The 61226-nt window shown below is 46.8% G+C and overlaps 1 protein-coding gene across 4 annotated transcripts; it reads left to right on the top strand.

The window, feature by feature from the left end:
- Positions 1-5324: 5324 nt before the first annotated feature.
- Positions 5325-59092, top strand: XYLT2 (xylosyltransferase 2). 4 transcript variants are annotated; one of them, XM_056864069.1, is made up of 12 exons: positions 5325-5471; positions 33822-34296; positions 35413-35588; positions 38657-38859; positions 41028-41108; positions 42754-42970; positions 46310-46387; positions 46501-46677; positions 49041-49303; positions 52646-52841; positions 56052-56385; positions 58688-59092. In XM_056864069.1, the coding sequence occupies exons 1-12, from the start codon at positions 5331-5333 to the stop codon at positions 59008-59010; spliced, it is 2664 nt and encodes an 887-aa protein (XP_056720047.1). In that variant the 5' UTR covers positions 5325-5330; the 3' UTR covers positions 59011-59092. The 4 variants fall into 4 exon arrangements, with proteins under 4 accessions (XP_056720047.1, XP_056720054.1, XP_056720061.1 ...); XM_056864076.1 differs by having other exon boundaries at positions 33825-34296; XM_056864083.1 differs by lacking the exon at positions 46310-46387.
- Positions 59093-61226: the final 2134 nt, after the last annotated feature.

A 61226-nucleotide genomic window follows, 5' to 3' on the forward strand; every position in this document is an offset into this window, starting at 1 on the left:
CTTGTACACGTACCTGGCAAAAAGGAACATGGTGGCAGGAAAGGACTTGAACCCACATCTGCAGATATCCCAGGTGTGTATTTACACCAAAACTCCCCCCCCCCATCAACCCATGGCCCTCCTTCCAGTAGATGTTCCCTTTGTTCCCTCCCTTGTCATGTTACATTGTCTATGTGGGCAGCAGTAGGGGGTGGGGACATGTCCACTTTAGCGTGTGCTGGTTGGCAGTATTGGGGGCGTAATTGGCATACTGTTCCATGATTGCGGGGCTGAAGTGGGATTGCTATGGACGCCGGTGCAATTCCTACACCCTCTGCATCTTTAAGAGGGGCTGTAGGCTTCTTCTCTACTGAGTGTGCATAGAATACTGACTAGTGGCATCAGTGCATTCCCAACAATGCCATCAGCACTGGGGTCCTACATCTAGTCACAATGGTCTTTTATGCATAGCTGTTTCACCCTCCGTCACCCCTTTGACAACTTTGGGTCTTTGTTTTGATAATGAATGCCATTTCTGACTGTCAGAAGTTGCCTCGCTCTACCTCTGCTTTTCCCCGCGTTTTCAGGGACCTGTTTTATCTCAAATTTGAAAAAGTGGGCCAAACACATGGAAACGCAGGGGGAGAGCAAGGCAACCTCTGACAGAAACCAAAGTCGTCAGAGGGGTGACCATGAGGGAAACAGGCATGCATAAAAGGCCTATGTTACATCAGCTTTATCTACTCTGGTTTAGTATATTTGGAGCTCATTACATTATATGCCTCACTGTCTAACCATATCTGCATTCCTTCTCACTCTGGTACATTAATCTGTAATTTGAAAATCTTGGTCAAGGTACAGAGTCTCGGCAATCATAACCAAAACAATAGCCAGCCCAGGATAATAGGATGAATTACCATAAAAACATTGAAATTAACAGAGCATTTCAAATCTGTCGGTCAGATCTGAGCATTCATTTCCTTTGAGAGCTACTCGGAGGACGCCAAATCATGCCCTCTGAAAACCTCAATGAACTGTGACTGACATTGAATAATTTAGATAATTCATAATTCACAGTTCATTAATTCATAATGGTTAATTCATTAATTTTTGACTTCTCAATTCACAATGTGTCATTTGTAATCACTTCACAACTTGCATATTTATAGAACACTCCAATATCTGCCGTTTTGTTTAACTCGTTCAAGATAGAGAGTTTACTGCCCAATTCACAAAAATACCCTAGTTTGCCATCTCTGAACAAAGCCTACCCAAGAATCTATGGCCTGGTTCTCGCTGAGGTGGTCAACCTTGTGTCTGCAAGGTACCATTGCAGATGGATGATTCAATAGTTGAAGAAGCCCCCTTAATACACACATCCCATGTAGAATACTAAATATCAGGGAGAGGACCAGGCTAGAACAATTCTCCCTGACATCTCTTTTCTACATACAGATTTTTGTGTATGTGGAGGAACACACATGTTAGCCCCCACCTGGGATAAATCCCAAACCAAGGTTTACCATCTCAATGAAAATTAGACCCACAATGGAAAACATGCACTAGGAATCCTTCCTGCAACATGTGGTAATTCCTGACTAGACCCAGCAGTGATGACTGATTCTCATTTCCACAGGGAATTGTGGCCTGTAATACTACCTCAGTTCAATAAGGAATCCAGCTCAGCCTGTGTCAGGTACTGACATCTTTTTTAATGTATCCTCAAAAAATAATGGAGCAAGAAAATTTCCAAGAGGCTTCCAGCTATCACTCTCTTTCCCAAAAGATACAGGCCTGATTTACACATGAGGTGCTGGTGGGACAGAAGAAGTCACACCCATGCACCTTAACAACTGCTCAGCATCATCTTGTGTAATCTGCACTACTATGCCTCCTGCCATGTGAACAGCATGGCAGCACAATAGCCGCCAAGGCTACAAATGGCTGGGGTGCTCATGTTGCACGTGCAGCAGCTGAAGGCTCATTTTAACCAAGAGGCATTCAATTTCACATGGGTAACTTCTTCTGTCCTGCCAGTGTCAGGTTTAAATTAGACCACAGAGTATCAAGAATGTAGGAATTCTGCTTTTGCAACCATTAATGCCAAAAACCCGGGGTAAATATCAACAATCATTCACGGGAAAAGAGGCAGTGCAAAAATCAAAAATGAAAGATTAGCCTGTGATTGACTAGTTGTTAGGAGCAAGGAATCCATAAGCCCCTTCTCCTCTAATTCTTGTCTTTTTGACTACCTGATCCTGGTTTTCAGTTACCACTGAAGCTCTGGCACTCCTTTGTGTATCTTTATATAACTGGGCTCTAAATGGACATGCTTCTTTAGAAGGTAAATCCATCTGAAGGCTAGACAGACAGGATTCCCTCATGCAAGCATACTTACATTCTTCTGGATTTATATTTATTTCTAAAATAGGGTCTTGCAGTAGCTATTAAAAGGGTACTTCAGCAGCATGGCTGCTACATCTGAATAGTTCCTTTTTTTTCTTCTCAACTAATATATGTAATGGAGGCACCAAGTGAGAGGGAGCATATGACATGATACTTCCCACATCAACAACCCCACCTTCAGAGCAGCGGATTGGCATCGTCGATGTGGGAAATAAGGATGCCAGGTCCCTTTCACACGGTGTCCCCATGACATACGTTACCTGAACTTATCAAAGGTTATATTTTCTGGCCTAACAGATTTCCTAGGGGAATTCTCTCTTTTTATATCTCTTCTCAAGTCCTCCTAACCACACATAAAGCAACACATGATGATCCTGTCGTTAGCTAACTTTATAGCTGAACTCACACTGGGGTTCCAGTAACTCACATAACCACATGACACATTTTACTACTTATAGACTACTTTGAACATCTGGAAAAATTCAATAAGGAAAAAAGAAAACAGCGGACCACATTAGTGCTAGGTTGTGGCTTACTATACCCCCAAATGATTAGACAAGTGACAATCAAATCCATCACAAAATGCACTTCCACTGTCCATTTTTCCATAGACATTTTCATATGTGCAGGTCCATATAGGTGTAACTTCAGAATTGCTGCGTCAGTCATTTTGCCCCATCCCCAATACATGTATCAAGAAGCCAACCCCTACATTCACCTTTTGATCCATTAGAATGCCAAAACACACACACACAGGTCTACTTATTTCTGCATTAAAAGGCGTGCAGACAAGCTGCATAAAGTGGTCTATCATACTTTTACCCCACCTTTCCTTCAAAAACTTAAGAGCATAGTGGATATCCTGTTTTATCCGTGCTATTTTGAGACCTGCAAGGAAGTTTTTAGAGAGCCTCAGAATGAGCAGGAGGGGCTGTGGTAGAGCCTCTGCTTGGCATGCAGAAGGTCCCAGGTTCAATCAATCCCCGGCATCTCCAGTTAAAGGGACTAGGCAGGTAGGTGATGGGAAAGACCCCTGTCTGAGACCCTGGAGAGCCGCTGCCGGACTGAGTAGACACTACTGTCTTTGATGGACCAAGGGTCTGAGTCAGTATAAGGCAGCTTCATGTGTTCATGTGTCTTGTTTAAAGGGGAGTCTCTCCGTCCCTGTCAAGGGCTATAACCAGTTTTGCAGTCAGGCATTACCCCTCGATAAGTAAGAAAGGCCATTTATGCATGGGAGGTTTGGCCTTGGATTTGTGTGTGTGTGTAAAGTGCCGTCAAGCCGCAGCCAACTTATGGCGACCCCTTTTTGGGGTTTTCATGGCAAGAGCCTAACAGAGGTGGTTTGCCAGTGCCTTCCTCTGCACAGCAACCCTGGTGTTCCTTGGTGGTCTCCCATCCAAATACTAACCAGGGCTGACCCTGTTTATCTTCTGAGATCTGACGAGATCAGGCTAGCCTGGGCCATCCAGGTCAGGGCTGGCCTTGGATTTGCCACTCTTTAAATGTGCATTTTCCCCATCCGAATTCTCAGAACTCTGCATGGGGGCTTATTGAAGGTTTTGTATTGGATTTGCCACTCTTTAGTTTAGATGCACTTTTCCCCCATCCATATTCTCACAACTCAACAATAAGCCGCCATGCAGAGTTTTGAGAATTCAGATGGGGAAAATGTGCATCTATAGAGTGACAAATCCAATGCAAAACCTTCCATGAATAAATGGCCATGATGAGTTTCGAGAATTCGGATGGGGGAAACGTGCATTTAAAGAGCAGCAAATCCAAGGCCAACCCCCCCCCCCTGCATCAATGGGCCCAATTGAATCGGTTCAACCAGCCCCCGAGCGGTCGGACCAATTTGATGGACCAAGGGTCTGAGTCAGTCTAAGGCAGCTTCATGTGTTTGTGTGTCTTGTTTAAAGGGGAGTCTCTCCGTCCCTGTCAAGGGCTATAACCGGTTTTGCAGTCAGGCATTACCCCTCGATAAGTGTGTGTGTGTGTAAAGTGCCGTCAAGTCGCAGCCGACTTATGGTGACCCCTTTGGGGGGGTTTTCATGGCAAGAGCCTAACAGAGGTGGTTTGCCAGTGCCTTCCTCTGCACAGCAACCCTGGTATTACTTGGTGGACTCCCATCCAAATATTAACCAGGGCTGACCCTGCTTAGTTTCTGAGATCTGACGAGGCTAGCCTGGGCCATCCTGGTCAGGGCAACTATATACATAACAGTTTATGCCAGTGTGTGTGTGTGTGTGTGTGTGTGTGTGTGTGTGTGTGTGTGTGCGCGTGCGTGTGTGTATAAAGTGCCTTCAAGTTGCAGCTGACTTATGGCGACCCCTTTTGGGGTTTTCAAGGCAAGAGACTAACGGAGGTGGTTTGCCAGTGCCTTCCTCTGCACAGCCACCCTGATCTTCCTTGGTGGTCTCCCATCCAACTACTAACCAGGGCTGACCTTGCTTAGCTTCTGAGATGAGATCAGGCTAGCCTGGGACATCCAGGTCGATAAGTAAGACGGCCCATTTATGCACCGGGGGGGGGGTTGGCCTTGGATTTGCCCCTCTTTAAATGCGCGTTTCCCCCATCCGCATTCCCAAAACTCCGCACGGGGGCTCATTGATGAGTTTCGAGAACTCGGGCGGGGGAAGCGCGCATTGAAAGAGCGGCACATCCAAGGCCAACCCCCCACCCCCCGTGCATCAACGGGCCCCATTGAATCGGGCCGATGCCGGGTCCGACCGGGCCCCCGAGCGGTGGGGGGCCCTCCTGCGGGGCCACGGCCGGAGCGCTCGCCCGGCCCCGTCCCCAGCGGAGAGGGCGCGCGCCTCCCGGGCTTAGTTCTCTCCTCCTCCCCCCCCCCCGGCGTGCGGGTGCCCGGGCAGGGGCCGCGCCGTGCGTGCTCGCGCCCGCGGTCTGCAGGGCTGCCCGCTCCCTTTCGCCGCCCGCCCGCAATGAAGATGGTGGCGAGCGCGCGGGTGCAGAAGCTGGCCCGCCGCTACAAGCTGGCCATCGCGGCGGCGCTGGCCATCCTGCTCGTCCAGGGCCTGGCGGTGTGGAGCTTCAGCAGCTTGGAGGAGGACGAGCAGGGGGAGGTACAGGCGGGGGGGGGCGCAGCGGTCACGCAGGAGGGCGAGGGCACCGGGCACTGCCCGGGGGGGGGGGTTGGCAGGCGCCGCTGGAGGGAGCGCCTGGCGCGGGGCTGGGGTCAGCCTGGGGCGGGTGTGCGCCCCCTAAGGATGTGGGGGGGAGAGCGTGGCTGTGGGGTCGGGTGGTGCTTGGGGGACGGGTTGGGTTGCGTGACGGGGCTGGGTGCTGGACCGAGGGTGCTGGCGCATTGGGGGTTTGCTAGTGGGTGCTGGTGCGGTGGAGTCCGGCCGGCCAGGTGGGAGCTCTGCGCTCCTGACCTGGGGGGCCCAGGCTAGCCTGATCGCGTCAGATCTCAGAAGCTAAGCAGGGTCAGCCCTGGTTAGTATTTGGATGGGAGGCCACCAAGGAAGACCAGGGTGGCTGTGCAGAGGAAGGCGCTGGCAAACCACCTCTGTTAGTCTCTTGCCATGCAAACCCCAAAAGGGGTCGCCATAAGTCGGCTGCGACTTGACGGCACTTTACACACACACACACACATTGGCATAAACTGTTGTGTATGTATATAGTTGCCCTGTCCTGGATGGCCAGGCTAGCCTGATCTCGTCAGATCTCAGAAGCTAAGCAGGGTCAGTCCTGGTTAGTATTTGGATGGGAAACCACCAAGGAACACCAGGGTTGCTGTGCAGAGGAAGGCACTGGCAAACCACCTCTGATAGTCTCTCGCCATGAAACCCCCCCCCCAAAAAAAAGGGGTCGCCATAAGTTGTCTGCGACTTGACAGCACTTTACACACACACACACAACCCCGGGGTGCGTGTCAGGGCCTGGATGTTGGAAGGTATGTGTTGAACCCCCACCCCCCAAAAAAGAAAGGACTTGGCAAGGGGGTGCTTGCCATCGGAAGTGGTGCTTGATGCTTCGGCAGGTCTGTGAAACTCGCTCCTGTGCGTGCTTACTCCGACAGAGCTGCCACTAACTTCAACAGACCTTCCTGCCGATTAGGTGTGCATAAAACTGCAGTCTTAGTGCATCTGAATCGGAGAGCAATGTTATGAAGTAATTGTGGCAGAAACTAAACTAATACTAGAACGCAGGGTCATCTGCTGAAGCTGGAGGGTGAGAGATTCAGAACAGATAAAAGGAAGTCTTTCTTCACACAATGCATAGTTAAATTGTGGGACTCCCTGCCCCAGGATGTGGCGATGGCTGCCAACTTGGAAGGCTTTAAGAGGGGAGTGGACATGTTCATGGAGGAAGGGCTATCCATGGCTACTAGTCATGATGCATACCTATTCTCTCCAGGATCAGAGGAGCATGCCTATTATCTTAGGTGCTGTGGAACACAGGCAGGATGGTGCTGCTGCAGTCATCTTGTTTGGGGGCTTCCTAGAGGCACCTGGTTGGCCACTGTGTGAACAGACTGCTGGACGTGAACCTGGAGATGTTATTAGGGAGGAGTCAATGGAAGCTTAGGGGCCTCAGTGCTTGGTGTTGGGGGGGGGGTTGATGCCTTGGAGATGGGTTGGTGGCAAAATGTGACATCAGTATGCCCATTTCCAAAACTTGCTGTATCAGTTCAAGCTTCAGGGGTAGGTGACACATTTCCCTGGATGTCTGTTTGTAACACGAGCATGAGAAGAAACCTGTGGGATCGGACCAAGGGACCTAGTCTGACATCCTCTTTCTGGCCAGTCTGATGCTCCAGGAAAGGCCTTTCTTGACTGGGCTATGTCTTCTAATTTGAGATGCTGGGGTCTGAACCTGGGACCCTTGTCATGAAAAGCAGTGTTCTGCTATTAAGCTATGCCCCCTCTCCTGCATTTGGGAAATACAACATGATAGGGTGAGGTATGAAGTAGTTTTGAGGCCAAGAAGTTAAAGGGGGGATTAAAATACACCGTAGATTTGTTTGATTTTATTATGGAAGTGAGAATGTCTGGGAGAATCTACAGAATGATGTTTGGGGGCTGCTTTAAATTGGTCCATGTGGCAAAAGTTACCGTGTGACTAGTGATTTGCACATAGAAGCTGACTACATGGTTCTGATTATTATTTTGACATAACATAAAGGCTATTTAAACATCATTTTTTGATAATTTTTATTCATGTAAAATATTTACTGTGCAACCTTAAGCACTGTTACAGCCTTCTAAGTCCACTGAGGTCGATGAATATGCCTCTGCTGCGAACTGCACGGTTATACCCTCACTTTTGTGTCAGTATTGGCACCCAAACCAACTTAACGTTCTAAAAGCAATTTGAAATATAAGAATCAGCTTTAAAGAAGCCCCCAAAATGAGGGGGCAGAGAGTCCAAGCTGTTCGATCTTCATCTCTGCAGCACCGCTGAAGGATTGAAGGGACAGAGGGGGCAGGCAGTCTTCATCCCAACTCTTAGAAGATCCTTTTTGTGCCACGGCTCCTGCCTCTTTTGCGGGCGGTGGTGAAAACCACCCAATTCATGTATACAAACAGCTTAGTACATTATATCAGCTGCCAAATAGAACTGTTTCATTAGTATTAGTATCTGTAGGGTTGGACAGTTGGCACCAAGGGCTCTCTTGGAAGCGTGTCATGAGCTACAGTGACCAAGGTAATTTCTTTTTTGAGTATGTAAATTTGAATGAGTGTAGGAGATGCCAGACAATCGTTGATGAAGTGTTGTGTGTGTACCATTTGGCTCGTTCTCATGACCATATTTTGTGTGTGTGTGTGCGCGCGCACTTGATTCCCACCCCCACCCCCGGCTCAAGTTAGATATGTACACATCTTCAGTTTTTCCTTCAAGGGTTAACCTGTGATCTGGATACCTGTTAACAGGATGGGAATCCATATCCAGCTCAAGCTCATTGAAAAAGTAAACAGGAAAATAATTCACAGAAACAGCCATCTAAATCAGATTAAGTCAGACTGGAAGTAACCATGTTAAATATTTTGGAAATTGGATCATATGAGAAGAGAAAACTTACACATGTTCAGGGTTGAGCTAAATCTTCCTGCAAATCATACGTGCCAGTTGGATTTTGCAGCAATTCTGATCAACAAAGTAAAAGGTGAAAATGAAACTTGTTCCTTTAATGTTTATAAAGCAAGTTTGGCACCTGAACTGTGTGAATTACTCTAAGGTATGGCAGAAGTTGTCTAACTCAATGTTACTCATCACTCATTTGCTCTATTTGGAATGTATGTGTTTTTTTCCCCTGATGTCCTTGATCATCTTTGGAGAGGTTTCAAGGCTACACAGGGATGTTTAGCTCCTGAAGTATAGAGCATCTTTGTTGTATCTGACATTAAATTTACTACTTTTACATAAGAAAATGGTTACTGTGTCAGAGAAACAATCTGTCTAGTCAAAATAGATTTCTCCTTTGTCTTCCAGTGAGACTGGAAACATGGTATGCCAATAAAGGTATTTAAATTTGAGACTGGAAACATGTATATGAAATAAAACGTTTAATTGTTGTTTGTAATAATAATACTATTATCCTGCTTTTCTTCCGTGGTAGATAATGAAGATATCTTCTTGTTTTTCCTCCTTGCTTTGGGAAATTCAAATAGCCCAGCTTAGCCCAAGCTCATCAGAACTTGGAAGCTAAGCAGGGTAGGCCACGTTTAGTACTTGGATGGGAGACCATCAAGGAAGACTGGGGTTGTTGCATGTAGGAAGACAATGTCAAATTCTGCCTCTGCTTGCCTCTTGTCTGGAACGTCCCCTGGATGGGGTCGCCATGAGTTGGTTGCAGCTCAGCAGCATGTTCTTGGGAAATGAGATATAATGGGCTTCTTAAGAATGCGTTTCTTAAAAGTTAAAGGGAAACATCTTTTCAACAGCTCCTTGTCGATAAACAGCATAGTTGGGCTGACTAATCTCTTGCTGTTTCCCCCCTGTCTCTGTGAACATGAAACATACAATTGATATTTTTTTTGTTAAGACCTAACTCATACCCATAATATTTTGTAAGAACGCCAACCCATTAATAAATTCAGAGGACCTGAGTGTAATATTATTTCACAATAGTACCATCTTTTTCTAGATTATGACTGCAGCAGGACAACCCATAGTGCTAAGGCATGAATAAACAATGGGGCTTTTCCACATGAAACATGTACTATAATGTTTTCAGGAGAGCTGCTGCCTCCTACTGTTCAAGAGCAGATATTCGATAGGTTGACTTCCACTGCTAGGCCACGGAAATGTTTTACTGAGGACCTCTTAGAGGGATTTTGCCTCACACTCCAATTGGTTGGCTTGAGGCTGACCTACATGTTCAGCGAAACCATGTGTTACACCCTTCAGAACTGTAAATCTTTCACTATGACACGCCAACTTTCCATGGGTAAGGAAGGGAAATCATCTTACCCAGTTGAATTCTAAATGGTATTAAGGCCAGAATGATTTACCTGAATATGCTGAACAAAGCTTGTTCAAGGTGTGGCGAAAAAAATTCCCCTTGGTCAGGCTCATATCCAGGGAGGAAAGGTTGCTTTTTTTGTGTGTGTAATAGCTCAATCACCCTGACCTGGATGGCCCAGGCTAACCTGATCTTGGCAGATCTTGGAAGCTAAGCAGGGTCGGTCCTGACTAGTACTTGGATGGGAGATTGCCAAGGAATACCAGGATCGCTATGCCCTTTCGATTATTCTGAAAAACTGTTCCTTTCCTGAAATCATTCATTCTTTGTGTTTTAGCCCATTGTCGGTTGAATGAGAGGGAATAACCTGCAACAAGGTTTGTGCAAATTGTAGGTGTTGTTTAAAAAAAAAAATGTAGACAGCCACACCTTGAACTAAATGGCCCTCAAGTTTCTCCCAGTCTGTGTTTCTCATGCTAACAAAGCTGCAGAAACATTACTTTCACATGATTTAGGGCCAAGTGTTTGCTTTTGTTCGCTTGATATCTATCCCCCCCCCCCAGTTTGAAATAAATACTCATGGTGGCTTACAATAGTAAAATCCATACATAACAGTAAAAAACAGGTAGCAGTCTGAGGGGGGTTCAGTGTCCCCTTCCTGAAGGCTCAGCACTGGAACCTTTGCTGTGGCCCATCTGTCCTCTAACTTTGGCCAATCACCCATCTTCTGCAGCTAGGAGCAGTCTGTCTGATCATCCTCACCCACCCAGCTCTCTTATAATAAAGTGTGCAGCAAATTGTGCATGCCTGGTGGAGGGTTCTGACCTTTCACAAAAGTCCCCACTCTTCTGAGATGTTGGGCCCCTCACTGGTTCTAGTCACATCATTAGTCAGTGGTTGCGGAGCATGCCACTTGGTGAAGGAGTATCCAGATGCCTTCCCACACTGTGGAGACCACCTGATGGTACCACCTGCTGGGGTGCATAAATCTCTGACCTAGAACCAACAAGCACTGGGGACGGACTTGACTTTAAAAAGGCCTTCTGGGGGGGGGACGTTTTGAGGCGATGTCACAATGCCTGGAAGAAAGGAACCATCAGTGTTGGGAGAGTGAATTCCAAAGGGTTGGGGTGGCTGCTGAAAAGCAGCAATAGGATTTCTCCAACAGGAGGTTCCAGCAGTAAGTCTTCCTTTGAGCATGATCTGGTATATATGGGTGGGTGCACTGTGCCTGTCAGAGGACTGGGGTAGATCGTTATCCATTAGGGCAACCATATCTGTTTCTGGTCAGTGACCTGAGTAAAAGCTGAAAGGGATCAAGATACATTTCCTCCAGAAATGCCTGAAGCTACATCAATGCCACCTTCCCATAAACCTTGGTCAAAAAGAGCAGATCTAGAGTTGATGTTTGTTCATTAAAGGTCTAACAACTGCCTGTTCTTTAAAAGATGGAGAAAATGAACCTTCTGTCAGGGATACACTGATGATACATGATATCCATGAGAACAGCCTTATTGCACATTTAATTAACCATGAGGTACAAAGGTCCAATAAGTGTGTGGTAGGCCTTAGTTTTCCAATTATGTTGTCCACATTCTCAGGTTGTAACAGCTGAAAGGAATCCCTTGAAAACTGAGTAAGGGAAGACACAAGAACATTCAGACTTTCTGTGACATCCAAGGTGATGTAAATGATTTTTGTGATTGAAGTGTTTATCAAATTGATCATGAGGAGTTTCTGAAACATCCTCTGTTTACTCCCAGGGGCCTAGGCACAACTAGCCTCATAACAGCAGTTTCAGCACTTGAAAAGAAATGGAGGAGGAAACAAGATTGCCCGGACCCGATCAGGGTTGGGCCCTTGCAGCATTGTTAAATGGCCACGTTTGCCTCTAAAATGGCATCAGTGTCCACGAGTCAGACCCATAGACACCATGACTTCTAGTGTGGCCCTCAACCTGACCAGATAGTGATATGTTCATGACAGTGGAATCGCATGAACCTCTGTATCATCATTATCCTGACTTTCCCAGAGCATCAAAGTCAGGGTGTGACCTGCTATGTCCATCAGGCTTGATGTCTACTGAAACCCTTCATGGTTGTCATAGTAGCCTTGAAATCCTGAGCGGCTCCAGACAGCAGGGCCTTGGTGTGGATGTTTGTTTTCAATATTTATACCCTACTTTTCTCCTCAATGGGGATTCAAAGTAGCACCATCATTCTCACCTCCTTCATTTTATCCTCATAACAACAACCCTGTGAGGATGTTTGGCTGAGAGAGAGCCCAACATCACCCAGTGAGTTTCCACAGCAGAATGGATTTTCCAGATCCTTATCTGACATTTTAAATAGTATACCATACTGGCTCTCCTGCCTCCTTATGCCTGGGCCATTCTAGCACCAGTGCCAATACTAAGTTAAGTAGGCAGTCTGTTATGTAGTGAGGTGGACAGTATACCAACAAAATCCCAGTTCTGTCTCAGGAGAAAGGGTATAAGGAGAGACAGTAAGCAGGATTGGTTCTCGTAGGTTATCCGGGCTGTGTAACCGTGGTCTTGGTATTTTCTTTCCTGACGTTTCGCCAGCAGCTGTGGCCAGCATCTTCAGAGGAGTAACACTGAAGGTCTCTCAGTGTCAAGTGTGTAGGAAGAGTAATATATAGTCAGAAAGGGGTTGGGTTTGAGCTGAATCATTGTCCTGCAATGATTCAGCTCAAAGTAAGCAGGATAATGGTCATATCAAGGTGGGGAGATTCGTGTGACTCCACTGCCAGGAACATATCATTATCTGGTCAGGTTTAGAGCCAAACTGATAGATGTTGCAGCTTTGCAAATAAACATGAATCTAGGCTGAACATTCTTTCAAGAAGTAAAACCTTTACTTAACCTTTGCTTAACTTTCAGACACACAGAACAGATAACAGTGCAGGCCTCTGTCTTGGTCTGCAGCAGATCCAGTTAGCACAAAAAGATGGTACATGCAAAACAAACTAGAAGAAACTTCTAGGCCGCAATTAGTTACTAGGCAACATCACCCCCCTCTATCTATTGAATAACTTTGTAGGCAAATTCAACCTCTAATTACCTCTCCACTTCTACAGTGTGTGACCCATTGCTATCCCAATACTCCCTTCTTCTCCCCACTTTCATTATCTCCCTTCACTTGTCACGCTGGTGAGGTTACTAGAGATTTTGACCTTGAATACCACCCTGTTCTCCACACACACACACACACACACACACACACACACACACACACACAAAACTTGGTATTCCCCTCCCCAGGACTCAAATCAGCAAGCAGTGAAAAATGGCCAAAAAGAGATGAGCCAATTGAATGGACTCCCTGTTTTGCCACTGGAGGACAGAAAGCCAGAGAAGCCATTTTTTAAAGTTATAACTTTTATATGTACGCGTCTTAGAAATATCAAAATAAAATACAATTATCTTAAGACCTTTCCATATGATTGACAAAAAAGTCATTTTCGTTTGTATTCTAATAATTTATAAATGTATATTCTAATGCATATTCCAGTCATTTATACATGGAGTCTGTTTCTGGACCCTAAGGAGCCAATGAACATCCTCCCAATTTTTAGTATTAATCTCATCAGTAAATGTATCAATTTCCACAATAATTCTTGATTAATTGGGACCGACGAGATCGTCCAGTGTCTGGCCTGATCTATATGCGGGGCAACTAACAAATTTGTTATAAAAAACTTTATAGTAAAGTGCCAGTCAACTCAAAAACAATACAATAAAGCCAGTAATGGTAAGAGAAAGAACTCCTCTCAAAAGCAGGGTTCATATACCCCTGTCCTCTTACAACAGGACTGAGAGGCTTCCAGATGGCAGCTTGCCTTATCTGCAATCTTTTCACGGGCCGGCTGCCTTGGTGCTGGAGTTGACCTCCCAGAGATCACATGAACATATGAAGATGCCTTATACTGAATCAGACCCTTGGTCCATCAAAGTCAGTATTGTCTACTCAGACCGGCAGCGGCTCTCCAGGGTCTCAGGCAGAGGTCTTTCACATCACCTACTTGCCTAGTCCCTTTAACTGGAGATGCCAGGGATTGAACCTGGGACCTTCTGCATGCCAAGCAGATGCCCTATCACTGAGCCACAGCCCCTCCACAGATCCCTGCTGCAGCAACTCATGTAGGTAGCTATGGACCAGCAACAGGTGCCTGTGGCAAGGCTCCCCTCCCCCTTGGAAATGACTGGGGCCTGGGGGTTCCTGCTGACCAGATAGATAATGTCTTTTCCCTTTGGATGGTTATTTTCAATCTCTATTTTTATTTTCAGCCTCTGTTGTTCTTATTTGTCTGTGATAAGAATCTAGTCAGAAGTAGAATTACAACATTAAGGAATGATTTATTTTAATTTTATTGTACTCTAACTTTTATCCTTTTATATACTGCAGATTGTACTATGCCAATAAAGGTATTTGAAATTTGAATTTGTCTGTGTGTGTGCATGTGCCACTTGGGATTACCTTTCAGAAATGTTTGTAGTAGCATGTTGAATTGAGATACAGAGTGAGGATACAACTCCCAAATGTTTGCTTTGCTGTGCAGATACCAGGCTGGGGAACGGGGGAGTTGGTATGGATTGAATATAAGCCCTTAACATGGTTGGGTGATAGTTTGGAATTGGTCCAACGTAGGTCTGAATTTCACAGAATGTAAAATACAGCACTGAAAGCATTAGTTGATTGATTACACAAATCAACTATAGAGCCACCTTTTTTTTCCTTCGGTGGTGATTTTATCAGATTTTGATTAGAGTTTTCTTTGAGTCATGCAGTGCATTTGTAAGAGGCTTTTATCCGATAATAAACGGTCAGGGTTTTCACTGCTGCATCTGTAAAATCAGCTACATTTATTTTCAATCAATTACAAGCAAGATATTTGAATAATTGATGGCTTTTGTAAAATTAACAATTATGGGGAAATTGGATAGTTGGCAGTAAATGGAAAACTGGCAAACAGATGTTGTCAACTTATCCAAGTTGCAATCTTGACCTGAGCTACAACCCCCCTGGTGTTTGCTTCCAGAAAAGTACCTGTGATGTTGGTGTTAATTTTCTGAAGCTGCAATCCCAGAGGTTTCTGAGGAGGGAGGTTAAGTATAACAAAATAATCTTCCAGGCGCCCTTGATCTGGGATTGTTTCTATGATATGCAGAAGCACCCTTGGGCTTTTTCAGCCTGCAACCATATGTATTTTCCCTGAAGAGGTAGTTAGAGGTAGTTGCTCTTCATCTAGCTGCTGTTTAGAGCAGGGCTTTGTAGCTTTAATTCTGTTTTCAAACAGCCTCCCTTGGTATCCGTTTCCTTCCTCCTTAACTTCTTGAGGTTCTATTTTTCAGAGAAAGTGTCTCTCAAGATAGTATGTAGCTGCTAAACAATAGAAAGGAGGAAAGATCAAGAACTTCCACCTAAAGAATCGATATAAAACCCTGGTCTTATAGTATACCAGGCAGTTCACTTGCAGAGATGTAGAAGGGGGCAAGGGGCATTGAGACAAGAAAAGGAGGATGGCTTTAAAGACAGTCCTTGAAAGGGTTCAAAGAAGAAATAGAAAGTCACAGCTTTGACACAAAGTGGAGCAATGAGAAGGAAGTTGCTTCTTTTTTATTCCTTTCATCCTACTAGTTTACAACAATACAAATGGCCTATGTGCCAAACACAGGAGAAACATATTTCTTGAAGATATTTATTGTCCAGGCCGAATGACATGTTCTATGTACGTAGGGCTCTTCGGGGGATACACTTACGGTATATGTATAACATAGTTAAAACAGTAATAATAAACAAGTGAGCAAGGTAAGCCGTCCTTTGAATGCAAATAAGTGGAACTTTATTCCAAGGAAAGATATGTACTATCAGGCTGTAATCCTGAGGCTACTTACTTGGAAGTAAATCTCACTGATAATCAGATATGGGTTTCCAAGTAAGCATGGTTGACATCAGGCTATAAATGCTAAGAAATTCATGTGTACAAAACACATCATGACTGTATTCTTTGTGTTATCTAAAACATGATTCGGTCATTGTTCAGAAAGATATAAATAACCTTTCCAAAAATGCTTAATGCCTGTAATGTAAATAATGCCACTTTATAAAAGAAAGCTTACAGAACTTTACATCAGCATTGCCTCCTTATACAAGCTCAGACACAGAAAAAATAGGCTCAATCAAGGTTTTTCAATAATCACTTGGATCCCTCATAGCTTTCTGTAGGCATAAGAGGGGGATTTTTACCAATCCCTCCCCAACTATTTCTGGGGTCCTGCTTATCACCAGGAGCAGCAATCTGGGCTGTTGCAGGAGAGGTGAATTGGAAAAAAAATTGCTTCCCCCTCCTTATACCTGTGGAAATCTTCATGGGATCTTGAAGCTTCTTTGTTGGCTTTGCAGAGTTAGGCAAGCCAGTCTTTCACCCTCCTTTGTATTTTGGATGGACCGATATGATATAATTGCCCATCCCTTTTGAGATCTAGCATCTTCTCTACAAATATGTTTGAGTCAAAGAATCAGACAGGAGGCTGTTACCCCACTAGGTATTCTCAGGGATGTATTAAGAGTTTGAAAATGTTATAACACATACTGTTCGCACTTTCTGTATATTCCCACCGATGTATTAAGAGTTTGAAACTGTTATTAAAAAATAACTGTTTGCACTTTGTTTGGCCCCTTTAGCTGTGAAGATGTCGTCCAACCATTTTTTAGCCGTGGCATCCAAAAACCCTTTTAAAGCGATGTTTTTTATAATATTTTCAAACTCTTAATACATCGCTGGGAATACCTAGTGCGGTAACAGCCAGGAGTCTTGTATCTGTAAACTATGGGAGAAGAAATGTGGCTGTGAAGAGCACAGGTGGTATAAAGGCAGATGGTTTGGAAATAAACATTAATTCATCTAAAGTCATCAGAGGTAATTGTTTCTATGCTTGGGGAAAACAATGTTGTACCAAAGGGGCTGGGGAAAAGGTAAATAGTTGCCTTTGCTCTGTTAATGTATTAGGTGACAAGAACCAGGGAATAGTTGACAGAAGAACAAACAGCAGAGATGGTGGGGGGGGGAGCACTTTTAATAAAGAACATGGTTGGTCTTTGGAACTCAAAGCCACTTTCCACGTTTCGAAATTCCAAAATGGGTATCATTTGGTGTAGGAAATAACTCAGAACCCACATGTAAATTGTCATGTAATCACATATCCCGCCCCCTTGTACATGGAAATAGTATACATGTATTGGGAAGTCACAGCCAGTCATGATATTTCAGCGTATGTACATGCAGTGAGAAATTTGAAAATGTATGGAGGTTAGCCTGATCTTGTCAGACCTCAGAAGCTAAGTAGGGTCGACCCTGGCAAGTATTTGGAGGGGAGACCCCCAAGGAATACCAGAGTTGTGACTTGGAGGCAGGCAATGGCAAACCACCTCTGAACGTCTCTTGCCTTAGAAACCCCACCAGGAGTCGCCATAAGTTGATGGCAAAAAAAAAAAAAAAACTCCCAGCAAAAAACCATGCAGTGAAAAACGTGTTAATGTGAATCCCACATGGGTAATACACATGCAAGTTATGTATAGTTATATATAATTTTCTACATGGAATTTTGCAGTGTGAAATGGTCTTTGTTGTGCAGAGATATAGTGTCAAATATATACTGGGGGAAAGGGGGGGTTAGTGGATTTTGTTGAGACTGATTTTTCCCAGTGTGTAAGAAGAAGAAGAGTTGGTTTTTAAATGCCAACTTTCTCTACCACTTAAGGGAGACTCAAACCGGCTTACAATCACCTTCCCTTCCCCTCCCCACAACAGACACCCTGTGAGGTAGGTGAGGCTGAGAGAATGTGACTTGCCCAAGGTCACCCAGCTGGCTTCACGTGTAGGGGTGAGGAAACAAATCCAGTTCACCAGATTAGCCTCCGCCGCACATGTGGAGGAGTGGGGAATCGAACCTGGTTCTTCAGATCAGAGTCCAGTGTCCACCGCTCCAAACCACTGCTCTTAACCACACCATGCTGGTAAGTGTCTTAAAAAAAAAAAGAAATCCTCGTCATAGTGGTATTGTGCAGTGTAGAACCTGGTATCCTGTAAGGTGGGACTAGAAGAATATACTAAGTATAATCTCCAGCTTTTCGTGACTATCTTCGTTTTTAGTTTTAGCAGAATTTTCCCGTTCCTAATTATTTTAATTGAAGTTGAGCAGCCAGCTACTTAGGATTTATTTTTAGCCTTGACATAAAAACCCTGAGGCTATCTGATTTGCTCCTAGTCCTGATGGCTGTGGAGAAATGTTGAAAACCAGTGGGCAGTGTTTGCTAATGGCTCAAAAGATTTTATGGTGTGGGTTATTGACAATCTGTACAGTTACCTTTTACCTCATCACTGGCTCCTCCTCCCTGGTATATTGGGGATCCTGTAACTTGAAATGGGAACCTCAGGTCTGAGGGTAGAAACGGGCATATTGTGATCAGATTGGCAGTTTGTGCTCAGATCTCCAAAGCCGCCTTCTCAGACCTAGAAAGAGGTACTGGTAGGGTCACCAACCTCCAGGTACTAGCTGGAGATCTCCTGCTATTACAACTGATCTCCAGCCGATAGAGATCGGTTCACCTGGAGAAAATGGCCTCTTTAGCAATTGGACTCTATGGAGTTGAAGTCCCCTCTCCAAACCCCGCCCTCCTCCGGCTCCACCCCAAAAACCTCCCGGTATTTTCCATCCTGGAGCTGGCAACCCTAAGTATGGGTGTGCAACATTGTCTGCAGCAATTGGCAGGCAGTGTGAAGCCTGTTGATTGGCCAGGCCTGATGTACTAGATGTATGGCCTTCTGCCTGCCTGTAGCTTGGGCTCCATCTTATAATTTAGCAGCAGAGTTCAAGGACTGTCCTCCAAGTTTGGATTCAGATATAGCCACCCATGGTGCTGACCAGGATCTGTATATCCTTGTATTCTGTACCCTTCATCCCATGCTATGCATGTGTCCTTATGCTGGGTATTGTGGGTGTCTCTTTCTCCATACAAAAATAATTCCCAATTAAGTGTCATAAGAATGTATTTATGCTTATGCATATTGTCTTCAATTATACTTTTTAGTTTCTCTTCTAGCAACATTTGGGATGCCTTAGTGCAGAAAGGGATAGTTAGAATGGCAATTGAATGCAAGCTGCTTTCTCATAACTCTGGATGGATTATGAAGTAGGCTATTTCGCAGAAGTCTGGATAGACGTTGGAGTAGGCCGCTTTACAATCCTCTTGTTACTTTGTAGTGTTGGCAACTGACCTCTCATGAATGCAGTATGCAGGGCTTTTAGACTAATAGGGCTGAAATGATCAAAAGGCCAAGCAGATCAATCTTATGCTACAATTCATAATGGATCTTGTTATGAATGATTGGATTTCTCTGATTTATATACAAATGTGTCAAACTCTCTTCCTCCTTCCAACTGAAAGGGGAAAATGGCCAATGGGTATGTCTCTAGACCAGACGTCTGTGGGCACCTTTGGAATTCTGACACAGGGTGGTGGGAGCAACCACAAAACATCTACTTTAGGAGGTGGAGCCACACACACATGGGAAGCCCAAATGCAAGGGAAAAGAGGGGTGCTTTAAAAATACACTAGGAAAGAGGAGTGAGAGAGAATACAACCAACACTATGGTGAAAGCTGCCACTGAAAACATAGTTAAATTCTGGAACTACCTGTCCCAGGTTGTGGTGATGGCTGCCAACTTGGAAGGCTTTAAGAGGGGAGTTGACATGTTCATGGAGGAGAGGGCTATTCATGGCTACTAGATAAAATGGATACTAGCCATGAAGCATACCCATTCTCTCCAGGATCAGAGAAGCATGCCTAATATATTAGGTGCTGTGGAACACAGGCAGGACAGTGCTGCTGCACTCGTCTTGATAGTGGCTTCCTAGAGGCCCCTGGTTGGCTGCTGTGTGAACAGACTGCTGGACTTGAAGGATCTTGGTCTGATCCAGCATGGCCTTTCTTATGAAACATTGTCATTTTAATTTGCACAGTCAATCAGATCTGCAGTGGCCAGTCAGAAGCCTTGCTGGGTAAGAGCCCCACCTGAAATCTGTCCTGAATAATCTCTGTAAGTAAAATATCAATGATATGCTAAGAAAGACAATATTGAATGTAATACAGATATTTATTAGTCTGGTATCTTTGGGTGAAGACAGACATTACACTCTTAAGTGTGATAGAAGTGGTTTAAACATGTATTTGCTGCCCTGAAAAAAATATGCTGGAAATTGAAAATGCATTCCCCAATGTGTATTCAAACAGCTTCTACCACACTTAGGTTATAACATCTGCCTTCACCCTTGGCTATACAGCTTACCCTTCCAAACTAGCAGTCTGGGAAAGGTTAAGAGCATAAGAAAAGCGATGCTGGATCAGACCAAGGCCCATCAAGTCCAGCAGTGTGTTCACACAGTGGCCAACCAGGTGCCTCTAGGAAGCCCACAAACAAGACAACTGCAGCAGCATTATCCTGCCTGTGTTCCAAAGCACCTAATATAATGGGCATGCTCCTCTGATCCTGGAGATAATAGGTATGCATCATGACTAGTATTCATTTTGACTAGTAGCCCTCTCCTCCAGGAGCATGTCCACGCCCCTCTTAAAGCCTTCCAAGTTGGCAGCCTTCACCACATCCTGGGGCAGGGAGTTCTACAATAGTCCCCTGGGGCTGTTCCAGACAAATCTATGTTGTTGTTTTTTCAAAGTAGAACGGCAATTGTTCATTTGTTCCACATTGCCATGACATTTTCTTTCAGAGTTGTTTTCTGTTGCCGGTATTGCTTAATTCTGGTTTCAAGTCGCAATATTTTATCTCTGGGAAAATGCCATTCTCCCCTGGTGGTAAATAGGAATGACAGGTTGGCAACCAAGAGGTTCGTTCTGAACTCTTGAAACTACCAGTGATAGAAGAAAAGAGCAAGCATGGCTGCTCCCTTTTGTTCCTTCCCTCATATTTTCATTACCCACCCTTTCCTACCCTCCAGCTTACTTGAATGCACCTGGAGTCCTGCTTACTGTAGCTGGGGGGAAGAAAAAGGCCTGAAGGAATGGGGAAGTAACAGGGAGGAGAAACCATATCTGCTGCAGCTCCTTCAGTAGCTGTGATGCTACAGAGTTATGGTTGCCAGGTCCCTCTTTGCCACCGGCGGAAGGTTTTTGGGGCGGAGCCTGAGCAGGGCGGGGTTTGAGGAGGAGAGGGACTTCAGTGCCATAGAGTCCAATTGCCAAAGCAGCCATTTTCTCCAGGTGAATTGATCTCTATCGGCTGGAGATCAGTTGTAACCGCAGGAGATATCCAGCTAGTACCTGGAGGTTGGCAACCCTAGACAGAGTGAATCTCTGTGGGTGTCACAGACCCCTGTGGGAGGGTGCCTGTGATGTCCCTAGTGACATAGCTCTTTTCTTTCCCCTCTCATACACTGTTTAGGGCATTGCATTTTATTTGCACTTCAAAAGTTGAGAGCACTCCAGCGTGAGAGCGCTTGTCTAACCTTAAAGTGGTGAACAGCCGCAAGGCTCTACCCCCACCCCCATCACCACGTGCAATAACACTCCACTGTTCTGTCATCTTTTAAAAAGAAAAGTCATTTAGTTCTTCTGAAGGCTGAGTGCTTCCCTTCTTTAGTGCTACAATCTATATTGGGCCTAATTTTTTGTGTTTTTGAAATTCTGTGGGTTTTCCCTTTTCTTTTTTGCTTTTTAGGGTATATTGGACCCTAAAAATATTGGTATTCTTGGTATTCCTGAATACCAAATACTGGTGTGGTGTTGGGTTTGGGTTTTTTTCTGGGGTTTTGAATTTTTCTGGTCCAGGAAACCTTTTGGGTGGCTGGAGGCGCTTTAAAGGCACATGAATCAAAATTGCAGTGGAGCTGCTGGTGCCTGTCCTTTAAATAACTCTCAAATTTCAAGTAGATTGGACCAAGGGATCCAATTCTATGAGCCCCTAAACAGGGTGACCCCAGCCATCCTCCATTATTTCCTATAGTAGAGGACCTTCAATCTGCTTCCAGGGCAAAAGCCATGCCTACAAGCAGCAATCACTAGTCACATGTCTCCTGTAGAAGAACCCACAACAATAGCAGAACATATCCAGGGGATGGGGATTTTGCAAGTGCTGTGCAACACTGTAGAAACCACAAAGGGGACATGAAGCAACTCCCGCAAAGAAGAAAAAACTCTCTTGAAACAAACACACTTCAGATTGACACAAGCAGCCTGGCGAGCCCATTGAAATCCCCTGAGACACAGAAGCAAAGGGGAAACAGACAAAAAGAAAAGAAAAAACAGTCCTTGGGAGCCTGTACTCATTGGCTCCTGATCTTCCCTGAAAATCCCGAATATTTCCGAGATTTTTCAGGACCATTTTTTCGCTATCCCGAAAAATCCTTGGATATATTCAGGATGCCGAATATACCTGAAAGCTACCAAGAAGGCATTTTCAGGTATATTTTCAGCTCAGGTGTATCTGAATGCCCACCCCTAATGGTGAATGTCAATTTGCCTATACTCCCCATATATGTAACAAACACCACACTGTCCATTCTATGGGGGTTGGTTATCATGCTGTTATTTTGGCAGGGAGACTTGTGAGATTCTCCCCCTATAGGGGGGAAAGGAGCTTGAAGATTAATGTTTGATGTAATAACCAACTGTGGCTTGTTGTTAAGGGAATGAGCCTTGGGAGATCTCTCTTTGCACACTCCCTCCTCCCATTGTTATAACTTTAAAACATGCCTTCTCTGGCTTTCTGTCCTCTAGTGGCAGAAGAGGGAGTCCATCCAATTGGCTCATCTCTTTTTGGCCACTTTTCACTGCTTGCTGATTTGAGTCCTGAGGAGGGGAATACCAAGTTCTGCCTTGTGTGTGGGGGTGGGGGGAGAGAACAGGGTGGTATACAAGGTCAAAATCTCTAGCAACCTCACCAGCGTGACAAGTGAAGGGAGATAATGGAAGTGGGGAGAAGAAGGGAGTATTGGGATAGCAATGGGTCACACACTATAGAAGTAGAGAGGTAATTAGAGGTTGAATTTGCTTACAAAGTTATTCAAGAGAGAGAGGAGGGTGATGTTGCCTAGTAACTAATTGGGGCCTAGAAGTTTCTGATAGTTTGTAGTTAAGGGAATGACCCTTGGAAGGTCTCTCTTTGCACACTCCCTCCTCCCATTGCACACAGCACAAATGCTGAAGACTTCCTGGTTTACAACCAATTGTGGCTCATTTCTTGACTGCATGCCAGGATTCTAAACCAAGGTTTAATTGTGATTTGGAATCCCGGTTTGTATTGTGGGCAAGAAACAAGCCGTGGCTTACGATTCAGACATAACAACAAACTCCGGTTTATTGTAGATCAGGAAATCTTCAGTATCAGAGGTGTGCCGTGAGTGAGAAGAGGAGCACACAAGTGGAGGATTTCCAGGGCTGACAAACCATAATTATGTGTCAATGCAGCTTGTAACTGTAAGTCCTGTATGAAAAAATGGGCCTTTGTAACATCCTGAGGATTTTATACTGAGTAATTTGACCAAGGAGCCCCGTGGCGCAGAGTGGTAAGCTGCAGTACTGCAGTCAAAAGCTCTGCTCACTACCTGAGTTCAATCCCGACGGAAGTCGGTTTCAGGTAGCCGGCTGATTCAGCCTTCCATCCTTCCAAGGTCGGTCAAATGAGTACCCAGCTTGCTGGGGGTAAAGGGAAGATGACTGGGGAAGGCACTGGAAAACCACCCCGTAAACAAAGTCTGCCTAGTAAACGTCGGGATGTGACGTCACCCCATGGTCAGGAATGACCCGGTGCTTGCACAGGGGACCTTTACCTTTTTAATTTGACCAAATAAATAAATTTTAAGAAGTCTATCTCTGAGCAAATTAGGACTGTGACATCCTGTAAAGAGGGAAATACGATGCCCCATTTTATACCTTGCCTGTAGGTAGAAGAAGAGTTGATTTTTATACCCCACTTTTTCTCTACCCTTAAGGAGCCTCAAACTGGTGTACAATCACCTTCCCCTCCCCACAACAGGTACCTTGTGAGGTAGGTGGGGCTGAGAGTGTTCTGAGAGAACTGTGACTAGCCCAAGGTCACCCAGCAGGCTTCATGTGGAGGTGTGGGGAATCAAACTCGGTTCTCCAGATTAGAGGACGTCGCTCTGAACCACTACACAATGCTAATAGAGATGCTGGCTGTCTTGAGGGCTTGAAAGAGAATCCATTTCCCAGGATGACGGTTTTACTAATACGGCTGTCCTTGTGGATTTGCTGCAGCGAGTTAAGTGCATTCGGCACAACTGAAAGAAAATGAAGAAGGGAGGAAGCACGTATGAGAATGCTGGTGGCGTGAGGAACGGAGGATGTGCCCAAAAGCTGTGCAAAAGAAGTTGGGAGAAACTTTTCTTTTCCTGTGGCTTATGCCGAAGGGGTTGCATTGGTGGCTTGCATCAATTAGGAGCCACTGAGTACATAACTGGCAGCTGAGAGAGAGAAGGCTGGGATGGGAAGACCATGCTCTCACCTGTCACAGGCTAGATGAAGAACTCCTTCCGGGAGAAGAGATCGATCCACCCGTAAACTGTCTGCACTGGCTGTTCAGGAGGCCTGTCCTTAATGCTCAGCTATGCGCACTGTGGAAGAAGGGAGTGGAGGATGGGGGTTCCAGCAGAATGTGTCCTCTTCCTTGCCCCATCACCAGCTTCTCCGGGTTGTGTGCCATGGAGAATAGATTTGTCCTGAAGGGCGCCTTCATTTGGAAAGAGAATTTGAAGGGCCTTGACCGTGTGAGGGTTAAGGGGGCACGCTTGTAAGGAACGGAGGTGCTTGCACAGATGCTACCGGGAATTTGAATCTCAGAATAAACAAAACAACTTTGCTCTAGAGAGAGATGATACATTCTGGACCACAAGCTCCCAAGCATCTCTGTCGCCCTCTGTGCCTCCCCAGCCAAAGGTGGCGAGGAACTCCTCCCTTTTGAAGTGGATGCAAGCATCTCCTTCCTCAGGGTCCGCGGCTGACCATGCCAGGATGTGTGGATTTGAATGGGGAGCACAACTTTCCTTGTTGACTCGTCTCCCTCCTCAGCTCTCACCTCCTGAGCAGAGAAACAGGTTTGTAAGTCTCTGAACAGATGGCTCAGGCTGGTGACTAATGAGCTGTTATCTCTGCGTGTTCTGGCCTCTCTCTAGGATACATGTTTGAAGTGGAAACCCAGGGAAGTGTTTGATTTTTGCTTGTACTTAGCCTGTTTTAAAAACATGAGATCTCTGCTTCAAAAGTAAGCAGAGTAGAAGTTGGCCAGTTAGACCATCAACGGAGATGTGGGGCATGTGTTAAGAAAGGCTAGCTAGTACAAGTGCTTCTATTTTGTGACACAGGTTGCCGCTTGGGCGTCTAAAAACAGTGTTAGAAGTATTTTGTGTGTAGCAGGCTGAGATCCTTGCTGTGCCTTACTCTAGTGACTAGTGGCTTGTGCTTTCTAGTTAGCTGTGAGCCTCGAAGTCTACCCCAAAGACATTCTGTGGTTGTGTTTTAAACTGCACCTCTTCCCCAGCTTCCAACAAAGATGACCAGGACTAAATACTCCAGTAGTTCATCAGTTCAGCACTCTGCAACTGTGAAGCTCTTATGGCTAGACGGTGGCTGCAGAGCTTGGCTGTCCATAGAGAAGGCAAGTTGTATGGCAAAATAGACTTCTCACTTCCAGTACACTCTGTCTCCTTAGATTATAAAAGGGGGCATTTCCAGCGAGGTTTAGTGGTTTGGAGCGGTGGACTCTAATCTGAAGAACCGGATTTGATTGCCCACTCCTCCACATGAGCGGCAGACGCTAATCTGGTGAACCGGGTTGGTTTCCCCACTCCTACACGTGAAGCCAGCTGGATTACCTTGGGCTAGTCACAGCTCTCTTAAAGCTCTCTCAGCCCCACCTACCTCACACGGTGTCTGTTGTGGGGAGGGGAAGGGAAGCTAATTGTAAGCTGGTTTGATTCTTCCTTAAGTGCTAGAAAAAGTCGGCATATAAAAACCAACTCTTCCTCTTCTTCTATATCTGACCGTTTAGGAGTTCAAGTAGATCAAGTACTAGTGGATGGACTAGATTCACAGTACCATTTTAAGCAGAGTTACCCCTTTCCAGGTTCGTTGAAACCAGTGGCCTTAAATTAGCGTAACTCTGTTTAAGATGGCACTATCAGTCATTCAGCATTCATTAAGTGCACAATCCTGGGCACACTTTCCTAGGAGTAAATACACGAGTAAATACAGTGGGACTTACTTTTGCCGTCAAGTCACAGCTGACCTATGGCGACCCTGTAGGGTTTTCAAGGCAAGAGACCTTCCGAGTTGGTTTGCCATTGCCTGTCTCCACGTCACACCCCCGGTATTCCTTGGAGGTCTCCCATCCAGATACTTGTCCGGGTCAAGGCTGAGAGTATGTGACTGGCCCGAGGTCACCCAGCAAGTTTCTATGGCAGGGTGGGGATTCGAACCTGGGTTTCCCAGATCCTAGTCCGACACCGTAACCACTATACCACACTGGCAACAGTGCAATTCTGTGCAGAGTTACCCCAGTAAAAGGCCATTTCCATGTTTTCTAGAGTTGAGTACTTCTGCATACAATAGCACTGCAAGCAGGATTGACCTGCTCTTCAAAGATATGTCATCCTGCCCCTCTAGCCAGAATTGTGGTGGCTGGGGTTCTGTGAAATAATTTTATTCATTTTCTCATAATGCTGATGATGTACATCCAAAGTGACACTGTTTCTGAGGCTGTATTCATGTGAACAGCCTTGCCTGAAGGGTGTATTCCAGATTTGCATCCTTACTCTGCAAGTGTTTCCATTGATACAGAATGGGAGTGGGTGTATCTCGTGCAAAGCAGTCGTGTTCAGTTATGATTTCCTGCATTCAGGTAACGTGCTCTGATTTTTACACACAGATGTCATTTGCGCAGCAGTTGAAGCACATCAAGCTTGGCCCTTTGATGACAACTGTAGAGATTAATCACTCCTAACCTCGCTTTGACAGTTGTATCTCTTTAGATACTTCTGTATCTGTGTGTGGGGGAGGGGGGGAGGAGGGTAGACTTTTACTCCACTGTAAATTGCAATACATTGGAACAGACATAGGAAAATGGCTCGAGGGTGACCCATCACTAGCAATTAGCTGATACATGTGGGTGACACATCTTCATGGACAGGACTTGATTCAGTCCATAATTGCTCTATGGTTCCTCTATATTTTTCTCTGAAGCACTCAGGGCTGGTAGCATCAAGAAACAGACGGAATATACATTTAAACAGTAAGGCAATTCTTAGTTTCTGACCTGAAGGCTCCTGTGCTTATCCACATATATAAGAATGGGCAGATAGGATTGGGCTAGTGATGGATAGCAGTCCCTCTGCGTCAATCCCCGGTGCGGGGAGATTGCCTGCTCTCCCTCCAGAATCTCCGAGGAACTCTCTTCCGTTACCCTCTGCCAGTCTTCAGTTTCCTCCCTCCTGCTTCCCTGTTTTCTGCCAGCATGATTACTTAATAGAAGCAAATTAGCCTCAATCATCTTAAATTAATTGATTGTGGTGGAGAAAACCCCCTTTGGGGTATGCTTTGATACCTCAAGGTTGCTATGAGAGCGTGGCGGGTCAATCACATTCCAGAGCAAGCAAATGTGCCCAGAGGGAACTGTCACACACCATTGTCCCAGCAGTCACAACACACTTCCTTCCAGACAGATAAATGCCCAGTTAAGTGGAAACTGTTAAGACAATCACTGCCGTGTAGTAATCTCCTTCACTTCCCCATGTGCCTTGAGTAATTAACACCGCACCTGGAAGCACCAGCTTCAAAGTTAACTTCTCCGTTGGTTAGTTCTAAATCTACAAGTGAGGCTAAGCCTGGTTCTTGGACCTGGACCCTCTTTGGTCAACAATGCATTTTAAGCAGAGTTACACCTGGCGTAGCCTTTTTGGAGGTCAGAATGGGGCCTCTTCTCTCTCTTGCACCAGCCGCAATGCCAATAGGGTTCCAGCACTGTGTGTTTTACCAATAAAAATACCATTTTGGTAAAAGGCCATAGCAGGGGTAACTCTGCAAGCTCAAGTATAATCTCTTGTGCCTAGATGCTCAAGTCATTCTACTGGCCCGAAGGTGAATAAAGGTTGAATGAGGTTGGAAACACTTCTGTTGGTAGAGAATTCAACCTCACATCTGGCATAGGTATATGCTCTTCAGTGATCTTTCCAAAGAAGACTCCTCCCCCCTCAATTGGGGAGGGAAAGCCATTAAGGTCTAATTCCAGTGACCATAAATATCTGGACCTTTGGGACTTTCCCCATTCTTCCATTTTCAGTCTTCAGCAGAAACGGGACCCACAGGAGGTTGGCTAGGGGTTAAGGACTCCTCCAGCATCTTGTTACTGCAAGGAACTCTGAACATGCTCTGAGGAACCTGTTACAACCTAGATAGTGTGTGTTTAGTTTAGTAATTTCAACTACTGCCTTTTATTTGAACATCTCTGTGTTGTGTTGCTCTGTGTTTTCCCCGCATATTGTGTCACTTTTTTCCACCACTTTTTTGAATCCAACCACACCTTTTTCTTTTTTCTCTTTTATATACCGTATATACTCGGGTATAAGCCGACCCGAGTATAAGCCAACCCCCCCAAACTTGAGGCCAGAAAAGGGAATTTCTTATTGACCCGCATATAAGCCGAGGGTCAATAAGAAATTCCCTTTTCTGGTAAAGCTGCGCTTTAAAATGGCGGCCGCCATTTTAGAGCGCAGGGAAGATCTTGCCCCTGCCCCAGGTCGCCCTCCCGCCGGCCTCCCGGGACCTCCCAACCCACCCCAACCCACCCCGACCCCAGTGCCATTCAAGGGGGGAGGGGGAAGAGCCCCTGAACCCCCTACTCACCAGGAGAAGCGGCGGCAGGAAGCAGCGGCGCAGCCTTCTCGGCCCTGCAGGAGGCCGCTGCTGGCCGGAAGAACCCTCGCGGGCCCGGCGGCGGGGGCGGCGGCGAGGCCTGCCTGCTCCCAGGCAGGCCCCGCTGGCCGCTCCCAGGCCGCAGGAAGGTGAGTGGGGAGGCGGCGGGGGCAGCGGCGAGGCCTGCCTGCTCCCAGGCAAGCCCCGCTGGCCGCTCCCAGGCCGCGGGAAGGCGAGCGGGGAGGCAGTGGGGGCGGCGGCGAGGCCTGCCTGGGAGCAGGCAGGCCCCGCTGGCCGCTCCCATGAGAGCGGGCCGGCGGCGGCGGGGGGGGGGGCGGGGGCGGCGGCGAGGCCTGCCTGCTTCCAGGCAGGCCCCGCTGGCCGCTCCCAGGCCGCGGGAAGGCGAGCGGGGAGGCGAGCGGGGAGGCGGCGGGGGCGGCGGCGAGGCCTGCCTGGGAGCAGGCAGGCCCCACTGGCCGCTCCCAGGCCGCGGGAACGCGAGTGGGCCGGCAGCGAAGGATGGCGGCAATGGTAGGTTTTCCTCCTCCCTCCTCCCCCCTCCCCTCCCCTACCGTATTGACCCGCGTATAAGCCGAGTTGGCTTTTTTCAGCCCTTTTTTTGGGCTGAAAAACTCGGCTTATACGCGAGTATATACGGTAATAAACTTTTTTTTAAAAGACCTTTGCGGGGGGCTTCATCCCAAACAATTTATTTCACTGGGATATTTCTCTTAATCTCCTCCCCGCATGCTAGATTGCACGGGGGCTACATAGTTGGTTAAAAGGTATTTTCTAGGTTTCTACCCTGTTACTTTGTTATTGCTCTGCTGCTGTGCTAGAAGGGTACCTTCTCAGCGGGTCAGTATAGAGGTTCTCAGGAAGACCTGAGTGGTGGCAGTGGGCCGCCAGGGTACTTTCCAGGGAATCCTTGGCCTAAGGGTGTTTCCCGTCAAAGAAAGACACCATTCCCCCTCCCTTCCTACCGTAACAGGATGTGGGTGCGTTTATTGAAGCTGAATCCAGGCATGACAAAAGTTGGAATGAAATGGCTGTTTGGGTTACTGGGAAAGTTCCTAGTGGGCTGCTGGCCCAAAGGCCCACTGATGGACAGGAGCAAGCGGTACCCAGTGGTCACTGGGGTACTGGCAACGCCCCAAGGGTCACTTGACACGATGCAACAACAATGGCAATGGGTGCCGCAAACCTCCTCCCATTGTCACTGTTGCTGAGGCCCGGCCTGAGCTGAGTGGCACTGCCGGTACCTCAGAGGCCCCTTGGCTGAGTTTCCTTCAGGGCTGTTTTAACATCCAGATCCACCCCAATGAAGATGGTGTGTGTGTAAAGTGCCGTCAAGTCACAGCCGATTTATGGCGACCCCATAAGGTTTTCAAGGCAAGAGGCTTACAGAGATGGTTTGCCATTGACTTCCATTGAGAGCCAGCGTGGTGTTGTGGTTAAGAGCAGTGGTTTGGAGGGGTGGAGCCGGATCTGGAGAGCCGGGTTTGATTCCTCCACATGAGCGGCGGAGGCTAACCTGGGGAACTGGGCTTGTTTCCCCACTCCAACACATGAAGCCAGCTGGGTGACCTTGGGCTAGTTACAGCTCTCTCAGCCCCACCTACTTCACAGGGTGTCTGTTGTGGGGACGGGAAGGTGGTTGTAAGACGGTTTGATACTTTTAAGTGGTAGAGAAAGTTGGCATATAAAAAGCAACTCTTCTTCCTCCTCCTTTGCAAAGCGACCCTGGAATTCCTTGGTGGTCTCCCATCCAAATACTTACCTGGAAGTCCTTGGTGGTCTCCCATCCAAATACTTACTAGTCTTAGCTTCCGAGATCTGATGAACTTAACTACTAAGATGCTTTTAGTCCAGTTAGGTTCACTCTGATTATACAGCTTATTGCATTGGGAGAAGGCTGTCTTTCTATGCTTGCTCTACTGCCAAGAGGGAGAAACTATATGCAATAAAAATGGACTAAAATAAGGGGGGGGGGGAGGTTCTTTGAAGAGTGGGGCATTTCTTTGAGAGTGTAAGTAACCTTGTATTTCTTTTTCTTTCTTTCAAGCTACACAAAAATATGTAGAAAAGCTTCTTACATACACAAAGCAATGTTAAAATTTTGAAAATATGAGTGAGGTGGGAAGGCTGGGAATGTCTGTTGCCCAAACATCAAAAATAAAATATTAAGATCCCTAGACTGCTCTGGGCATGGGATGGTGATAATGGACATGTGCTGCTTGTCATGGGCACTACCCAGTTGGCACGTACAGTAGCCACACCCAAACATGCATCTTTCTATGGCAGCAGCGCCAGCTGTACCTCCAGGGGGTAGTTATGACTTTTCCCAGGATGCTGATGGAAGCACTGTGAGATTTGCCAAACCAGTTTCACTGAAGACATGTCGGAACACAAACTCAGTGTGCATTCAGGCAGTGAGCTCTAAAATACTGTCATTGCCCTCATTATTTTAGTTGGCTGGGAGGCTATCAATTCATATAACATGAGGGGATTAAGGATGTATCATTGATGGGGGACTGTGGCCCCCCTGGGTACTTCTCAGTTGATGTAGTTCAGCAGATAAAAAGCTGCTCTTACGAAACCTGGGATCAGATGCTACCTCTGCCATGCTCTGATAATGCCTTGCCCAAGAATGTGTGGCATAAAGTGGTGGCTCACAATCAATGAGGAGAATCCATAACATGTCAATTCCGGTTTCCACCCAGTGCGTACTTATATGGGACTGAGCCTCGTCAATCTTGGGGAGACTTATCCCTGAGTAAATATCTGTTGGATCAGGCAGCACAAAAATCAAAGATTCGTTTGAAAATGTGACTCCATGACTTGGATCCTAAGGAACCTAAGGTTGCATCAGCCCAGCACAATGGCTTTTGCATTTGCGTTAGGAGGGAAGGGAGATTTTTGCCAATTGCTCTTCTGCAGACTTTCACATAGCTCCACATATTGTTCTTCTGGTCCAATGTCCAGCACGAGCACTGTATTGAGGGGAAGGGGAGGGAGTTGCCTTCCTCTAGTGTGACTCCACTCACACCACTTAGGATGTCCCATGTCTCTGTCACAAGTAACACACATTTTACAATTCTGAACAAAATGTTGACAATTTGAACCTAATTTTCCCAATAAAGGGCCAATTTACAGTATAACACATTGGCTTTATCAGTTCCCAATAAATCTATGTCTTCTTTGATTCCCCAAGGTCACCTAGGGTTGCCAGGGCCCTCTTCCCCACCAGAGGGAGGCTTTTTTGGGCGGAGCCTAAGGAGAGCAGGGTTTGGGGAGGGGAGGGACTTCAACGTCATAGAGTCCAATTGCCAAAGCGGCCATTTTCTCCAGGTGAACTGATCTCTATTAGCTGGAAATCAGTTGTAATAGCAGGAGATCTCCAGCTAGTACCTGGAGGTTAGTCAATAAGAAAGCAATCACTATGGCTATTTATAACAAACCAATGATAACATTAGCTTATAAATTCAATATCTGATTTATCTTGTTGTTTCTTCACAAAGATAAGAATTATACAAAATATCATATAACCTCAGGGAGAGGGATATTTGTATATAAGGAGACCACATCAAAAGTTGTCTGTAAGTATAATTTGTAATTAACTTTGTTTTGTGGCATGTTTTGATGTATAATGAATTCCAATGATAGCCTCTTGGAAAATATTTTTATTTAGAATTAAGAGATACAACGTGGGATCGCCATTGTGCAATAACAATCCTCAGCAACTCTTCAGTAAAGAATCTGAAAAAAAGAAGAAACAGAGGATTAATGAACTATAATTTTTTCAAAACCATACTTACCAACTGATGAAAGATTATATGAAACAGGAAAATTACCAGAAGCCTGTTTTGTTTGTTATATGATATTTTGTATAATTCTTATCTTTGTGAAGAAACAACAAGATAAATCAGATATTGAATTTATAAGCTAATGTTATCATTGGTTTGTTATAAATAGCCATAGTGATTGCTTTCTTATTGACTAACTATTATTGCAATCCAAGTTTTACTTGTAAATAGTACCTGGAGGTTGGCAACTCTAAGGCCACCCTTGTTTCTCAGCCTCAGTTCCCTTCTTGTGAAATGGGGATAATAATTACCAACTTTACAAAGGAAGAGCAAAAGGAGGTAGCAAATTAAATGTGCTTACTGAATCATATGTACCATTTGAAAATTCAATGTAAAGCCAGAATATACAGGGTTGAGTATCACTTATCCGGACATCCAATATCTGGACTGATCCAAAAACTGGACCTTTTGAGCCGGCATGCAGGCATTACTCACAGGCCCTCAGCCATCGATGGTTCAATGTACACAAAATTATTAATAATATTGTTTAAAATTACATTCAGGCTATGTGTATAAAGTATATATAAAACATAAATGAATTTTATATTTAGACTTGGGTCCCATCCCAAAGACATGTCACTATGTATATGCAAAAATTCCAAAACATGAAAAGATCCAAAATACAGACCACTTCTGGTCCCAAGCAGTCCGGATAAGGGATAGTCAACCTGTGTATTTATAAGTAAGCTTCATCACTCATAGTGTTTTATGAACTCATCCATGTACTTTGTTGCTGTTTTGATCATGAGAATGTTTTACTAATTCCAGAAATGTTGCCACCAATGGCTTATAGTTGCATATCCCCCCCATAGTTGAAGCGGCTGACAAAAATAAACGGCATAGCCCTTTGTACTACTTATGGTTCATTGAACAATTGAAATGTTTGCATTTCCTTAAAGAGAGAGGGGTGCTATTGTTTAGAGCAGGGGTGTCGAACTCATTTGTTACGAGGGGCAGATATGACATTTATGTCACGTGGTTGGGCCAGGCCATGCCTCGCCAGACCAGATCAGGACTGGGGCGGGGAGGGTTGCTGCCTCAGCTGGCTCACGGGCCAGATCCAGCTCGCATTCCTTCTGTTTGACACCCCTGGTTTAGAGTGTGGTACTTTATTACTGATCCCTCAATTCTCCTTCTCTCCCCAACTTTTTCCTTTGTGTGACTTGACGCTGGAGAAGGGGCGGCAGAAGAAGGCCCAGGTACTCGGGAACGGGGGAGGATCAAAGGATTCAGACAGCTCAGCAGGCCGACGGGGGAGCTTGAGCCGGAAGCACGGACGATGGAAGAGTCGCCCAGACAATCCCGGCGTTCTGGTGGCCAAGGTGGTACGAGCCGTCACGGTGAAGCACAAGCCTGGGCGGAGGATGCCAGTCTACCTAGATTCCTCAAGCCGGAGGAACCTGACAGAGCTCAGAGGGGATGCCCAGCTGGCAGTGCTCCAACAGGGGGACACAGGCAGTGTGGAAGGGGCGCCGCAGCCCACCGAGAACAACTTCACTCCAAAGTGCGAGATCACGGGCAAGGACGCGCTGTCTGCATTAGCCAGAGCCAGCAGTAAGCAGTGTCAGCAGGAGATTGCCAATGTGGTGTGCCTGCACCAAGCGGGGAACCTGATGCCACGCTCTCTGCCCCGGCAGTGCCAGCTCTCAGGTGAGCACAGAATTTACCTTGGAGCATCATCACTGCTTTGCAGGTGCTCTGAATTCCCATGTCTCAGAGGCACTTACACATATTCTCTGAGAGCACAACCCACCATTTCTTCGTGCATACAGGAGAAGCTACCTTATACCATCAACCCCAGTGCTATTGACCCTGATGGGTCCCACTACCCAAAAAACCTTTGTCCCCAAGTGCTGTGAAGCAGACATATGCTGGGTGCTCCTGGGTAAAAGGTGCCCCTGTTTGTCCCATTGGGGGCTCCACTTTGGTTTCACCAACAGCTTTCCCTTTCATCCAGTTCACAGCTTTTCTCTCTGTTTCTGACACTTCCCAGAACAAGAGCATTAGAGAGTCTCGGCCATCTTCTGACTGTTAGCTCCCATTGAGGAAGCATTTACAGCTAGGGTTGCTGACTGGCCAGGGGGAAAAAAAATTCTGTCCTTTTAATAGAGGCTTAATGCGTGGGAAAGGATGAAGCTTTTCACTGCATGGAGGTTTAATAAAAATTACCTGGTATTTACAACAAATCTAACTGATTTGTAGACAGCTAGAGGGACTGGTTTAAATGACAACCTCCCTTTCTGTCATTTAATGCATTTGTCAAACGCCATGACGCCATATTTGAGTCTAGGCCACAGAGCCTCCGTTGCAGTAACCAAACAGCAATCCCATGACGATATTTGCATCTCACACCTCAAACAGCATTCAAGTGGCTGCTGAGAGCAAAATTAATTGCAGCTTTTGGTTGGTTTTCCACACTGTGAGGTTTGGGCACTAGGTAGACCTAGAGCAGGGGTGTCAAACGCCATTGTTACGAGGGCCGGATATGACATAAATGTCACTTGGTCGGGCCAGGCCATGCTTCATTGGCCCAGATCGAGAGGGGGAGGGTGGCTGCTTCGGCTGGCTTGCAGGCCGGATATGAGCTCTCAAGAAGCCAGATCCAGCCTGTGGGCCTTATGTTTGACACCCCTGACCTAGAGCCTTACTTCTGTTTGAAAGATAGTTTTGTCTTCAGGAGATAGTGTGGAAGCTCCTCCTCCTCTGTGGGGACAGGTTCAGCTCTGCCTGCTGAAATGATGGTTATTGCATGTGTGATCCCTGCAGGGAAAGTCAGCCCCGTGATCCAGTGGGATGAGAGCAGGATGCTCCAGGTCTCCGTGAGCAAGCCAGTCCGGATCGCGTACGTGTTGGTGGTTCATGGGCGAGCCATCCGCCAGCTGAAGCGCCTCATCAAGGCCGTGTATCATCAGCAACATTTCTTCTACATCCATGTTGACAAGGTGGGTAGGTGGACGTGGTAATAGGTTCCTAGGGCAACTGCCCTCCTTCTCCGGTGACGTCCAGCACAAAGAATCTCTTCCCTAAGTCTTCTGTGTGTTTGTTGCAAAAAACACGGAAGAGGGAACCTCTGGGCTCTCGTTCTGTGCCGACGTTTAGTGAGAGGCAGTGACTTCTGCCACTCTGGCCTTCTCTAAAATGCCTTGCAAAACTAAGTAAGATTTCCTCCACACACACACACACACACACACACACACACACACACAAATCTGAGGTGTCTTTGCACTGTGTTCTGGAGAAGGAAAGGAACAGCATGAGGGATGCCTGTGACTTCTTTCCTTATCGAAAATATGGCACAAAAGGAGGGCTACACTCTAATGATTGTCTGATGGGGCTTGCGGTTGGTAAAATTCATACTCAGGGGAAGAGTGCTAAATGGAAGGTACGGCAATTTACCCTACTCAGAAAGACTTTGCTCGTGCTGGAGTGTCCCTGTTTCAAATTCCAACGTGATTGATGGATCACTCCTATTTTAATGAAATTACCTGCCACAGTAACAGGTGCTTTGGAACACAGGATAATGGTGCTGCAGTCGTCTTGTTTGTGGGCTTCCTAGAGGCACCTGGTTGGCCACTCTGTCAACAGACTGTTGGACTTGATGGGCCTTGGTCTGATCCAGCTGGGCCTTTCTTATGTTCTTATGTAACAGGTGATATAATAGTCCCCTTTTTGCTGATGGATAGAGATCCAAGTATAACACTGGCAGTGGCCAGGTATCTCTCCACCATATTTTCCTTAAAGTAATAGGAAAAAACCTCCCTATTAACTGTTCAGGACCTGTGGGTCATGGGAGCTTGAAAAGGAAAAGGAAAGGCAGGGAAGGAGTGGTAGAAAGGGATGCATATAGTCCAGGGTCTAACATGAGTGTAGTTTCCTGTTTTACCAGAGATTCCTGGAATGGCTTTGGACAGGACATCGCCTACAGTAGCTCTGATTTCTGAAAAGAACAAAGGATATACATTGACTAAATTATTTAGGGTTATATTATACTTTACAGTGCTTACTCTAGTTGTTAAAGTAAATGTGGAATTTTTTGTTTTCCTCTTGCTCTCAAAGTAAATTATGCTAACTTGCTATATTTGTTTGATTATTTTATTTATTTTATGCCCCTTTTCCACCCAGATAGGGTTTCTGAGGTAGGGATTATACTGTGAGGACTGAAAAAATTGAGAATATTGAACAGACTCTAGAGTACAGTAGGAGGCAGAAGTTCGTATAACCTGAGGGAGAGTAGGTGTGGAAGGTGTGATACAGGTAGGGTAGGAATAGCCTGGAGTGGGTTGTAGGGACCAGATCACTCCAGTCTTACTCCATCTACACTGGCTCCTAATTTGCTTCTGGTGCCGATATTGACCTTTAAAGCCCCATATGCCTTGGGGCCAGCATGTCTTAAGGATTGCCTTCTCCCATATGGACCTAGCCACCCACTGTGGTCATCTTTGGAGGCCCTGCTGTGGCTGTTCCCTCCATCTGAGGCTACATCAGTGGCAACCTGAGGAAGGGACTTCTTGGTTGTGGTGCAGGAACTTTGGAACTCCCTCCCCAAGGAAATTCATCTGTCTCCCTCTGTCATTGTCTTCCACCAGCAGGTGAAGACTTCTTTTGTTTTGTCTGGCATTTTCACAGTTACTGGCCCTCCTCCCTGGTTGTGTTGTTCTGTGTGTTTGTGCATATCTTTTAGTGAATTGTTTAAATATTTAAATATTTCTAAATGCTGTTTTCATGTTGAAATGTTTTTAATGTTTGCTGCATTGGGTGGAAAGGTGGCATAGGAATGTTTTAAATAAAATAATAATAAATAGCTCTTTTGCTGACCACTGGAAGGACCCCCTCCTGGGGGGTGGGGTTTGTTTTGGTGTTTTTACCCTTTAGAACAGGGATGGGGAACGTCCGGCCTGGGGGCCGTATGCGGCCCCCGAGGACATTTTCAGTGGCCCTCGGGAGCTCCAGGGCCCAGCCCTGGAGGCGCACTACAGTGCGGCCCTCCCCGAGGGTGTTCCTGGGGCCACGGCGCCCTTTGGACCTCCTCTCGTCGACTGTTGGTCGGCGAGAGAAGGGGGAGGAGGAGGGGCGCTTCCCCCAAGGTTGCCCCCTACAGTCGTGGCATGCAGGAACGCCGTGGCACACTGTAAGCCCCTCTCGCTGCCTGTCAAGCGGCAAAGGGGGGGAGAGGCTGGTGGCTCCCGGCGGGAACATGTGTGCGGGAGCCGATTGGGCTTGGAGGGCCTTTTGTGGACTCGGGGTGGGGGGGGAAGCGTGGAGGTTGGGGCCCGGTCGCGCGGGGCTGCGTGTGCTGCCATGTGTGTGTGTGTTGGGGAAGCGGGGAGCCTGGGGCCCGGTTGCGTGGGGCCGGCGGGTGTGTGTGTGGGGGGGGAAGGCTTTTCTCTCTTTTTCTGTCACTCTCCTTTCTCCCCCTCTCTCCATCATCTCTTTCTTTGTCTGTCTCCTTCCGTCCTTTTCTCCCCCTCCATTTCTCTGTTTTCCTTCCTTCCTCCCTCCCTTCCCTGAGGATCGGCTGCGGGCTGCACCCCCCTGGCGCCTCGTTTGCTCAGGGCCCACCGTTGGCTGCCCTCCCGCCTGGGAGGGAGGGGGAGCGGGGGTGCCCTCCAGGCCTACTCTGCATGGCCTCCCTTGTGATTGCCAACCTCCAGGTGGTGGCTGGAGACCTGGCAACCCTAGCCTCTCCCCCCCACCCCGCGCCGGGAGAGCTACACCTGGTTATGGCCCCCGAATGATGTTATAAATGAGCAAATGGCTCTTGGCAAGAAAAAAGGTTCCCCACCCCTGCTTTAGAAAAACAAGACTGGGTAGTTTTGAATTTTTCTTTTCAGCTAAAGGAGACTAGAAAATTTGTAAAGGAAAGTTGTCCCGTTCTGGCTGATCTGTGCTGCACCTTAGAGTTTTGCACTGCCGTGCTTATTCTTAATCACTTCTAGAAAGGGAGGAAACAAGACTGAACTGTGATCCTCCTCGGCACTCAGTTTTCTCTCCTGGTTCCTGCCCCTTGCAGCGCTCCACTTACCTGCACCGTGAAGTGTTGGAGGTGGCCCAGCATTATACCAACATACGGGTCACCCCTTGGAATATGGTCACTATCTGGGGCGGGGCCAGCCTCCTGAAGATGTACCTGCGCAGCATGAAGGATCTGCTAGAGATGACGGACTGGTCCTGGGACTATTTCATCAACCTGAGTGCCACAGACTACCCAACAAGGTCAGTGAGGCAGGGAGAGTGGAAATACGGTTGCCAGCCTCCAGGTGCTAGCTGGAGATTTCCTACTATTACAACTGATCTCCAGCCAACAGAGATAAGTTCACCTGGAGAAAATGGTCGCTTTGGCAATTGGACTCTGTGGCATTAAAGTCCCTCCCCTCCCCAAACCCCACCCTCCTCAGGCTTCGCCCTAGAAACTTCCCGATGGAGGCAAAGAGGGACCTGGCAACCCTAGGAGGAAAAGGCAGAGCAGGGAAGACCTGCAGGATATGATTAACTGGGTATCACTGTTTGGAGTTGGCCATCTCACATGGTAGGATCCTGTGTAGGCCTCACTTGACTAGAAGGGGTTCTTTCTTTTCCTTCCCTCACCTACTGGAGAAGCTGAAGATGGAAAAACACAAGAGTAAGCAGACTGTTCTTCACTGCAGAAGGCAAAAAAACAAGGCCCATAAAGTGGATGAGAGAAAGGTGGTAAAGGAAAGGGTAGAAGTGGAGCAGGGCTTGACTGGGGAGCAGGGCCCAGATTTTTAAGGGATGGCCTTTATCATGTTGACCTTTATAACTTTTGTAGGAAGTCTTCCATTTTGAAACACGTAGCCTGTTTATGAAAGGGTGCATTTCCACTGCAGACTCATGACCTGCATGGCTGTTAGACCACATAGGTCCCGTGACCCCAGAAATAAACTTTCCCACTGTTGGAAAGGACTGTTGGTGGGAGGAGAATGTGTGAAAGATCTGCAACAGTCAAGTGCCACCTTCTGATGGATCAATAAATCAATCTTTATTAAAAAAAAAACAATCATAGACCAGCACAGCTCTTCACAATTTACCACTGAAACCCTTAGTTTTACACTCTACCCACAGGTTTATATTCTGATGGATCATGAGATCCAGTCCGGGAAGCCATTTTATACTGAGTCATACCATTGGACCTTCTAACTCAGTTAGGGTTGCCAACCTCCAGGTACTAGCTGGAGATTTCCTGCTATTACAACTGATCTGCAGCCGATGGAGATCAGTTCACTGGGAGAAAATGGCTGCTTTTGCAATTGGACTCTATGTCATTGAAGTCCCTCCCCTCTCCAAATCCTACCCTCCTCAGGCTCCACCCCGAAAACCTCCCTGGCAACCCTAAACTCAGTACCTAGATCAGTGGTTTCTATCTTTCCTGGACCCACCTTTAACCGCCCAACAGTAACATGAATCCCACTGAGATGGAAGCATGTGAGAAAGTCATGTGACAGGAAGAGGAAGAGTTATGACCTGCTAGTGACATTACACAAATGCACATGATATTGGGGGACTAACTGTCAGGGGGGCAGGAAGTGGCTCTGCTGGAATGGAGAAAACAAAGAAGAAAAAAGAGCTTTTCTAGGATTTCTGATCCTGGCTGTACTAAAAAGGAATCCCCCTCCAGTGCTGAGTGGCCTCACTTCAACATCCAGCTGCTCTTCTCAATGTGCTTGCAAAAAGAGGAAGGAGGCGTGGCCCCTTTCTCTCTGAGCATGTGCACTAGCAGTACATCCTTCCCCAATGGACCAAAAAATGGCAGCTCTTTAAGGGGCTCACAGCCTGGTAGGCAGGGCTCTATGATCCACCTCATGGCTAGGATTGCCAGGTCTCTCTTCGCCACCAGTGGGAGGTTTTGGGGGCGGAGCCTGAGGAGGCTGGGGTTTGGGGAGGGGAGAGACTTAATGCCATAGAGTCCAATTGCCAAAGTGGGCATTTTCTCCAGGTGAACTGATCTCTATCAGCTGGAGACAAGTTGTAATAGCAGGAGATCTCCAGCTAGTACCTGTAGGGTGGCAACCTTACTCATGCCCTTGACAGGTGGGTTGGACCGCTGCCCTTGACAGCCTTTGCACAGATTGAAGATTTTTAATTAATTAATGTCTTTTATTGTTAGGTCAAATTCCTGAAGTGCATACTTTATAAATGTAAATCCCTGCTACTGTTCAAGGTCATTTTGTGTGGTCATATACACTTATTCATCTTCTCTTTAAATTGCTGAATTCTCTGCCCATTTAGCGCCGATTCTGATACAATTTTGGTTGCCTAATACCTATCTTGCCATTATCTTTTTAAAAGACAGGTGACCCGACTGAACCACAATCCCCCCCCACCCATGTATATTAATTTCTCCTCTGAATTACTGCCCTCTGCAGGACCAATGAGGAGCTGGTGACATTCCTGTCGAAATATCGAGACAAGAACTTCCTCAAGTCTCATGGCCGAGATAATGCCAGGTAAATCTTTCAGTGAGGCTAGGCATTGGGATGAGTTTAAAACAAGCAGTGGGTAAAAGTGGGTGGAGAAAAGGTAGTCACCTGACCACCAGCTGTTGCCACATCGCATTTCTGTAGCACGGTATCTGTGACTCCTTTCAAAAGACCTGCTGCTGCTTTATTGACCCAATGGGGCCTGGTTGATTGAATGTTATGTGTTCCCAAAAACAGGACTGCAATGAAGTGCATATACAGGAGTAATATACTGGCCTAACCATGAATTGTGAAATTTGACTGTTTGGAAATTTAGCTTCCAAATATTTTCAGAGTCCCATGTTTTGAAGTTCGCTGTTTACTATTTTTTGTTGACTTTGTTTTAAAAATCAAGATTCTAGACATTTTTGAAAAGGGCTTTAAAATATGTGCACGTTTTTTCTAGAAGCTCAGAAAATTAAAAGGGTCTTTACTTGAGATTTTTTCTTATCCTGCATCGTTCCCAATCCAGGTCCTCCTGCTAATAGTGTCACAGTAGCCAAAAACAAACGAAGGTTAGAATCCAAATATTTTTACCCCCCCACACACTTTTCCCCACAGAGACTTGCAGTGATGTATAAACATTTATCCCAGTGCAAAGAATGTTAATGAGATGTTTCTGCTGTAAATGAATCACTTGAAACCTTTCATAGCCTTCTGCCAATGCTTGTCTTTTCTTCATGGGTCTTTCTCAAGTGATTCTGCTGCCGGCTTCATTTGAGTGCTACTAGACTCATGGAGCCCTAGACCTGGATGGCCCAGGCTAGCCTGATCTCATCAGATCTCAGAAGCTAAGCAGGGTTGGCCCTGGTTAGTATTTGGATGGGAGGCCACCAAGGAATACCAAGGTTGCTGTGCAGAGGAAGGCACTGGCAAACCACCTCTGTTAGTCTCTTGCCATGAAAACCCCAAAAGGGGTCTCCATAAGTCAGCTGCGACTTGAAGGCACTTTACACACACAGAGACTCATGGACCTGTTACTTGCTGATAGGGAATGGTTACCTACCAATTCAAAGGTATCCTACCTTATGACCACGCAGGATCCAACAATTATTGACTCGGTGGCAAGGGTTTTTTTTTGCTTGTAATTAGAGAACGTGATTGCTACTCTGCACCATATAATGGTTAACTCAGGATTAAATAACCAAGTAACCAATCTAGTGGGGTTTGTATGTTCTTATAAAAATGATTTTATAGTAAACTTTTCCATATGATACCTGCATATTTTATATCATGCTTTTACTGTAAACTCCACTGTACATTTTCCCTTTTAATGTCAACAAAGGCTTTTGTATTTGAGCACTGCTAGAGAGGCTATTCTAGAAAAGTTCTGTTCGCTTGAAGGATAAGGATTGGTAGACCCATGGTAATGGTTGACACCTCTGACAGGCAGCCACAGCGAGGTTGTGGTTGTGCTGTTTCTGCATCCTCTGGGCCCTTGCAGATAAGATGAAAGTTCAGCTAGTGATGAACTAGGCAAAATAAATGTAGGTATGTAGACCGTGTGGAGTCTCTAGCAGCAGAGTCTGGAGTTTTAGTCTAGCATTCTAGACCACCCCCTTTCACTGTGATCTCAGTGCAGGAAACTCCGTGTTGCTTTCCTAGTGAATCTGAGGTCTTCATCTCTGCACAGGTTCATCAAGAAGCAAGGTCTAGACAGACTTTTCCACGAATGCGACTCTCATATGTGGCGGCTGGGCGAACGGCAGATCCCGGAGGGCATTGTGGTGGACGGTGGCTCAGATTGGTTTGCCCTGACTCACAGCTTTGTGGAATACGTGGTCTACACCAGCGACAAACTGGTCTCCCAGCTGCGGCAGTTCTACACATACACACTTCTCCCAGCAGAGGTGGGTTTCCTGGCTGGCTCTAAATCAAGGGGCTCGGGGCTTAGAGTTACATGGCAGAGTGAATAGTACTCTGGTGTGGGACTAAAGAACTCTTAAGCTGCATTCTTGGCTAAGCCAGTAACCTTGGAGGAGTCACCACTTCTGTCCCTGCCAGAGCTGGGACAGAAATATACTGGCATTCTTCAAGGCAGTAAAATGGCTACGTCTCTAATGAAGAAGAAAACTCTCCGTAAATTAGGAGGATGAGAACACTGCACAAACACTGGAGGGAAATTGGCCCTGTTCCTCTCCTGTTCCATTTCTGACTGCACTAAAGATCATTACATGAAAACCATATGCATGTAGTTCGGCGTTGACTGTGGTGCTATGGATACTGCCTTTCTTCTAGATAGGTATGATAGGTCTGCGCACCTGTTCTGCCGCTGGCGCTGAAGAGCTGTGGGGTAGCTGAGTGAACAGATGCCATTTATGCAATCCCTTTTATTTTTCAAACTCAGGACCCTAATTACCTTAAATATGGAAAGCTGGCGAGATCTGTTGGCACGAAGTGAGGCTTCGTTTATGCCATGTGTTTGCTTTGCATCGTGCAACAGGAAGGCAAGTTGGTCTCTGCAAACAAACTGCCTTCCAGTGGAAGAAGAAAGTAACTCCAGTGCGAATGTATATTAAAATATTCCATCTGTTTCACTAGGCTCTTTGGCATTGTAGAGAGCAAGCGTATTAATCTCTACATCTCTGCTGACATTTGATAGTTCATGCATGGAGGGGGAAAAAACTTATATAAGTGGTTTAGGAGGAAAGGAGAAAAGGATTCATGGGTGGGTTTTCCAGAAATATGAAGCCCTAGGACAATTTTAAAATTATTTTTATTTAGAGCCTATCTCATTATTATGACTCAGAGGAAGCAACAATATTTTCCTTCATCAACCTTGCAAAAAAAAAAAAACCCCAGCAGATTTAGGATGGTAGTTTACAACCTGGCCATCATAGAGGACAAATTTCCATGCTGATTTTAAGTCTCTGAATACAATGGGAGATTCTGCAGTGTGTTCTGGGCCACACACACCCTGTCCGAGCAAGGCACTGGCCAAGATTATTGAGTCTTGCCATGACCCTGCGTGAACACTGTTGCTCTAGAACACATTGAGGACTGCTGGGGAAGATTAGTAATGATGAGGGAAGCCTCTTCAGGGAAGCCTTTCAGCTGTTTCTATTCCTCATCATAGAATCATAGTGTTGGAAGGGATCACCAGGGTCATCTAGTCCAACCCCCTGCACAATGCAGGAAATTCACAACTACCTCCCCCCCACCACAACCCCAGTGATCCCTACTCCATGCCCAGAAGATGGCCAAGATGCCCTTCCTCTCATGATCTGCTTAAGGTCATAGAATCAGCATTGCTAACAGATGGCCTTCTTTCCTTTCCTTTCCTTTCCTTTTATCCCTTAGAAGCTCCTTGATCAATTGATCTTGAGCAGCATATATCTAGTGTTGGAGGGATATAAGGACTGAAACAAATCTTGCCACTGATAATGTAGCCTTGGAGTCCCTATCACTTAGTAAAAAAGGCATTATGTCAGTCACAGAGGCATTGGATTTGTATATTAAAAGGGGGGAAATATAGTGCGATCGAAGTTCCTCGTAAAAGCGGCATTCCAAAAGGGCATGGGCTAATGAGTCAATAGAGCCAGAACAGCAAGGGCAGATCCTGTCTGACAGATGGCCTTCTAGCCTATGCTTAAAAACCTCCAGGGAAGGAGAGCTTACCACCTCCCGAGGAAGCCTGCTCCACTGAGGAACCGCTCTGTTAGAAAATTCTTCCTAATGTCCAGACGGAAACTCTTTTTATTTAATTTCAGCCCATTGGTTCTGGTCCGACCTTCTGGGGCAACAGAAAACAACTTGGCACCATCCTCTATAGGACAGTTCTTCATGTACTTGAAGATGGTTATCGTATCCCCTCTCAGTCTTCTCCTCTCCAGGCTAAACATACCCAGCTCCTTCAACCTTTCCTCAGTAGGGCTGCAATGTTAAATCAACGAATAAGTTAGATCATTTGTTTTTAAAAACTGTTTGATCAACTAAAAAGATGCTTGCAATTAAGCAGCATTTTTTTAAAAGAAAGAAATTAAATATTTTGCTGTAAGAGTAAACCTATGGGTAGCAGGCATCTGCTTGGATCATACCGAACATCAACACTGACAGAAGGGTTTCCATCAGCAGAGCATGACCTTCTCATCTCTCCCTTCCTGCTGCTGCCCAAAATGCCCACTCAAATATTTCTGCTCCTGGGAGACCAAAGACCGCCCCCCCCCAGGAGCATTATGAGGGCGGGGAGTCGGAGGTCTGCAGCAGAAGGGGGTGGGACTGGCAAAAATTGCACACACCCCTTCCACCCACAAAAATCTTAGGCCAGTTTTAGGCCCATTGTTTCAGAAGATGCATACCCCCATTATCTTTCAGATACAAAGTAATGCCTTTTCTAATATGTAGGCCTCCTATTGAAATACAAAAAGTATCCAGTCTTCCTTTAGAAGCATAGCTTTTGTTCATAGATACATTTCTGCAGCTTTACAATGCAGTGCTAGGCAGAACTGCACCCTTTTAAGTCCCCTGGAATCTGTAGGGTTAGAAAGGTCTAACTGTGTTTAGGACTGCGCTGTTAATCCATGTAGTTAATTAGCTAAAATTCATACAAGTAATCGACTAAGATTTCTTTAGTTGGGTGGCAGGGCTGCTAGTTAAAGAACGCCTGATAAACGCCAACAGAATCCCAGCAGCACATTAGAAAGCTATTTTGCTCTACTTCTCTCACATTCTTCTCAAAGTCTCTGTCCAGGGCACCATCCTGACTTTCCTGTGGTGGAATTGGCAGATGTGGTTGATGATGACGATGTTTCAGTAAAACCAAGTCAAACTAGGGTGTGGTACGGATTTGTAGCTTTAAGGATATTAAGCGTGATCCTCTTCCATTTAACAAACAGCATCCGGTAAAGTATGCAAAAAGACATAGGCAAAATCTGGCAGTTGCAGTTATCTTGCTGTTATCTGGCAGTAGTTGGTTATCTTATGATCCAGATTCCTAGACAATTCTGACAGTGTTAGGTGTAGAATAACAAACACTAAGGCTTGACAGATACTGTTTGCTACTGGTCTCCAGTAGTACCGTTGCCCTATTCCACACTGGCTTCTGTTTCCCAAGACCCTGCAAAAAGGAATTCAGGGAGGAGACAAGGCAGTCTTTCCACCTAGAAGTCGATACCTTAAACACATCTGCATGGTTTGCTTATGTTGACTAAAATATTCTGATCACATAAGAGTGAGGTTTCTTCTTGCAGAGTGTGGCTTTTCTTGTTTCAGAATGTGGAAGTGTTTGCAGTACACTCAGCACCCACAGACCTGCACTTTATATCATGGTCAGTGCTAGAACAAGGTGTCCTTGGGGTGAGGTGGGCAGTGGTTGTCGCTCAGAAGGGGTTGCCCCCATTGCTCACCGTAGCCCTTTCTCTCTCTCTCTGTCTGTGTACAGTCCTTTTTCCATACCGTCCTGGAGAACAGCCACGCCTGCGATACCCTGGTAGACAACAACCTCCGGGTGACCAACTGGAACCGCAAGCTGGGCTGCAAGTGCCAGTATAAGCACATTGTGGACTGGTGCGGCTGCTCGCCGAATGACTTCAAGCCACAAGACTTCTTGCGACTGCAGGTGATGGAGACATCTCCCTTCTCTCTTCCACAGTCAGGCTTCACTTAGAGTCTCAACTGCCTCCTTTCTCCCCTCACTTTGCTTTGACAAGTAGCCTGGCTTGTCTCATTCCATGGGCTTCTTCAGACTGGTACACATGAACACATGAAGCCGTCTTATACTGAATCAGACCCTTGGTCCATCAAAGTCAGTATTGTCTACTCGGACCAGCAGGGGCTCTTCAGGGTCTCAGTTAGAGGTCTTTCACATCACCTAGTTGCCTAGTCCTTTTAACTGAAGATGCCGGGGATTGAACCTGGGACCTTCTGCATGCCAAGCAGAGCCAGTGTGGTGTAGTGGTTAAGAGCGGTGGTTTGGAGTGGTGGACTCTAATATGGAGAACCGAGTTTGATTCCCCACTCCTCCACATGAGCGGCGGATGCTAATTTAGTGAACCGGGTTGGCTTCCCCACTCCTCCACATGAAACCAGCTGGGTGTCACACTCTCTCAGCCCCACCTACCTTACAGGGTGTCTGTTGTGGGGCGGGGAAGGGAAGGTGATTGTAAGCCGGTCTGATTTTTCCTTAAGTGTTAAGAGAAAGTCAGCATATAAGAAACAACTCTTCTTCTTCTCTACCACTGAGCCACAGCCCCTCCCCTAGCTCTGTCAAGGTGAAGTAGTACTTCCGCATATGTACTTAGTGCCGCATATGTACTTAGCTGCCTGGTTGTGTGTTGTCAAGGATGGAGAAGACACACCACCCCAGGGCATAGGTCATAGCAGAGTGGGGAGTGGCCAGGGGCTGACCATGAAGGAGGAAGGCTAACAGGTGAAGGGCAATACAAGCACTGTGAGTAACATGATAGAAGGCACAGAGGCAGAAATGGGAGGGATGGTGGCATTAGGGAATGAGAGGAGATGAGCTTGATGGGGAAAGGAGGGAATGAAAAGAGGTAAAGAGGGAAGACAGTCTGGCCCCAAAAGTTCCAGTGCTTTGTTGAGGGCAACCTTGAAATCAGTACAAAGCATGAGAAGAAAGCAGTGTGAGGACTTTAAGGAGGCTTAACTACAGACACATGAAATGGTGAGCTCGAGAGAATCAACAATGGACTTCGAGTTATAGTACAATTCTATGCAGTGATTTCATTCTAAGCACATTTGTTTTTAAAAGGCTTAGACTGGAGTCACTCTGCATAGGATTGTACTGTTAAAGTTCCTTGTTCATGCCTTGATTGATAACCCTGGTGTTTGAAAAACTTGTGCGATTTGGTGTTAGGTGAACAGATCCATTTGGAGATTCACCATAGAATCTCATGGGGATTAGAAAAGAGCAAGAGTCCAGTAGCTCCTTAAAGACTATCAAAATATCTGGTAGGGTATGCGCTTTCGTGAATCAGTGAAGTGAGCTGTGACACACGAAAGCTCGTGCCCTACCGGAAATTTTGTTAGTCTTCAAGGAGCTACTGGACTCTTGCTCTTTTCTACTGCTAGAGTCAGCCTAACACAGCTAACCATCATGATCTATCTCATGAGGATTGTAAGAATCTACTGAGTCCCTTTGCTTGGTGTAAAGTGATTTCCCCCTTTTCTGATTTGTCCATTCTTTGGGACATTATTCCCCCCCCCCATATGTGTGTTTCTTGGCCCCTTGAACAGTTGGATGCACCATGACGTCTGTGCACCCCATTGGATATTAAACTTGTTTTATGTTTTTTTTTAAAAACAATCTACTGAGCAAGCCAAATTGGTATGACAGTGACCTGCACTCAAAAGCATGCAAGAGTAATACAGATGAGTGTTTCCAAGCTATGCTGCCTGGCAGGAAATGTTCTTGGAAGGCAGACTGCTTTCCTTAAGGAGCTTGAATTTGTGCAGTCCCAACCCTTGAGATTCACTACAGAACTTCCATCAGCGTGATCAACCAGCAGTTAGGACTGCAGAGATGCCCACTAGTCCACATATCCAGGCGATCCAATTCAGTTGAGTCATGCATTGTGCCACAGTAGCTGTATGCGGTAAAATGTTTCCATGACTCACCACCCCACCACCGGACATTCACCTTTTCAAAGACTGTGCCTGCTCATCCTTTACCTTTCCAAATAAGACTGTACAACTAGCAGGGGTTTCTAGGGGCCCCACGCTAGAAGATAAAGGGTCCCATGGCAGTTATATACATTGCATTCTAATTTCCACAAGCATCTGTGCTGTTTTACATGGGACCTGCAGGGATCTGTCGAGGAAAGGCACTTTCTCTATTTTGACTCCAAGTCTTCTCCCGTTGGTCAGTTCTCAGTCAGTTTATTTTTTTGTCTTCTATTGACTATCCCAGTCACCTCAGGATGTGGGCTGTAAAGCTCTCTCCCAAACCTTCTGTCTTCTCAGCAACTCTCCAGACCCACCTTCTTTGCCAGGAAGTTTGAATCAACCATCAATCAGGAGGTGCTGGAGATCTTGGACTCCCATCTCTATGGTAACTACCCACCTAACACGCCAGCCCTCAAGGCCTATTGGGAGAGTGTCTATGACCGCGTGGATGGGCTGAGTGGGCTCAGCGACGTCACCCTGACTGTGTACACATCCTTCTCCAGGCTGGGGCTACAGAAAGTGACATCTACGCGGGCGCAGAAAGATGAGAGGCTTTGCAGGTAGCTCCACCGATTGCAAAATGTCGGGGTTATAGAAGTGGTGGGGTTATGGGAGCTTTTGCCTGTGAATTCCTAGACCTGTGTGGCCTCCTGGCTTGCAGGGAAAAGCACCAGTGCTGTGTAGAAATTCTGGTGTTTGACTTCCTGGGGAGTCACTGCTACAAGACACTGTACCTTGGGAGAAGAGCCACAGTTCCCCCTATGATCGCTATCTGAGATCTTCTCAGAGTTCCCTCCCTTAATGTTATCAAGTTTGGCCACTGCTTGGAATCATTCTTCAGTAATGGTGTTTGTCCTTTGTAGGGCTGTTGAAAAAGAAAATTCAGTATGGCTCGGATTCGGCCGACTTGGGTCCGGTTCGGCCGAATTCCGACCCCCCCCCCATTTGGGAATGCCAAATTCAGCGGGAAATTCGGCATTTTCCTGAACAAATTTGGGAGTCCCGGGAAACCAGGTGGGGGGGGGCTTTAAACTCCCCACCTAGGCTCCCGGCCCCAATGGCGACCCACAGGAGTGGGGGAAGGAGCCCCCCAACCCCTACTTACCAGGGAAGGGGTCCGTCAGAGCGCGCCGGAAGCTGAAAATCCTGCTCCTGGAGTTTTTGGAAGACCTGCCCATTAGCTGCCCAGGCAACGGAGCAGTTTAAACCCCCCCGCCCGGTTTCCTGGGAGTCCTGGGAAGCCAGGCGGGGGGGGGGGTTCAGCCATGGGCTGGCAGCACAGATCACTTTAAAGAGCCACCCCGACCCCCTTCCCGGGAGCCGGGAGAAGGGGTAGGGGTGGGTCTTTAAAGTGATCTGTGCTGCCAGGGCTGCCTGGCAGCACAGATCGCTTTAAAGAACCAACCCGACCCCTTTCCGGGAGCCGGGAGAAGGGTGGGGGTGGGTCTTTAAAGCGATCTGCGCTGCCAGGGCTCCCTGAAGGCGCGCCGGGGGCCCTTTGAACAGATCTGCGCCTCCCAGCCGGGAGGCACAGATCTGTTTAAAAGGGGGGGTGGAACAGGGGGGGTGTTTTAAGGGGGGTGGAACAGATGTGTGCCTCCCGGCCAGGAGGCATAGATCTGTTTAAAGGGCCCCCCGCGCGCCCTTTAAACAAGCCCCTCTGAGCTCTCTGCGCAAGCAGAGCAGAGGGGTTTAAAGACCCCCCCCCGCCCCCCTTCCCGGGACTCCCGGGAAGGTGGGCGGGGGGTTGTCAATCCCTTCTGCTCTCTCTGCGCCGGGGGCCCTTTAAACAGATCTGCGCCTCCCAACTGGGAGGCGCAGATCTGTTTAAAGGGGGGGAACAGATCTGTGCCTCCCCGAAGGGAGGTGCAGACCTGTTTAAAGCCCCCCCCCCATGCCTTCATGGAAGCCCCGTGAAGGCGCGGGGGGCCCGAACCCCCGAAGTCGGCAAATTCGGCTTCCCCATTTCCCGCCTTTTTTTAGATCGGTTTGTCCCGAACCGAAAAACAGCCAAATCGGGGGAAATTTGGCTGTTTTTCAGTTCGGGGCGAACCACATCAACAGCCCTAGTCCTTTGGAGCACTTTTGTTGAGGGCCCCCACATTGGATTGTATCGCCATTTTGTTCAGATGGGCCTTTGTCAGTGATTAAAGATTATGAGGAGTTTTGTGCTGTGGCTTATTGTTATTGTTTGTTATAATTGGCTTGTTTTGTGGTTTTAATGTCGTTGTTGTCATCACCTTTATTAGGCATTTACCACACCATAGTTATAAAACTGGAAAAGACAGTCATGCTAGGAAAAGTTGAGGGCAGCAGGAAAAGAGGAAGACCCAATGAATTGACTCAATAAAGGAAGCCACAGCCTTCAATTTGCAAGATCTGGGCAAGGCTGTCAAAGATAGGACATTTTGGAGGACTTTCATTCATAGGGTTGCCGTGAGTCGGAAGCGACTTGACGACACTTAACACACACACACAGTTATAAAACAAGATTACAAAAACCAAATAGTCTATAGAAGCATTAAAACAACATTGTTAGTAACATTATCTGGGAGCTCGTACAAGCAATTCATGTATCCTTGATACAGCTCGCAGGTATCCAGCTACTTGTTGAATAATAAAAGAATTTCTGTCAGATAAAAGATACACCACCAACTGCTGGTCTGAGAAACTTTGAGCACTCAACAACAAAGGTCTGATATAAACATTCATCAGCCTCAAGTAATACTTACAGTGCAGTAAGACATGAATTAAGTGTTCAGGTACCCCAACCATGCATGAACAACACCTGTCACTGAGAGGAATTCTCTTATATCTACCGTATAAAATGGCTGATGGAAGACTATTAAACCTGGCAAGCATAAATGCTTTGTGGACATCAGGTGATGTAAGCAGCTACAGTTCCATAATCCAGAACAACACCATGAAACATGGGAGAACAATGTCTATTTGCTAAAGAAAATAAAGTTTGCATTTCTATATCTAACAAGCGCTGATGCAGCAATCTAAAGGCCTGTTCTTTGCCAAGCAGCAAAAGAGAGTCAAAAGAAATACCAATTGACATTATTTTCCTATTAATTAACTTTGACCACTTATGTATATAGGAGTCGGAGAGCAAGGCTGAGATATAACTGGGGTGTTCAGTTACAAAATGCAAACACAAGCAGAACTTAATGGTGTGAATCCAGGCCTTGGTTTCCAAGAACCCTTGCCCGGTTTCAAGGCACAGAGCTGCTTACCCAACACAATTAGGGACACCTAAAATGTGACATGGTAAAAAAGACCGGACCCTCTCAGTGTCCTGGTTAAAGACACTTATCCAGATAGGTATTCCATATAGAAATTGGGCCATAGATTTAGCCTTGAACATACATAAGGCAGCAGGGACTATTTGACCGCCGTGAACGTAGAAAAAGCGAGTTACGGCGTCAATACTGCATTTTAATGTCTCTGCCTCTTGCTTACCTGTCTTGTAAGCCACCTTGAGCCAACATAGATGGTAGGAAAGGCAGGATATAAACACTGAAGTTAACAAACAGCTCATTGGCAGAGCATATGCTGTCCAAGGAGGAAGTCTTGGGTTCAGGGCCTGGTATCTCCAGATTAAAGGATTTGAGGTAGCAAGTCTAGAAGGGGCCTTGAGGAACTGCTGCCATTTGAAGCAGAAACTGCTGGGCTAGATGAATCGATGGCCTGGCTTTGTATAAGGATGCTTCATGCATTTATATGGCAGTGGATATCCAGGGTAAGACGGTATAAAGGCAGTGAATTTCAATAACAGGCAGATCTGCAGGAAGTCAAAATAAGTCCTCTTAATAGGCCTGAAGGCCAAAGAGGCTAGAAGATCCTGTGTTTCTGATTCTGATATTGTGAAGTAATCATGGCTATCTTTCTTTCTCTAGATTTGAGCCTCAGGGCTTCCCATCCAGTGTGCATCTGTATTTCTATGATGACCATTTCCAGGGCTACTTGGTGACTCAGGAGGTGCAGAACTTTGTAACCCAGCAGACGGAGTCTCTAGAAATGTGGATCATGCCCCGAGGGACTCTCAAACTAGCAGGTCATGGGAGACAGTCGAACCGTCTGCAGAATCTGGAGGTAGGACTCCTGTTTCTTCCCTTCTGTTGATTAACTCTTCTGGCTCAAATCTGTCAAAGTGTGCACAGGCATATACACTTTCTCTCCTAGAACCCCAGTTGTGCCAATATGAAAGCATCTGATAGAAAAAGGCCTTCCATTAAGCTGCAAAATGAACGTGGTCTCCGATATAGTTGCCCCCTCCAAGCAATAGGTTGCCCCCTCCAAGCAATCCTCATATCCTTTTACTCAAGCACTTTGAATGCTCTCTGCATGCAGTCCTGCTGAGTGAAATGGGGATTACCTCTGAGTAAACATGCATGCTAGGATTACTCAACTTGCAGCTGCTACATTGAAAAAGGGATTGTGGTTTCATGGCAGACTGCAAGTTGTGCGTATATTCCCACCTCATTTTTTGTTCTTACCCAAAGCAGTTGTGGATGGCTATAATCTGGCTCAGTAACTTTATGCATTTTCTTGTCTTTTATTGCTGTTTATATTGCAAGCTGCCTTGAGTTCTTATAAGGTGGAAAGGAAACTAATAGCTGTTTAAATACATACACTAAATGAATGCAAGCAAGTTTCTTATGTTTAACCACTTCTCTGTGGATGTGTCTCACGTGACCATGGCGTGAAATGTGTGACTATCGCAGCCACACAGACCAGTTGCATGGTTCTTCCCTGACCAGTCTCCATCCTGTCAAAAGTGATGGTTCTAACTTGGCAAAAGAAAAATAGGGCTAACCTGGCAATGTGCCAGCAAACCAAAAAAGGAAAAAAGATGCCAGGTGACAGGTGACATCTTTATTATCTTGCAAAGCCCCTAGACCAGGGATGGGGAACCTCAGGCCCGGGGGCCGGATTCAGCCCGCGAGACCATTTTCCCTGGCCCTCGAGCCGATTCCGGGAGCTCCAGGGCCCTGCCACTCGAGCTCTCCCTATTTAGGCTCTCCCCTCGGCACTTCGTGCATTGCTGGCAGGCAGGCGCGTGTGTAAAATTGATGCTGATTGGGTAATTGTTGGGCCGTTTCTCCCAACTCTCCCCACTTCCTGCTCCTGGAGAGAGACACAACTTCCACCCAAAACTTGCGCCTTCCCGGAAGCCCCCCTCCCCTTTCTCTCCCCGGCTGTTTCCATGTGAGTGGGTGGCGTGCCATGCCCTCCCTTCGCTCTCCAGCTTGAAACTGCTTGGGCGCCTGGAGCTTGTGTCACCATCTCCCCCTCGCCTGCCTGCCGCTGGCCGCACCCTCCGCCGGCTCAGGGGGCGCTCCCCTCACTCTCCCCCGGGCCGAGGCCAACAAGAAAAGCGGGCTGTCCAGCCATTCTGGCCCCGAATCTTCCTCCCCCCCCCAGCTTGCCTGTGACCCGTGCGGTGGGGCAATCCCCCGCAGCTTGAAGCTGCTTGAGCGCCCAGAGCTCGTTCCACCATCTTCCCCTCGCCTGGCTACTGTTGGCTTCTCCCTCCCCTCGCTCACCCCTGTAGATGTGTGTGTGGAAATGGTGCATTCCCCCGATCGTCGGGCCACTAGCATGGCCGGGTGAGTGCCTGTGTGAAAGTATGGAAGGGGGAGGTGAGCCGAAAAGCTTCCCCCAATCATGTGTGTGGAGTGGGGGGGGGAGCCGAGAAGGTTTCCCCACCGGGCTGCTAGCGCGGCCCGGTTAGTGCGTATATGAAAGTGGGGAGGGGGGAAGCTGAGAGAAGGCTTCCCCAATGGTGTGTGTGTGCGTTTGAAAGTGGGGAAGGGGTGGGAAGCGTGTGTGAGTGCGTGAGTGGAAGTGGAGAGGGGGGAGAAGCTGAGAAGTCTTCCCCCAATGGCGTATTTGTGTGTGAAAGTGGGGAGGGGGGAAGCATGTGTGAGTGCATGTGTGAAAGTGGGGAGGGGAGAGAAGCCAGGAAGGCTTCTCCCAATCGCGTGTGTTCATGTGTGTGTGTGGGAAGCCTCCCTCCCTTTCCTTCCTTCCCTTTCTCCCTCCTCTGCATAGCCTCTCCTAGGGTTCATAGAATCATAGCGTTGGAAGGGATCACCAGGGTCATCTAGTCCAACTCCCTGCACAATGCAGGAAATTAACAACTACCTCCCCCCACATCCCCAGTGACCCCAACCCTCCCCCTGCCATGCGGGATCCCACAATCAAAGCACTCCCGACAGATGGCCATCCAGCCTCTGCTTAAAGACCTCCAAAGAAGGGGGCTCCACCACCCTCCAGGTGGTGGCTGGAGACCTGGCAACCCTAGCCTTCCTTCCCTCCTCTGCACAGCCTCTACTAGAGTTGCCAACCTCCAGGTGGTGGCTGGAGACCTAGCAATCCTTAGCCTCTCCCCCCCCCCCCACCCGCCAGGAGATCTATACCTGGTATGGCCCCTGAATGATGTTATAAATGGGCAAATGGCCCTTGGCAGGAAAAAGGTTCCCCACCCCTGCCCTAGACATTTAACTGTACAAGCTTCATAAGGGGGAATCTATAAACACGTAATTCTGTAATAAATACTAGTAAAAACTAACGGGTGAGAAATAATCACAATGGGAGAGAATCATGGAGAAATGGCTTACTGGGTGTGTGAAAGTGGATTTTAGGGAAAGAATGTTTTCCTGATATGATGAAGAACTTCCACAATCATTTAGTGGCTTAGGAAGTGGTCTGTTCCAACATTGTTTTGGCATAAAATGTGTTTTTAAATATGTATTTTCGTGCAACAAGCTATGTTTTTGCAACTTTTTGATCCCATACCCATACTTAGCAAGACTGGCTCTAAATCTAGGGTAGGCCATCCTGGCACATGTGCTGACAGTGGCCGAAGAGACCATTTTGCTTGAGTCCCGGGGCTGGATCTCTGCCCAAGCAACTGAGGCACCGGCAACACAGCTAAGGCCAGCAGTGTGGGAGAGGGCAACAAGTCTGCCATATGCCTGCTTCACCTCCCCATACCTGCACAACCATCAGCCGAGTCCAAGTCAGATCCCCAAGCACATCCCGCCAAGTACAATCATCATTCTCCCTCCCCCCCACCCCTATTTTGTTTGCTGGCCCATCAACATCTTCACAGGTGGATGTTGTATTTCTTGGCCCAAAAGGTTGGCTACCCCCCCGATCTCATTTGACAAAAGGAGGACATCCAGGAAAGTCCACCAGAGTGACCTGGAAATGACAGGCTTTAATACTTACTACATTGGACAGTATGTTCTTTCTAATCGGGAGTACCTGTTTTCTTCTCCCTCTCTCCTCCCACAGGTGGGGACTGAGTGGGATCCCAAGGAGAGGATCTTCCGCAACTTTGGTGGTCTGATTGGGCCTTTTGATGAGCCAGTGGCTATGCAGAAATGGTCACGGGGTCCCAACCTCACAGCCACCGTTGTTTGGATTGATCCCACCTACGTCATTGCCACGTCTTACGACATCACCGTCGATGCAGAGGCAGAGTTTACACAGTACAAACCGCCCCTGAACCGGCCTCTTCGCCCTGGTGTGTGGACCATCCGTCTCCTCCAGTTCTGGGAACCCCTGGGGGAGAGCCAGTTCTTGGTGGTCCCGCAGACCTTCAATCGCAAGCAGCCCCTCAGGAAAGGTGAGCAGACTGAGCTAGGAATGGAGCTTTCGCCTGGCAGCTATTCACGGTGCCATGTCGCCTGGCAAGCTCTTGAGCACTAGAGACGGAGCCTTTTGGCACTTTTGCTGGTGACAAGCTTAATATTTGCCACTAAATGTGCATTCAGCCGGGAGAATCAGCCAGTCATAGCTCTGTGATAAATGTACCCATATGATGCAGATCCTTTGAAATGTATGTTTGACTGACTCTCACATTATATTTGTAGGTGTAAAGGTAAAGGTCCCCTGTGCAAGCTCTGGGTCATTCCTGACCCATGGGGTGATGTCACATCTTGACGTTTCCTAGGCAGACTTTGTTTACGGGGTGGTTTGCCAGTGCCTTCCCCAGTCATCTTCCCTTGACCCCCAGCAAGCTGGGTATTCATTTTACCAACCTCGGAAGGCTGGAAGGCTGAGTCAACCTGAAACCAACTTCCATTGGGATCGAACTCAGGTCGTGAGCAGAGCTTGGACTGCAGTACTACAGCTTACCACTCTGCGCCACGCGGCTCCTATTTGTAGGTGTACACTTTTAAAAAACCTTCTGTGTGCACCTAGAAAACAGCAAATGAGTTTTCATTTTTTGTGATGCAGAATCCTGGTCTTTCTCCCTGGAAGTTCTTATTTTTATTATTGAATTTTTATTACATGTAAACAAGAGAGAGATTATCCATGCAATCCTGAAGAGGGGGCAAATGCCCATAAGAGCTGGCATGACCCCTATGCCAGCGTCTGTGCCACTTGCACCGGGCAAACTAGCATAGACACCAGTGTAGGACATTAAATCTTTATTGTTACAATCAGAGACCAGCATATATACAAATCACAATTGTTATAAAAAGAGAAAAACTGTATACAACCAAAAACTAAAAACCCTGATTGAATAAATAAGCTAAGGTTAACTATATAGCTGTCATAAGTGAATTATGTGAACCTCAGCTACAATATAAGTTAGTAGTGTGTATATAAGACCATTAATCCACCTCCTTACTTGTGAGCTTGCTTCTCCTCTTAATGGCTAAAAAGCAGAATTTTGCCATTGCATGGGATACGGCAGCCTCCCTATCCTCAAGCAATAGTTTGACCAGGGCCCAGCACAGGGCGAATTACGCTGGGCTCCCCTGGACCGTGGTGGCAGCGCAGCTCTCAGACCGTGGTGGCAGCGTAACTGCCCATGCTGGCATCCTGGGAGGCGTTCCTGGGGGAGGGGCTGCCTTTAGGCAGCTTCCTAACCCCTTTCACCCCGAGGCCCCTCCACGCTGCAGTGGGGTTACACCAGCAAAATAGCTGGCGTAGCTTCACTAAAGTCTATGAGGCATTTTTTCCACCTTTTTTCTTTTTGTGCGTTTGTTTTTTGTTTCTCCGGCTGTTCCACTCCCGGCTGCTCCCTAACTGCCCCCCCTTCAGGAATGGGCTGTACAGCACTAAAAGGTGAAAGAGACGTTCTAGAAACAAATAAACCATTAACCTATACTAGAAAATTTAACAATACTAGAAAATTTGTTATAAAATTAGACAATCATTAGTATTGTTAATGGCACAGTGGAGTTCTCTAGGTTTCTACAAGAGACAGACAGGTTTACTGTGGGATATGGTGAGAGTTTTCAGGTCAGCACTAAGAAAAAATCTGCGCCAAGGAAAACGAATGTCAACAGTATTGTCTAGGTAAATTACCGGTAAGCAAATCTGAATCTGTTTTACTTTTCTGCATAATTTATTCTGTTCCTCTTAGTAATAGGACAAATAGCTATACAAGGCGCTGTTCTTACCCTTTGACCATTTGAAGGCCTGCTCAGTTCTAGTAACAAAAGGTAGTGCTGCTGTTGTTGGGACATTGTTAGTATTCTTAACAACCAGATGTTTCTGAGTCTTCAGTAAGCAATACCTGTCTATCTTCACAGCTGTACAAGCATGATTATGATCCATTTCTTTTAAGGATTCCAATCTCTCTTTTTTAATGAACATAGTGACTCCCAGGAAGCTAATTCTATGTTCAATACTGTTTTGAATTTTTTGAATTTTACTTAGTACATTTTGCTTCCATTTTCCCCAAAGGCCTGTTAGAATACTTTAAAAATCCATTTGACTAAAAGGTGCTTCCATTCCCCAAATCTCACATCCCTCAGCAGGGCTGTGAATATTATGCAACAGGAGGGGGGAGAGTCTAGGGTTGAGTCTAGTAAGGGGACCGGAAGATAAAGCTCTCCCACTCCAGTTGGGAAAGATGGGGCGTAGACCCAGCTCAGCTCCTTAACCTCCTCTCCTTCTGTGTCCTGGCTCAGATGACGGCAGATGGCTGCACTCCGGTCCTCCCCGCAACGAGTACATGGAGCAGAATTTCCAGGGCCTGGCTGGAATCTTGAGCCTGCCACGTTTGGACGACACAGAGCGGGCTGCGTACCAGCACACCCAGCTGGCAGGCAAGGCCCTAGAGAACTGGACAGACAGCAGCATCGGCAGCTTCTGGTCGGTAGCCGGCCTCTGCGTGGCAAGCCCTTTCAGTTGCTCCACCCTGGAGCTGTGTAGCAAAACCTCATGGAGTTCACTGTCCCCAGACCCCAAATCAGAACTGGGGGCCATCAAGCCGGATGGGCGGCTGAGGTAGCAGGGGCAGCCGGCAGCACATTGCTGGGAGCAAGGAAGCATCCACACGGCAGGTGGGCGTACGTTTCCCTGCGCACACAGACACACACGGGAGAAACTCTGGAAGACGTCATCCTGTGATAACGCGCTTGGGAAATGCAAGAAAGCAGACAGCTGTCTCGTTTGTCTGTGATGCACTGATGATGTAAAGATGGAGGTCCCACCCACCACTCTCAGGATTGGCCAGCGAGAACACGTGGATGGGAGGAGCTTATCCATTCACAAGTCCAAGCAGTGGAAACTCTGATCTGGCAGGTAAGCTGCCAGCTTCTAGGCTCCAACGTGCTTTCCTAACCACGGATGACGTTCTACAAGATCAGGACTCTTTGTTCCCAAATGGTTGCTGGCAGAGGAGTGGGAAACGGGGGGAGGGTAGGTGGGGAAAGCAGGCAGCCAGGCTGTCATTCACTGGGTCCGTGTCCTCTGAGCAGCTGGCGCTGGCTTGACACTCATTTCCCATCTTCCCGCCCCACCCTTTGTAATTTTTAAAAAAATAAATGTTATGTGTATGTATAAAGCAAAGTGCAATAGAAACCATGGTCATTTCCCCCCCCTTCCCCCACCCAAGGGAGGATCTCAATGTCTCCATTTTCTTTTGTTGTACTGTAACATACCTTGTTGTCTTTGGTGGTTCCGTAGGCATGCGGAGAGAGTGGGAACACTTGGTGTTCTCCTAATGGTGCTCGCCGCTTAGCTCTTGCTACGGACAATTAGAAAAGAGAGACTCTCTCCTTTTGTCTAATGCAGAGCTGTTCACTCCAGGAGGGATCCAGGCCTCTCTGGTTGCTGTGCCAAGGCTCCCCGTTAACAGAGCTGCCAATTTGTGCCAAATCTCTGTATCTGTTCAAGCTCCTTTGGCAAAGTCTCAAAACCCACCCAGCTCTTCCTCTTTTTGTTAGCCTGGAACCTGACTGGTACTGTATTTGGTGGCCTCTCACCAGAGGTCGTTGCTGGCTCTGCCTGTCCCATCCGGTGGGTTGTGTGGGATGTCTGTGGCTAAGCGCTAAATTCCTCCACTTGCTTTCAGGATGAATTCTCTTGCCATTGGGTTGCTGTGGTCTCTCTGCACCTGCTACTGCTGCCACAGTAAATAGTCAACCTTGATTCCCCCCGTCCCCTGCTTTCCCTCAGTCCGCTGGTTGTGTTTTGGTTTTCATTTTTAACATTGTTAAATAAGTCATCATTTGTGTGTCTTCCCCCCACACACACACACACAGACACACACACACCAGCTCTAAAGCTGAATGCCTTCCATGCAAAAACAGTGTTTTCATCCGCTGCCGTTGTCCCTGTTCTGTATTTAATGTTGTCCAATGTATAATCATCTGATCTTTCATGTGCATCCCAGTTGCCGAGTGAACCACCCCCAGTTGAACCGGGGACAGCAGTGCCTGGGGGCCATTGTCTTTTTCCTAACAGTGGTTATGAAACAAAAGTGTTAAGAGAAAAGGGACTCCCCTGGGGCAACCTTTTTCCTCCCCAACGTGTGTGCCATATCAAATTTCAGAGCGAACACTTAGAAGACAACTTGACATGGAGATGAACTGTTGTTGCTGCCTCTGCAAAGGAGATCAGAAGGTGGCTCTTTGTTTTCGACTGAGCTAGGCCTAAGTTTCGGAGTTCTGATGTAGACCTGGCAAGATGTTAAGAATGTTTGGATCTCAGGGCTTGGACTGACCCTTTCACGAGAGAGGGCTTGCCTGCATTTCCTCAAAACACGAGTTTTTTCTAGGTCAGACGTGTAGATCATAAACAATCTCTGGCCTTTGCTTTAAGATAGCTTGGGTGGTGCTAACATTTTTTTAAGGGAATGGGTGATCTTTCGGAATGGAGTTTGACAGACCCAGAGCTCCTATGGAAAAAAAAAGATTGGTTCCTTGACATGAGCTCTGCTTTGGACCCGTACCCCTTCCCACCAGATACGACCCCCTGTTTTCAATAATGGAGTGGAATGAAGGGTGATTAACCCCTGCCTCTAGAAAGTGGACTCATGGTATGGATTCTGTGTTCTGATCCGGGGGGCGGGGAGTACTAGGCAGGGCATAAAACCTGTTCCAAAGAATGAGTGCCGAAAGCTTTGTGTCGAAAGCATTATGTAAAGTTGTCTGAAATATGCAACACAAATATATCTATATCTCTACAGTGTGAAGAGTGTGAATTCTTGGAGCCCATTACTTT

Source organism: Euleptes europaea, chromosome 1, assembly GCF_029931775.1.
Source record: "Euleptes europaea isolate rEulEur1 chromosome 1, rEulEur1.hap1, whole genome shotgun sequence".
Classification (NCBI taxonomy): Eukaryota; Metazoa; Chordata; class Lepidosauria; order Squamata; family Sphaerodactylidae; genus Euleptes; species Euleptes europaea.

Bases quoted from the DNA above. Each gene is read 5' to 3' on its own strand.
- XYLT2 (XM_056864069.1), top strand. From the start codon at position 5,331: ATGAAGATGGTGGCGAGCGCGCGGGTGCAGAAGCTGGCCCGCCGCTAC. The intron at 35,589-38,656 runs GTGGGTAGGTGG...TGCCCCTTGCAG, and splicing joins TCTACATCCATGTTGACAAG to CGCTCCACTTACCTGCACCG. The intron at 49,304-52,645 runs GTAGCTCCACCG...TTCTTTCTCTAG, and splicing joins AAAGATGAGAGGCTTTGCAG to ATTTGAGCCTCAGGGCTTCC.